This window comes from Manacus vitellinus, unplaced genomic scaffold (assembly GCF_001715985.3).
Source record: "Manacus vitellinus isolate BGI_N305 unplaced genomic scaffold, ASM171598v3 scaffold_46_pilon, whole genome shotgun sequence".
Classification (NCBI taxonomy): domain Eukaryota; kingdom Metazoa; phylum Chordata; class Aves; order Passeriformes; family Pipridae; genus Manacus; species Manacus vitellinus.
The window spans coordinates 1-61,072 of record NW_021940578.1 but is presented as its reverse complement, the minus strand read 5'-3'; the positions used below and the strand labels follow the sequence as shown (position 1 = coordinate 61,072).

General features: G+C 42.0%; 2 protein-coding genes and 1 long non-coding RNA gene across 8 annotated transcripts; 2 read left to right on the top strand and 1 right to left on the bottom strand.

Annotated features, from left to right (window-relative positions):
- The first annotated feature begins 26,645 nt into the window (after positions 1–26,645).
- Positions 26,646–56,811, top strand: SLC45A1 (solute carrier family 45 member 1). 5 transcript variants are annotated; one of them, XM_018079443.2, is made up of 14 exons: positions 26,646–26,755; positions 33,373–33,434; positions 35,801–35,911; positions 42,211–42,292; positions 44,411–44,823; positions 45,787–45,879; positions 46,324–46,548; positions 47,577–48,310; positions 49,468–49,621; positions 50,717–50,893; positions 51,602–51,807; positions 51,880–52,324; positions 56,276–56,387; positions 56,621–56,811. In XM_018079443.2, exons 5-12 carry the CDS (start codon positions 44,424–44,426, stop codon positions 52,159–52,161), a joined length of 2,271 nt encoding a protein of 756 aa, XP_017934932.1. In that variant the 5' UTR covers positions 26,646–26,755; positions 33,373–33,434; positions 35,801–35,911; positions 42,211–42,292; positions 44,411–44,423; the 3' UTR covers positions 52,162–52,324; positions 56,276–56,387; positions 56,621–56,811. The 5 variants fall into 5 exon arrangements, with proteins under 5 accessions (XP_017934932.1, XP_017934930.1, XP_017934933.1 ...); XM_018079441.2 differs by having other exon boundaries at positions 35,792–35,911; XM_018079444.2 differs by lacking the exon at positions 35,801–35,911.
- A 628-nt stretch (positions 56,812–57,439) lies between these two features.
- Positions 57,440–59,366, bottom strand: MRPS16 (mitochondrial ribosomal protein S16). The gene is made up of 3 exons (XM_018079440.2): positions 59,216–59,366; positions 58,812–59,072; positions 57,440–58,732 (listed from the first exon to the last, which is right to left on the bottom strand). Exons 1-3 carry the CDS (start codon positions 59,226–59,228, stop codon positions 58,620–58,622), a joined length of 387 nt encoding a protein of 128 aa, XP_017934929.2. The 5' UTR covers positions 59,229–59,366; the 3' UTR covers positions 57,440–58,619.
- Positions 58,877–61,072, top strand: LOC108640871. Of its 2 annotated transcripts, none has more exons than XR_001921560.2 (3): positions 58,877–58,944; positions 60,820–60,898; positions 61,004–61,072. It is a non-coding gene; the product is annotated as an uncharacterized LOC108640871 (long non-coding RNA). The 2 variants fall into 2 exon arrangements; XR_003916064.1 differs by lacking the exon at positions 58,877–58,944 and adding an exon at positions 60,670–60,724.

Below are 61,072 nucleotides of genomic sequence, written 5' to 3'. Positions count from 1 at the left end.
GGCTGAGGAAAGGAAGGAGGAGAGCAGACAAGTGCAGGTTTGTGGTTTCGATGAACTGGGGCACACTGTTAACTAATGGTGAGACTTCACTGTGGTTTTTATTCTGGGCACATGCTGGTGATGGTGGCTTGCGCTGAACTGTACCTGCTCAAAGACTTCTTCCAAGTACTTTGCTATACTTCTTTGATCTGGACTTGAAGACTGCGACTTATTGTTTCTGTGGATAACCTGTGTATGCTTATCTTAAGTTTAAATTGTCCTGTTTGTATATATGTGTTTAGGAGAAAGTAGTCCTTTTTTCTTTTTTTTCTTTTAATTCTGGTCTGTTGATGTACATACACACCGATAGTGCAAATAGCCCTGGATGTTATAATGAATGGATATAAAGGACAAAGTTGTCTTAAAAATGTCTTACACAGACTGTTGACTTCAGTAGGACGAACTCCTGCAGTGCCTCCGTGGTGGAACATGAGGAATAATAGATGTTTGGCTTTTTTAGTTATTTATGCCTGAGAATTTTTGATCCAGGAAGAGGTCTTTCTGACATTCCCTGCAGATGTTACCCAGTGGTCCCTGTACTTCTATCAGCAGTCCAGGTTTTATTCCGTTAGATAACTTAGGAGTTAGTTCATGTGCATGTAATGGTATGGAATTTTTCTCTCTTACTGTTAAATAGCTTTACCCATGGCCTTTTTTCCCTAAAACCCCACTGCCTTAAGTTTCTCATTGTTCTACTGATGAAAATGTTTGGTAATGGTGTCACAATAGTTTCTGTTCTGAGTGGAGGACAGAGGAAATTGAATTCTGCACCGACAGTTACATTCCCATTTTTCACCTTTCTTTGCAACCACCTCACAGTTCCGTAGGCATGTGTAAACCACTTTTTGCAATTTGCTAAGTGTCCTAAAGACTAACTTCTAAGTAATCTTGGACACTCTGATTGGTTAATACTAGTTAATAACAAGTTTGCTAAAAAAAGCCAGCTCGGGTAGTATTAAAAGATGCTTTAAACCTCTATTGTACCCAGTTCTGGAGATGGATTAGCAGACTGATCTGTATTTAATAAATGAAATGTCTGAATTCTATGAAAAAAAGAATAGCATGGACTTTCATTCATGATACTACCTTTCATTCAAGGATTCTCTTTGCAGAGGGGAATACTAGAGATACTGGATGTCCTTTGATTAAAGTTGTCCTATTTCTGGCTTACTTTGCAGCCTATACCCTTTCACTGATCTCAGTCCCCTTGATGCTTCCTGTTTTAAACACTTAAATTTTTCATTTGCTGCTTCTGTTTGTTTTGAGAGAAGAAAAGCATACGTGTAAGCAGCAGCTGGAGAAGAAAAAGGCAAAATCTCTTTAGGAAGATAGAAAATTACAAAAGTAAAATTTCACACTGAAAGACTAAATGGAAAACAATAGATATTTATTTTTGATATAAAATGTCAGCTAGAGCTCCTGTACAGTCATTCTTTAGATGGTTGTGATTTTTTTTTTGTAAGCCCACTTCCATAAACAACAACTTTTTTTTACTGTAGGTGCTGCTGTATTATTGCTTAATTGTACTTATTTCTGGTAGATGTTCTTTAGCAGGAAGCTTGGGGGGTTTTTTTCAATGCTTTCTGGTAAGCACATAAGGGGCCTCAGTCCCAGCCCAGGTGGTGCGAGAGTGACTGCCAGAGTGGCTCCTGGATGGTCAGACAGGGAAATTTCCTTAACATACTCTATAAATAAACAATTTTATCAAAAGATCAGGCTACAGCATTTTACCTTTAATAGCTAAAAATGATAGAACAAGCCACAGCAAAAGGCACAAAGAAACAAGGAGCTGACCGCTACCATTCTTTCCAATCCTGGTGAAGCCTACCATCCAAATGTGACTGTAAAAGACTGATGACTTCTAAGCTTACCAATACAAATACACAACAGCTATAGATGCGGACAATATTTAGTTATTTTTCAAGAGTTCCTGTTTAGTCCTGACAAACAAGATTTGGCCACAACAATCCACGAATCTCATCTTGGCAATGCAACACGGTGTGCCTGGAGGTTGACTCAGTGGGCGTAGGGCCACAGCAGTCTGTGCTGCAGTACATCGAATCACCCAGGACTGGCTCCTTCCACAGTCAACCTGTCTGATCTAATTTAATTACCTTACCTTGGTGTCTTTGCTAAGTAATTAATAAACTTTACCTTGTGCAAGGACCAGTTCAGAAGCCCCTATGAGGTAGGGTATAACAGCTCAAGTGGAGCACTATGCTGTACTATTCACATGGCCTCTAGTTGTTTTGAAGAGACACCTCAACCTGCAAAACACTGTGTGAATGCATCCAATAGTTGGCAGGCCACTTAGCTTTGTCATAAAGACAACATCTATGTAGTGAGATGAGCACAACAGAAAAAGAACACTGAAAAAGAAAAAACGTGGTAGACAAAGGTAAGTCTGTTTTTGTGAAGGATGAAAAGGGACTTCAGCAATGCTGCAGACCCTAACACTGCACATGGGTAGATTCCAAGAAATTCCTCCAAACTGTCATTATGCTCAACACTACCCTTGTGTGAGATACTGTGCCTAAAGGGCATAAAAACACAGCTGAGCCAGTCAGCTGATAGCAAGCCCTCTGGCTGTGTAAGAAAGGAGATGGGATGCAACAGTAGACTGGGATTTGAGTCAACTCCTCTGCTGATGTGCCCAGCATCCTGTTCCAGCGGAACACCTCTCGACACTGCCCTAAAAGCATACAATCTAACGGACTAAGTGAGCTCTGGGTATTTCACCACTAAAACTTGGCTTCCTGATGACCAGTTTACATGCACAGTTCACATGCCTGAGAGCAAGAATGAACTCAGTTTGGGAGGACTGCATTACAATGTCTCTACAGCAGCAGGACGGATGTAACATTTCTGCAAGGCATTCAAATATTACAGAATGGATGGTAAAAAACAGATGTGGCTGTGGCCATTTCTGGGAAACAAAAGTGTGAACAACCAGCTATTTTTAATTTATCGAGTTCCATTCCAGTCTAAGCTGCTACAGACTGTGTCGATATTTGTGTCCTTTTTTGATCTCTTCCCTCACTCAGCTTATGCTTATGTACTGAAAAAATCTGAGCACATGATTACCCCATCCAAGCAACATGCCTTTGAAATGGCTTTTTAATCTAGACTCTCCACTCCCTGACAGACTGAATTTTGCAGTATGTCTGTATTCGCTGTCTAGACACTTGAATATGCTAACCTCTAATTTAGCTCTCCTTTACTGACCCATGAATTTCCTCCCTGCTGTGGGTCTTCTGGCTAAACTGGAAATGCAACACACTCATTCTGCCCTATACCCTGCTGGTGCAACTGCATTCATACAGATCTGACCAGTGAAGTATGTACATGTTCCTCATTTACAGAAATGAGGAATCCTTACGCTAAAAGTTTTGTAGCACTCTCCTAACCCTGGTCCCTTCTTTGTGGTCTCCAAACTCAAAGACCAGCATAGTCCTTTCCTGAAAGGGATACATCTGCAGAGACAAGGACATGATCTTGTAAGCAGAAATAAAGAATTTCATACCCAGTTATGCAGACAGAAAACAATGGAAGAGTCTGACTGAAATATGAAAGGGAATGCAACATACAGATGTATCCCAAAAGCAGCCATACTGCCTCAAATCCCAAGGTCCACCTAACCCAATATTGCCCTAGTATGGGGGAAAAAAGGAGATAAATGTTTAGAGCAGTGGGCAACATCCTCTCACAATTCCTGGAAGTCTGATGCAAGGCACTTTCTCTACAGCCTTGTGGATTTTTCTCTGTGACTAGTTTTTGAATAAATGGCATTTGCAGCATTCAGACAGAGATGTAATCAATGTACACAGACTAGAACTCACAAAAGCCATGCTGTATATCCACTTTTAGATAGTATGTTTGCATCACAAACCACTTCCATATGCCTGAAGCATAAAAGATTTGCTATCTCTGTCAGTTTCTAGAGATGGCTTAAGAGGCAAATTAGCATTATCCAATTGCTTTAAAGTCTTGTAGAGGGACAGTTCACACAAAGACTGAGTAATGGCTCCTGTTCCAAGCTGAAATTCAGTATCAGGTCTGTACAGTTGTATAATACCCTAGCATTGTATGTAACCCTATAATGCAGGATTCTGCACTTCTGATTTCAGAATATCCTTAAACTCGTTGTCTCTGCCCCCTCGCTGCACACCTATGCTTCTCTATCCCACAGCAAGTACCACAGTATACCATACAGCATGCCCCATACAGTAAGAACAGAAGTATAAAGTTTGACTGCTTGTAATTTAGACAATATGATTCTTCCACTTGTGTACCAGCACATCAGTTTACAACTCCTGCATCACAGTCTATGACTTGCTGTCAGTTCAGTGAGACTACAGCAATTCTAATGCGTCCCACATGTGTTGTGTTTTTCCCCTCAAATTAATATGCTCAAATTGATTTCCCTCACTTTAGGGTGATAGATGTTCAAAACTTATGTAACTAAGAATTTTATTCTCTACCTAGTTTGTTTACATTATCATAACACATAGATCACTAGAGAAAGAGAGTACCACCAGACTCCTTAACCTGAACATTCATATGTAGATTCACACTCTCAGGCTATCACAAAATAAAAGTACCTGAATAAGATAAAATGCAACCACGTAAGTAAGGATTGCACACAGTTTAACTCCTACTGTGCACATCTTGATTCTGGTTGAGATAAAGACTGTGATTTTCGTGAAAGAGCCACAAGATAACCAATTTCGTTTGGAAGTCAGTATCCAAGCCAAAGCCGAGGTGTTGAAGTTAAAGAATTAATTAAATTCTTTTAAGGATCAGGACGTCTGAGACTCTGCTGTGGGAAACCTGGGGTGGAGCCTGTGAGGAAATCTGGTTTGACTGTGTCAGTGCGGGGGTGCAGCTGCAAAGGGGCCTTGGTTCCAGCTCAAGTAGTGTGACATTAATCTATCAGATAATGATACAATTTAGGACTTCTCGTGATGGAAAGATTTATTCACAGATCACCTTCTGCTTTGCTTTTTACTAGATTTGCTTTCCCAAGCAAAGTCTTACTAAAGGGTTGATAAAGGCTACATTTGAAATAACTAGGGACAGAAGATCTTGGATCTGCAGAAGCAGCTCTGGAGTGCAGCAGAAGTGTATCCACACCACTCTCATTCACCTAACTAGTTGTGCAAAAACTAACACCACAGTATGCAACTTACACTTTGTTTACCTCTCTTCGGGAAAGCTTTTCCTTTCTAATGCTTGACCACAATTAACTTTTCTAGTCATTAACAAGGCCAAAAAGAGGAGTGTCTAAGCTACTCATTCCCTTTCAGGTAACCATACAGGAGGTGTCAAAATCTGATGTGTTTTTAATGTCTGTTTATGAATGATATCTTTAATCCCAGAGCCTAATGCTAGTTACCTGAGTGCCTATTTGTGCCTTATAATAAAACACTAAAGTTCTACAGAACCTAATGATTTTGCCGGGGAGATAGATTAATCAACAATCGTCGTTTCAGGTCTTAGAATGAAATAACTGATAAATATTTTAAATATTTATTTAGAAATCTTTTAAGAAGTTGTCTCTAGTCCCCTTTCTCTAGTTAAGATTATATATATGTGATCTATAACCTTTAAGAGATTTAGAGTAAAAACTAAGGTCATGCCTTTAATATCAGGTTGCCTCAAAACATTTCAAATTGAACATCTCAAAAATTGAGGCATGAGAATAGCTTTTCACTCTTACACATATGTGATATGAATTTGTACATGTATCTGCATGTGTGTGTACAAGACAGGTCTTAACTGCACTTGTGCATAGCAGCATTGGCTACAAGCAGATAAGAAGGGGGAAAAGCTGATGTGATCACAATAATTCTCAAACTTTTACATACCATTTGCAATCTTTTGCATCCCCCTTTTCTCCTTGGTGTTTGATTTACTAACTTCACCCACCAGCCTGGTGTATTTGGACAGAAAATAAGCTTACTCTTGTGCTTACTCCCAACACCTACACAGTTCTTGTTTCAAGGCACTGAAAATACTGCAGAGTGAACTCCTGTGCATGGTTCATACTTCTGAACCTTGTGGCAGTTGGAATTTCCAGCTGTTGCCAGTGCAGTTGGGTGGGAAAAGCAAAGCTGGGGATATATTAACTGGCTGTTAGTGGAAATCCTGACAAGCAGATACCTTTGCACATAATTACATTAAAATAAGCTACTTGAATGCTTATATTCTTATGAGAGCACTCCTACATGACAAGCAGTTGATATTTTATGTGTATTGGTTCTACTGTGAAGTCTGCGGGGGAAAAAAAAAGATTTAAAGGTGAAGCAGTATTTATTAATACTGTAGGAATAATAATCTGCTTTTAGGAGTGAAAAACATTACACATAACCTTTTGAGTGCCTTGGTATGCTGTTCAGTATCCTCAAACCTCACATAAACATTGCTAAGATTATAAAAATATAAATTAAGGGAACAACCTGATTCTGTGTTTTTCCCCGCTCTTCCCCCTGCCTCCACAGAAAAACCTCCACCGAAAAATACTTTGTCCTCTAATATACCACATTGAACCATATCAAGTATTTTTTCAAACTCTCAATACTTCTGTGTTGAAATTTAAGAAATTTACACAAAGGATAATTAAGCTGTGAAATTTCTTGGATTTAAGTACATTGCAGAATAATTCATGGGAATTTTGAGCAACTAAATAGCTTGAGTTTTTAGTACATATTTAATTACTTAAATTATATGGTGTTTGTTCTGTCATGAGTATCACCTTCTAAGTGTGAATGTCTTAGTCAAATATGTAACCTTTAGTCAGCTTGGAGGCATTTGATGTTTATATTTTTAGTAAGGATTTGTGGTAATGAGGTGGAGCTGTTGAAAGTAGATATGAACAGTAAAGTGTGATCGAACTGAGTTTGCTGCTGAGCTTAAAATATGGAGAGAAAAGAAGTATTTCTGTTGTATGGCTGGAAATAGCTCTGCAGGGAGAGCAGTGTGGAAGGGTCTAGGTGGTGAGGCTGCACCTGCGTGGCCTGGGACATGGCCAAAACCCTAAATCCTCAACTCTAGAAATTGCTGTCATCTTGAGGCCGCACTCTCTTCCACCCTCTGCAGGGTCACTGCGGATTTGGGTGCTGGTATTTGTTGAGGGAAACGCCTTCTCTTCCTTCTGGGATCTGCTGAGTGTGTTTCTGGGCTCAGGGCAGAGCACACAGTCCCCAGTGAGTCCTTGCTGCAGCTTGTGTGACCTACTCATGCAGCCCACAGCACCTGCAGACTTTGCTGGGAAGGGGCTGGGAGGTGGCAACGACAGGGGAGGTGGCCTTGGCATGGAAATGCCTCTCTTGTCCTGTTCCTGGATTGCTGTGTGTTTGTTCTCTCTCCATTGCCTGTGCTTCCTCCTTTGCCATTCCTACATGCTCACGAACAGAGGAAAAATAATTTTCTTTGTAATTTAGCACCTGGGAATCCTATCCCTGATAAACTTTAGCATTTCCAGGAAGTCATAGGTACTTCTCTTTAAAATATAATGAGTTTGTCTTTGTTTTCTCCTTCTCTAATTGGCGCTTTCCATTCTAATAAACCAACACCCACAAACTATGCAGCCACATGATCTTTTCAGGTAATACAAATCGTCATTTCCAGTTCAATAGACTCAGTTAATTGTGCAAACCTGCAACACACCCATAAAGTAGCTATCAGGTTTGTTATGCAATGATGAATCATGAAGGAAATGTGGAGTGTAATTAAATATAGTGATGCAAAGATAGTAGTATGAAGCCAAAATCAAAGTATAAGTGATAATCATCTGTATTAAATGTTTGTTTCTGCATGTTGTTTTCAGAAATTACTTAAATTATAAGTTATCTGGCTGCTGCACACATGCTTGGCATATGTTTTGACAAGTTAAAAAATGATCTGCAAACCTGTAAATAAGCTGAACCAAATCTGCTATCAAAATAGTCTTTTGAGGAAGGAAAGGTATGTGGCTTAATCTCAGACTTGGCATGCAGGCACTTTCTAATTCTGGTGTGATTTCCCAGGTATTCTGGTCTTGTTGGAACCAATAGTTTCAAAGTAAAGCCTTCATGAAGCTTTTGTTAGTAAATGATTTCTAGTAATACAGGCCTTTTTTCCAAGTTACTTTACTTTTCCACACTCTAGCAGGGAAAGATGCCGTCTGTATATTGATGGAGAACTTTAGGCTTACATAGAGGACAGGTTTTTTGCTGATGGGTTAATGATTTCTCTTAAATACTCTTTTTATAACTTTGAAAATAAGCATCACACACAGAAATGCTCACATGTGGAGACCTGGCGGCACATTACTCTGTAAATATATTATTTTGTCTTTTTCCCAAGCTGCTCGCTGTATACGCAAGTATTTACTTATTTACTTGCCTAACATACACAACTAATGCTGATTCTAACCTCTGGCACAGTTGTGGTAAGTATGTTAAGAATCGTTTTTCTTGTCTGTCAGATGGTACTGTGTTCCAGTGCAGCAGCTGACAGCAGTTCAGCAGCATTGTCTCCTGAGTCAGGTGGCTGGCTCCCAAAAGGCAGCCCACATTTCAATGGAAAAGAAAGATAATCCAGAAAAATGTGTAGTGAAAGTAACATCCTTTCTGAATCTTGTGTGTGCGTGTGAATATCAAGACAGTGCACTAACTGAAGTTCTGAATATGAGTCTTTTGTTTGACTGTGAATCCAATTCCATTTGTGTGTGGGAATAAACATAACATGAGAAATGCCCTTATGGGTCAGTCCATCTAGGCCAGTAATCAAACTCCTGTCGGAGCAATAGGAAAGTCTACTTTGAGGAAAGCTTGCAAGCCTAGTTGCTTTTGTGGTCCAGTCCTCCTGTGCTCCCTCAGGAGCCACAGCTGTCCCTGCCTGGTCCTGTATTTTCTGGCTACAGATGAGTTTTTCCATGCATTTGTCTGGTCCCATTTTGAACCTGCTGAGAGTGGCTGCCTCCACAGCTGCTGGTGGTGGTAGCAGGATCTGTGAGTTTCCTGCTCACAAGTGTAAAGAAATGTTTTCTTTTATCCGCTCTAACCCAATTTGCTGCTATTTTCTTCAGGAGCCCCTGCTTCTCCAATTACAGGATCTGGCTTGTTTAACGTCTTTATGAGTTTTGTTAACCTGGCTCATAATCCTTCCAGTCTCCTGTATCCTTTCTCTGCTCCTGATGGAAATTGCAGCCCTGTTGGTCTCTCCTCACAAGCTCCTGTTCCTTTCATTTTTGGCTGCTGCCCCAACTTGAGCCACTGGTGTAGGGCTGTTGGGCATGACTTGGCTGTCTCTTTTCTGAGTTGTAACCGCTAGTTCTCAGTTCAGCATTGCATGGGCCTGACTTACGTTGATTTTCCATAGAGGCATTAGCTTGTGTTATCTGCACTGAAGCTCCTCTGCTCCCTAAAGCAAGCAGAGGCCATAGGAGTTACTTTCTCTGCAATGTAGAGTAGTCAATGTAGTCAATGTATTGACTTTAAAATGTTAACACCGCTCCTATCAAGTTGATGTACACTGATAGTTTTGATGTATATTTTGCTTTTACAGAAATTTCTCTGAGAAATGGCAACAGCCATTGCTTTTTTGTAATTATTGTGTTATTGGTTGGAAGGAAAGAAAATTAATTTATTTACTTTTTTGTTCAACTCCTTCAAGTATAAAAGTATATACCTCTGCTAGAGGGAGCAGCCAGCTGATTACTTTGAAGTACAGTGCGTTAGGATGCTGTTCCCTCTGCTGGGGTGGAGCACCAGGGCTTCTCAAGTGCTGAGCGGGACCACGGCTGCCAGATTTCAACAGTCAGCAAGTCAGATGTTTTCAGACTTTTTAGTTTTCTTTCTGGGCAAATTTCCAGGAGTTGGTGGAGGATAGGCTTTATGATTTAAGGCTTGGAGGTTCTTAGAATGAGTTGATTATGGGTTATTTTAAAACAAACACACAGTCTAAGGAACGCGTGGCTTTAAGCAGTGTGTGTTTCAGTGAAGTCACCAACAAAGGTGCCCCTTCAGGGCAGTGTGAGCTCATGGTGGCTCTGAGGGACTGGTCCAGCATGACCTGTGTCTCCATGTCCAAGGAAGGAGGAGGAGGAAGAGGGCCTGGAGTATGGAAGCCAATCATCAGCCTATTATCTGTGACAGATCACTAGAGCCAACTGCTGAATCCCTAACAGATGGTGGACAAAAGGTGAAGGTTTCTCTGCCCCATTTCTAATGTGTTTTATTTCCATGTTTGCTAGTGGCTTCTGTTGGAAGCAGTACACAAACACCTTACACATGGAGTTGTGTAAGGTGTTCTGTATTATATAAAACAAATCATGTTTGTTGTAAACCAAAATTTATAGTAGAACATTAGAACACATTGCCAGGTAGGGTTAAACTGGTTTTTGAGTAGGCAACCCTACTGTAGGGTACTCAAGAAGAATAATATTGGCAAGCGTCCCAGGGATAGTGCCTTCCCTACCTGTTTGCTTGCTAAGGAATTGCTGGTGGTACCTGGCACATCTCCTAGTGCCCTTCAATACATGCTTTGAAATTGCCATGCATAGTTAGGACAAATTAGACTCAGCCTAGTTAAATGAGCTTATTTTAAGCTTTCCCTTTGACTCTCTGATGTTGCATGGATAGCGGAAGTCTCCACCTGTATTGGTCTGTAATTCACTTCAATACCAGGTGGCTGGGCCAGACTGGAGCAGGGCTTTGCATCTTGCCTCAGAGCTCCAGGATGCTGTGATTCTCCAGGTATTTTTGCTATATGGCATTTTCAGAAGCCACTTTGCTTGTTTTAAAATGGAGATGCCTAAGAATATTCTATGCCATAAAAATTATGTTAAGCGTATTTAATAACTTTAATTTACAGTTTCTTGGAAATTACTGCAACTGTTCCATTGCTATCTGTACTTGAGAGAAGCTGGAGCAGCTTGCTTGTACATCAGATTCTGGTGGCTTGCATTTATTTTGTAAAGAAGATATCAACAAGGTTATTTGACAAGCAAGTGAGCAGGAAGAAGTGTCACGAGAGTCATTATTTCTTGGTGTCAAAGTGAAAGGGTTGACTTGATAGTTTGTCCTGATAGCTGAGTAACTCTGAGTCACCTGAAGTAAGACTTGACTGCTGTAGTCAAGGTAGCTGGGATATCCCAGTCTGTGATCTTTTTTGTTGTCCTTGAAATCCTTTTCCCCTTGGGTGGGGGTGGGGAAGCAGTCTGTCAGGACTTTCCTCACATTACCATTAATCCACATGGAATTCCTTCAGGGATGGCTTACACAGCTGGAGTACATCTACCATCTGCCCAAAGTTCTGTAGAAATTAGCACATGCCACAGGAGTCGTGGTAGTATTGTCTCACAGTAGAAGTTGTGGCTTCATCTGCACTGCTATGTCTGGTAGTCTCCAGAGCAGGAACTGAAAACGAGGTATTTGCTGTTCATGGTGTCTGCTTATGAGAGATTTTTTGCGACACCCTGGGGAATGCTTTGGAACGAAAAAGAATGGACTCCAGTGCTGCTTGTGGATGCAGTTACCTGCAGAGTGGAAAAGTGCTGGGCATCCTTCATCTTGCACCAAGGAATTCGAGCAGAAAAGGTGACATGGGATCTGTCTTTGCATGCACCTCCAGGCATCCTTATTGCTGAGAAGTTTTAAGGAGTAAACTGATGAGAGAATGAGAGCACAACATTGCAGGAGGATTTCTAAGCAAAAGGCAGAAAGCTGTTTGAAGCGTAGGGCATGCTGTGTTGAAGGTGAGAAGTCAAGGGCGAACAAAAGGAATGAGGAGGCAAGTAGGAGTCAGATGAGAGCAGGGGTTTGAGAAGATGAGTATGCCACTATGAAAGTTAGAAAACTAAAGGAGGAAGTTGTCAGAAGAATTTCTGTGGTTGAAAAGACCATTTTATCAGCAGCAGCTGGATGTGTGTAAAGGGGAGGACTTCCTCACAGTGAAGCAGTCTAGCATTAAAACCAGCAGCTCAGAGGGGTTGTGCAGTCCCTGCGCAACTTGGAGGGTTTCAAGACCAGACTGAATCAAGCCCTGAGCAACTTGGTCTGACCTAATAGCTGGTGATCCTTCCTGGAGAAGGATGTTGGACTAGAGACCTCCTGAGGTCTCTCCCACTGTAAATTGTCATACAATCCAATTTGTTCTAAGCACAAGAAAACAGAAAGCTTTAGGAGCACCTGTGACCAACCTGCTCAAATTCCATTTTTCCAGATGTGACCCAACCCAGAATACATGTGCATTGTTTGCTTCTATGATAGTTAAAACCAGCACAATGTTTAACTTTTCCAAAGTTCCCTTTTAAAAATGCTAGCATGATGAATTGCATGTATTATTGTAAGGGGTTTTTTATGGCAGATGAAGCTCTCTTAAAATTTCTTCCCAAATATAGGAAGATGATATCTTCCCAAATAAGGAGCTAAGGGCAGAAAGTCCTGAACAGCTGCTGTGTTTAAAGACAATGAGTTTCCCAACTGCCAGACCCAGCTGCTGATAATGTGTCCCAGGAATTTGTTTGAACACTTAGTTTAACTTTTAATTTTTTTTAGTCAGCTAGCTGTGGCATGGCTGAAGAAATGTTTATAAACATCTCAAGTTACCACGAAGTTGCAGGATTCTCTGTCTGGAAATAAGTCTATTCAAACAGCCTGGATTTCTGCGTATGTGTAAGCCTGCAGACTCTTACTTGGACAAACAGTAGGAGAGAAAAGGACATTGTTCACTTGGCTGTTGTTTGAGGTTGAGTCAGGAAGGGTGGAACAGAGCAAGCAGTTGGCCAAAGGTGAGAGTGCTGCTGAGCCCCTCCCGACACAGGTTGGAGGCTCTTGGCACAGCAGCCTCTGGCCCTGGGGATGCTGGGGAGACTGAGCGCTTGCAAGACACAGCCCAGCATCTGACTCAGAGTTTGGAAGGGACTGGGCTGGTTGTAGTTGCTGCAGAGCGGTGCATTAGGCATGCTCAAATGGAAAGTGAAATAAAAAGCTGTATATGAAGTGATCTTTGTTTCTAAGATGTCAAAAGAGCTGAAATGCATTCTGGCAATCTGGGAGGGAAAAGGTTAAGCCACAATACTGCATGTAGTGTCACAGTTACAACCTCACCTGGGCCTCTGGCCAACAAAGCCGGTATTTCAGGTTGGATAGGATTCAGAAGAGGCTACTCCTCTTCTTAAGTATGTTAGATCTGGCCGCTGTCTCTGAAGAAACTAGACTACAAAAAAAAAAAAAAAGAGAGAAAAGCTGATCCTAGGTGTCACCTTCAATGCTGCTTTTCTGTGGAAACAGGGAAAATGCAGCTGTACTTCTGTGTTTAACTGACTGAGAGAGATCATGCCATGGGAATTCTTCAAGGCTGCTGCAGATTTGGCTTAGATGGGTTCCAGGGCACTGCCAGCCTTCTGAGGACCCTCACTCCAGTTCTATCAGAGGGGGCAGTCCACAGGTGCTTTGTGTTGGTAGGAGTGCTGAGCAGTCTGCCCACAGTCTTTTGCAAAGGATTACTCCAGTCTCATACTACCTGTAACCTCGCAATTCTTACTTTCATTTGGCTAGGTTCTTGCAGTACTGTGTATTTAAAGCACCATTATAGGTAGTTAGAGAAATTTCCTTCAGTACAGTAAGCCTTTGTGGGTAGGAGGGCAGCTTGTATCTTACCTGTAGTGAAGCTGTTCTCTAAAACTCACATTAGAGAATTTCTTAAGTACTGAAATTTCCAGTTATGATTGATCCTGTCTCACCAGCAGTCCTCTCCTGTGGTCACCTGTTGATTGTCCTTGCTGAAAGATTAATTTTTCCCAGTGGTAAAACTACTACCTCAGACATTGGCCCAGGTTATGAAGTGGGAGCTGTTAAGAGGCTCTGATGTAAGTGGTGGTTGTGATTTTTCCATATCAGAGAGAGGCATTGGAGCCAAGGGGATCACCTAGAGTACAGTGGGTGTTGGCCTTTTTGTCTGAAAGTGATGGGGAATTGCACAAAGGAAGTTTGATAACCAGGTTAGCTCTCTCTCTGTGAGGAAAAAAACCAACTTAGTATTTGCTGAATTCTAACATAAACATTTATGTTATCTATTACATGTAGGGCTTTTTTTTTTTTTTTACATCCTTCTTTAAGGAAGTTGGTATTGAGACCTCCCTTAGGCAAGACACAGAAATAGATGTATTCTTTTTTTTTGTCCAGAATATCTACTCCTGTATTGCTACCAACAATGGAGAGACTACCTCTTTCTGTTCTTATGCAATTACTGCCATTATTCCTTGTGGTGCTGTTAGGAATTTAGAGCAGTTACTTGCATTGAGCTCAGCACAAAACTTCTGGAGTTGTCACAGCAGGCAGTTCAAGTTTGCTTTGCAGCTTTCCCTTGCTGTGATGAATGTGCTAAATTTCAGAAATGTCCTTACGTCGTGGACTCTTTTGTAGTTAGTCTTCCACAGAATCAGTAAGGTGATTTTCATCACTCCAGCCTCTGCTTGCCAGGTGTTTCTTATCATACCAAAATATGTGCAGTGCTTGCCATGTGCAAACTTGTGTCTGAGTGTGTTAATCAGAAGAAAAGGAAAAAACCCTTTGTGGCTGATTCCTCTGCTTAGAATGCTGAAAGCTGGAACGCTTACTGAGCCACTAGTGGTTCTGGTGACAAACCATTTCTACTTCTTACTGAGCTAAGAGACTAAGGAAATGGAGAAGTTCTGTAAGGAATAATCAGTGTGAGGTTAATGTTGTTTTGTTGAAAGTTGACATGGCAAGGTGTGCTTCTAATATTTGCCTCCTCCAACGCTTCCTAAATTGCATCCATGCCTATAAAGGACCGGCAGTGCAAAGATCCTGAGCTGATTTTTATGAAGCTGAAACACTGTCAGGCTAACTGTCTGCATCCTTAAGGATAAGAAAATGGAAGTTCACAAAGCTGCTGTTGAGGAAGAGAAATAGATTTACACAAACACGAAGAAAAATTGGAGATGATCAGTGATGGAGAGCCTAGAGTTGCCCTGTTTGAGCAGGAGGCGATGCAAATGACCCAATGTGTACTGATCAGAGGAGAATTCATAGGTCAGCTGTTTACCCTTCTTCCTTGTTAGTCTGCTCCCACAGCCTTGTCACAAACACCAGATTTGAGGGCTTTGTAGAAGCTGTAGCTTCACTCATGCCACTGAGAGGATGTTGAGAACCACTGACGTCTCAGCCAAGATGTCACTGTCTGTCTGAAAGAGTATGTGCAGTGCTCTAGTGAGGGTGCTTTGTTCAGTAGGGTAAGAAACTGAGATTTTTACCCATTAATATTTGTTCTTTTTTTTATTTAAGCTTCTTGACCACTCTCATGTAACTGTATAAATTGTAGAAGCTAGAGGAGCATTAATCCAGGTTTGCAGTCCAAATATGCACAATTTCCCAGCTGCATAGATAACAGCAGGTTCTTTTTCTTGACTGAACATGCTAATTCCTTTTATTTCCACGGCAAATCTAAGAGATCTCTGCCTGTGTTGTTGAAAAGGTAACTCTCTGGGCTTACTGGAGCTGGTGAGTAAAACAGTGCAGCTTGCCTTGCATCCTGGTCTTGTAGGCTTTCAAGTATGTAGCTTTAAAATAAGTAAGTGCATGTTTATGTTCGAATTCAGCAAATACTAAGGTGTTTTCTGCCAGGCATCTTTTATGAAAGCTGCTTGCAATTTTGAGTTAAATTTTTAGTAATTAGAAGTTTAAAATCTCATTATGTTTTGTATGGAGAAGAAAAGAGGAGTATTCTTGGGTCCAGAGAAGGCTTTTTTTGCTTTTGGCAGACTAACCATGAAAGGAGGAAGAAGATGCTTCTCCACTTCGAAGTGCAAGTGGTAAGTCATTTGCCATCTGCAATATACCTTGAATTCTACATTCGGTTTGGAACTGGAGCTGAATAGGAAGAATAATTGGAAAGAAAGAAGCTGGGGTAGAATTAACAATTCTTTGCTAATATTTGTGGGTTTGAAGCAGTGGTAGAAGCAGCTTCAGCTTCTACTGTTAATCCACAATGCCTACTACTTGAAGAAGCAGCTTTCGGAAACATCTCTCAAGGTGGTAGATTTTGAAGTTTGCCTTTCTACAGAAGGAGTGTCTAAGCCAGTGAAGGCTGCGTAATTGGAAAAGTGCTGTTTGTAATTTGGTGGATTTCATGAGGGATTGGAAATTAATTCTGCAGATGCAAAGCGTCTACAGGAAACATAAGACTAGACTGCTTGACTTAGACACTCTAAATGTCTTCAGGTGAAGATTAGCTGGATAAATATCCAATGCAGAATACATCTGTTTTAATGGACAGAGGTATGTAAACACAGAGGAGCACAGATCAGGAGCACTAGTTGATTGGGGTACACATTGCTCCAATGTCATTGACAGGATCTGTTAGGGCTGTAGCCAGCATCACAGATGTGCTTGTATTATGTGCTCAGTTTGGGAGACACTGGCTTTTCATGGAAGAACATGTGGAGGAGGGTTACACAAACCTGTAGGAGATGCCAAGTTTCTTTTGTTGTGACTCACGAAGGCAGTGGCAGCCTGTACTTGCTGCTCCCTGACTAATGCAGGGGTTATTCCAGAGCGTTCAAAGAATATTGGAGGTTACTAGTTCAAAGTTTTTATGCATTACATCATTTTGTTGCAATGACTGACTCATTTGGTCAGTTTATTTGGTAAGTAGGCAGTGGTAAGTGAGGGAACTATAACAGGGTATACCTGCATTGGTTCAGCTGACAACACAGTTTACTCTCTGTTCTAATTACTTATTGATAAGATTTATCTCCTTTCCCAGAGGCAGAGGAGGATAGCAGTACTTGCAGGCAAGTCTGTGAGTCTCAAATAGAAAATCTCTTGGGCGAGGGCTTTGTGTACAGGAAGCAATATCTGTTACCTGTAAAGCAGCATGTTGTCAGTTGCATGGAAAGGGAAAAGGACAACTTAGAAGAATTAATCTTTAGGTGTAACACGCACACTCTGGGGCACATTTGTCCCTAAAAATCTCAAATTTGTCTGAGCACAAAATCGGCATAGCATTGTCCAACTAAGACAGTTAAGGACACTTCTAATGTCTTATTTTCCCCTAGCTACTGAAGTATTTAATGAGTCTGTCAGTAGCATCAGGAACAGAACGTTGCCTGTCTTAGTAAGGAACACCTGCATCATCAGGAAGACAGTTACCTGGATATATGTTGCTAAAGGATGGGATTCTCATAGGGGAAAGCATGCCTAAGGAAGTAGGAGAATGATACTATGTTGTATTCCTCCAAATAATTTATAAATATATTCAATTTCTCTTATATTCTAAATAGCTATCATATAAGTACTCAGAATGATGAAACTGAATGTTTGCAGATTTTCAGTAAGACTTTGAAAGAAATAGTATATAATACCAAGTGCTTTTTTTTTGTCTTGGGCAGAACTCTTTATGTAGAATATAGCTCCATGTTGTGAGTTTGTTCTGCATTCCCACATAGGGGACAACAGACTGTAGACATAAATAAAACCATCCGAAAAGGACTTTTATTTATTTATTTATTTATTTAATTATAAGCTTGCCCATGATGATACTAATGCAAGGTGGCAGATCTCAAAGGGTTCAAGACTCAGGACGGATAACTATCTCTCTTCCATACTCCTTAATGTGTTAAATCAAGAGGAATACTCCCTATTCTGAAACAAAAAGAAACTGCCTTACTTTTAGGTTTCATTAGGACCTGATGAACTGAGTTTGATTTTGACACATAAAAGTATTCCAAATGGAAAATCTTTTTATTGCATTATGTATATTACTTGACATGTTTCTCTAGATTGCAATAAAGACAGCATCTCAGCAAAGCAACTATAGTTTGGAGCCTGTTGTACTGGGGAAATATTAGGTAATATAATATTGTTTCTAAAAGGGTTTAGGCTAATGAGCTGGAATACATTTAACTGGTGGGCTCTTTTCAGTCAGGTTATCTTCCTTCAGATGCAATGTGGTATTAGAACTATTTTAATGTGGATTAAAGGAATTGATTTGGTTTGAACTGATATTACCAAGATGCTGCTAAGGAGTTGAAAGACTGTGGGCATTTTAGAGGCTTATCTTATCTACTTGCCTCAGGACCCATCATGCCTTTTGTTGTGTACCCATTAGCTGAAGTAGTCAAAGTCCCGGACCTCTTTAATTTGCAGTCCTTCAGCTTAGACTGTGATTTAGAAAGCTACTTTCCCTGCATGATTTTAGCTTTTGTCAGTCACAAGATCTTTCTCTCAATGTGGAGAGAAATGCTGTTGCAATTGGAGCCCAAAGCTGATTAATACACGGTTATCTGTTTCTTGCGCTCTGAAAGCACTCACACAAGCAAGTTTCTCCTGCTGCAGTTTACCCCACCCCTTCTAGAAAATACCCTTTTAAAAAAAGTCTTTGTCTTCTGATTTCTGTAGTAACACAGAAGAGTGAGTCGTTTATTGCTGAAGGATTGGAACATAAGCAGTGTTTCCTTTTATGAGAGGAAAGCCCTCCCAGTTGCAAAAGTTGGGGTGAAACGATGAACATTTTTTGAGGAAGGAATATTGAAGGGTCTGCAGATAGTATTGAACACTAGTTTTGAACAGAAACATGCGCACGGATCCTGCCTGTGTGGTAACAACCCTCATGAAATGGGAGACTATTGACTATATGTTCACCTGAGGTGAAAACCTGTGTGCTGTTCTTGCAATGAGCTGTGAGAACATTTTGAAGTGTTCGCTAAAACTTATCACTAACAAATGTAAACTTTCCCTGAGTCCAGTGTCGATTTTCAGGATTTTTTTTTATTCCTTCCCTCTTCCTTTGTCAGTTGTGTGAATACCTTTATGGTTAAGAACACGTCTTTGCTGTCTAATTTTCTCTTGTTCAAGATTGTCAGGAGCTTTGGGAAACAACAGAGAAGTAGAGAAGGATGAAGAGATTTCAGTGAGACTAGGGAAGCACAAATTGTCATAACAAGGGGAACAGTGGGGAGAAGCATCCCTGTTTGATGTACAGCAGAGATCAGATGCTGTGTCCAGATTGAGAAGCAGACACCTCGAGATCCTGCTTCTCCAGTCATCCAGGTCAGAACACAGCATGATCTGTCTACCTGGTGGTGCACATACTCCTTTTCTGTCTATGGAAATGAAGCAGAGATGGAAATTAATTGCTAGCACATGCCAAACTCTTCCTTCAATGTAGGGTCAAGTCATGGCTGGAGCAAACATGCATTGAGACTGAGCCTGTTACAGACTTTGCTTAAAAAGAGTTTAAAAAAAGGCTCTTTAGGCTGCCTTGTAGACAGCATGGGAAGGAAAAAAGTGATTAATATTTGTGAAAAAGTTTTTGTGAACATTTTGTCTTTTGTATATTCTTGCTTTTATTACCTAGATGTCTAAGCAGGAAGAGAGAATTCACTGTTAACATTGTGATTGAGGATATTGCATAAATGTGGATATCAGGGAACAATCTGTGGCTTTTTCAATTGTTTGTGAAGTCTGTTTTTAATGTGGGAATGCTTGAATTGTCTGTTTTCTCCTTATAGGGACCATTGAGCTTTTTCTTCCATTAGCTAGTGGAGAGGAGTATAGATAATTTACTTTCAGCAAAGGGTGACCTAGCATATCAAATGACTGTTAAGCACTGAATGTGCTTGAAGAGGGGGAGGAAAAATAAAGAGCTTTGGTTTGGTTTGGATCATTCTCAGACTTTATTTTCTGGCTCATTTTCTGAGTTTACTCCTTAACTTGGTTTATCGGAGACATGTTCCCAAAAGCTTGCTGTCTAACCAGACACAGTGACGCAGAGGTAGGCATTGTTGCTTCAAGGCTGTGATTTTTGATGAACAAATATTTCTTGCCTAAAAGGAAGACAATAACCTAAACATGAAGCATTTTAGTAGCAACTTTGCATTATGCTTTTGTCACTAGTGCAGGAAGTGCCTGAGGGGAAGACAAGGCTTCTCATGGACTTTCCTGTTTTGTGCTTCCTGTGGTCAACTTAAAATACAGTCCCAAATTATGTTTAGAAAGTTTTTAAAGAGGCAAGGTTAGCAAGAAATTACTTTGAACTTTACATAGGTGGTTGAGAATCAGCGCTCTACATTTCTGTGTTATTGCTACCTCAGTGAAACTCCCGGCTTCTTTTTGGGAACAGGGAATTTCATTGTGAAGAGCGAACTGATAACCATTATTATTTGACAGAGCTTAAAAACTTTAGTCCCAGGCTGTGGTTGGATACGCAGGAGCTGTGCAAGCTGGATCCAACAGGCACTTCTGCCAACACTGTGCCAGAGCTGGTGCGCACAGCTGTGAACCAGCAGCTTGGAGAGCTGACCGTGGTGTTGGACCTGTGTGCTGTGAAAGGAAAACAGTGAGATGGTAGAATTTGTGTCATCGTGTACCGATTGTATATCCCTGCAGTTCTTCCCTTTGAATTTCTGCAGGTTTATGAACACACTTCTCTGCAGGTACAGACCTCGTGGGATGGGCAATGCAGAGTGAAGCATCGGATGCGTTTCTCAGGTAAGGGTGAGGGCAGTGTAGGCTCTGGTCTAGTCTTGACTGCAAGTTCTGCAGAGTCACCTGGGAGTGAAGGCCAAGCCAGTCTCGGTCTCTAGCACCGCACTGTGGTATGCAGGACTCAGTGTATTGGAACTGCTCAAGCGTTCCCTTTCCTGCTCATTCATTTTGAGTCCAATGCTTTGGGCTCTCGGTTGATGCAAACCACAAACACTAAGGGATGGCTTTTCTACAATCTATTTAATTTCTGAAGAACTGATTGACAAGGTGGTTGGTATTTTCTATGTCACAATGTGTACTCCAACTCGCATTGCTTATTTTCAGTTCAGTTTGCCTCCAGCTGCAAACGTGCCTATGAGAGTATGAAGGTATATTTCAAAGGCATTGCTAATCCCTCATATATAGCTGTAATTGTAGCAGCTACTTTTTAAAACAGACATTCTCTGGTGATTTGTGCCAAAAGTGTAACCAGACTTGGCTGTTATACTATTAAACACCAGGGTATTTTATCAAGACCGTCACAATTTACTGCCATTGTGCTGTGGTTACTAAAAGTAAGTAAAAACATACTGTAGTAGTATCATAGTATGAACCTAGATTCCACAAACTTCAGAATCTGGAGCACTACATTCCTCCTCTGTGGTTCCTAACCATCTTTTTACAATCTGAAAAATTAATTCAAGTGTAGTTTTACTCTGATTTCATCATAGCAGAGGGGAATGGCCCTTTAATGGTTTCTGACAGATTAATAAAGAGTTTACTTGCTGCTGATAAGAAGTAATCCCCATATGAAAACCACTACAGAATCTGTTTTATAGTTGTGCCCATGTCCTTCTGGCCTCTTCTGTGAATGCATGAATAATAAAATTAACTTCTCAGCACACAGCATAGCCATGATTGAGGAACAGCCTTTCATTTCCAGATTCCACCTACATACTATCACAAACCACTTACTATAAAAAACAGGCATTAAAGGATGAACAGGAGTAAAGCTCTAGGAAATATGAAATTTACTTTTAGCTTGCTTAGAGTGTGCACTGCAGTAAATAACTGTAGCACATGTCTAGGAATTATATACTGTTTGGATGATGTTCACTTTATAGCAGTACTTAGCATCCAGAAAGAAGTTTAACATAGATATGCCTTTATTAGTACTCAGTTAAGTTTCTGAGGGAAAAAAAGCCCAAATAAAAAACCTCAAACAAACAAAAAACCAAACCAACCAACAGAACATAAAACCAAACAAAAACCCAAACCGAGCTAATAAGGTGCCTGAAAGCCCTTTACCAGGTGTAGGTAGAATTTTAAAAATATTTTGCCATATTCATTCCTAGGTGTCAGTAACTGATAGATAATATTCATTTTTGTAATAAATAATTTTGAGTGTTTATGCTTGTAAACATAACAGTGTGGGGGTTTATTTACTGGTCTAACATCAGATAACTGTTATTTGCATTCAAGTGTGTGGCAATAGGCTGTTGGAAATATGTCCATCATGTGTGTATAAAAGTAAATATGGCCAGTGAAACAGTGTGTGTGTTTGTCTTCAGCACGCTGAGCCTCACCTCTCTCCTTATCATAATATATTTTTAATCAGTCGACAACAGTGCTTGTGTCACAAAGTAATCAGTCTTAGAAATAGTTTTGATCTTGAAGGAATCCTGACAAAAGACTCTGAGGACCACATAGATAGTCTGAAATATGAGTCACTTCCTAATTCTCTGACTCATCCCCATAGATGAACAATTTTATTGACTTCTAAATAATTGCTTATGAATCATCTGAAGGACTATAAAGGAAGATGTATGGCAATCATTTTCATGCCAGTGCTTTTCTCTGACTGTGGTAGGATATTAGTGAATTGTAATCAAGGGAGAAGAGCAGTTGCATGAACATCTACAGGAGCACTGGGACCTCACAGAGAGTAGAACTCATACAAAACCTGAAATTTCTTTGCTCTCTTTTTCTTGTTAGATTTTTTTGGCTTTATGTTACCTTTTTATGTTAGTATTTCTTTCCTTGAATCATTAGACTGTTATTCATGTCTCGATTATTACATCTTTGTCCACAATTTGACCCTGTAAAACTTGTACACTTTCTTACATCTTAACAGCAGTCTCAGCACAACAGAGTCCAGGCTGCACACCTAGGCTTTGGATCAGAGCCTGAATTTCCAGAGAGCTAGAAGTGGGATCCCTACTGCACTCTTCATTTTAATGGTGTCTGCACTGTAAGATGAGCATGAGATCTCTGTGCTCTGCAGAGGTGGGGTTTCTTCTTTACAAAATATATTTGTTTGTCTGTGCTGCTACTCCTGCATGCTCTCAAATTTCCCTTCTGAGAAGGTTCAAAAGATGAGGGGCAGTCTCCTAATGGAGCACAGTTCATTTCTGACCACCTGTTTTTGTGAGAGCATGAGCCACTACTGTTTACTTGGTGTCATTAAGCTGTAACATTCAGCTCTGAAAAGCTGTATTTACAGTCAGCCAAATGAAACACACGCATAAGTATATAAAGCAGAGGGCTTGTCCCTGTGGCTTTTAGAATAAAATACGGTAGTATCTTCTAAAAACCACTGAGGATGTTTGTTCCTGTTTAAATTCTGTGTTAGCCAGGAGACTGAGATACATGCAATTCTTGAGTAAAATGGCAGATATCCAATGTTCCAAGAAATCTTGCTGACAAATTTTTTATTGTGTCATGGTCTTATCTGAGTCACTTCGAAGAGAAATGAAATATCTTTCGTGTTGTATGTTATCTGTGGTGACACTATGAGCAAAATTCTAAATCTGCTTGTATTATCTCTGTGACAGGAGGTCAGTACTTTTTTTACATATTACGAATTTATGAATGCAGTACCGTAATAGCCCTGTCGCATCTCAGTTACAAAATAAAACTGAGAGCGATTTGGTGGAATTAGAATGGAATACAGTAATATAATAATAGTAATATAGTAATATTAGTAATATAATAGCACTCTGTATTCTATTACCCATTTGCAAGTCATCAGTGATGGTGTTTCAGTCTCCAAATATAACTTAAAATGCTGTTTGGCTAGGATAGTATGTGATATAAGATAGTTTGTATAGGAAAATGTTTTCTTTGCTTACATGACAGTATTAACGTGGGAATGAAAATCCTACTGACTTGACAAAATATACCCACAGTCATATATGAACTTGGAGATTATTTGAAGACTTCTGACCATTTTGAAGTGAAAAGCCTAGTCTGTCTGATCCGGTCTGGTCTGTAAAAACCTGATCTTTGCTTAGTCACTTAGAGGAGCCAGGACTTCACTGGTACAGGTTGCTGTGAATGACAAAGTTCTTATCCAGTGACTAGAAGAGTACTTGTGGCCGGAATAGCTGGCCCGGGAATGTTCCCGTCAGCTTTGTGAGGAGGAGTTATGAGTCGTCTCCAGGGATTTTCTGTGCATCACTGAGTTATGTGGCCGACTGTTTATAGACTGGACAGTTTTCGAGAAATCTGTGCTTCTCCAGTCAAATCCTGTTGCTGCCTTAGGTCAATGATAGATTTTGTAGTTTCTTTAAGGAGTCTGGGGGTTGAATACATGCTTGTCATCTTGGAAGATTGTACAGGTTGCTCATCCCATGCTTTTAACCAGCTATAGAACAAGTACTATTTACTTTGTGTGAGCAGAAGGTGGAAGGTTTGGTTAATACCTGTCTGCTCCATTAGCTGTGGTGGTGGTTTTTTGTCATTCCCTTCCTCCTCCCCAATTTGGGATTTCCCTGTGTATTCCAGAAAAGGTCTGGTGTTTTGGTTTTGAGGTTATAGTCTTTCAGGAAGCTGAAATCTCCCAGACTCTGCAGGCACACCAGTCTCTTCAGGTCCTAGAGTTATTGTTGAACCTGTGAACTGCATGCTGTGCTCAGGAAGAGAAAAAGCAGGAAGGATTTGCCTGTCCAAATATAAACTTCTGCTTTGGAGCTGGTTATCTTGGTTTCCTCATCAGTCAGTGGAGAAAAACAGGTGTTGCTGGGGTATGACCTACCCCATCCAAGGCAGTGTCTCAACAGTCATCTGGCTGCTGAGACCATCAGAAACAATGTGGTCCAAATTTCATCAAAGCAGGAGTTATTCATGCCAGGGCTAAATAATCCATGTTTTCTTTACAGGCTCAAAGCATCTTTTCCATTAGTTGAAAATTACATTATGTTTATTTGACCCATGTGTATTTCTTGACAGTAATAGATTGATTACTATTGTGACAGGTTTTCATTGTGTAATCTGTTGTTTCTTTCCCTGTGTTAATTGAACAGAGAAAGAAAATATGCATAGTTTAAGGAAGATTTTGGCTATTTTTAATGGCGTAGGTGGCCAAGTGTCTGTCTGCGTGCATTCATACTTCATCAACTGAGAACAAAACTGCAGGTTATCTGTTCATAAAAAGTCAAGAATAGCAGTCTCATTCCTGTTAAACAGTTGTTCTTATTTTAACCTTGTGCTGGCAGAGTGCAGTTTCTGAAGGACTCTGAATCTGAGTAGGGTCTTCACCACTTCAAGCAGAGAGTTTTGTGTTACAGGAAACTCTGCATGGCTCTGTCTTTGCTTTAGCTCTCATTTTCGAGTGTGCCAAAAAGGATGGTATTCAAGGGTAGTCTCAAGAGAATAATCTTTCTCAATTAACCAGGCTTGGTGAACAAATCCTGGCAATATTCCTCTTTCAGGATCTCGATAGAATACTCTGACATCTAATGTTTTTTCTAGAATATGGAATCAGACTGGCAGAATTGCTGGAGTGTTAATTTACTTGTGTCTGTCTCCTGGAGAGACAGGAAAAAAAACTGGAAAGCAGTAGTCTCCCACTGGAATCTTGGCTTGGGGTGAATAGATGAATGACATCATCTTTGTTCTGCAGTAGGGCTTGTCTGACCTTTCTTTCCTGTTGAGTTGTGAAACAACAAAGTAAACATTTAACTGAATGTGGCAGCCTGAGACAATTGGCCCTATTGTAGAAGGAATGCCAGTCCCTTTACTCTGCATAAATTCTCTTTGCTTGCAATGCTAATAGAGCTGCGGTGGAAGAAAGCCAGGCCTTTCATTGGGCAAGATCCAAGTCTAAGCAGAAATACAAGTAGTGTGTGCCTTGGTCAGTGGAAGTGTCCTGGATGCAGCAGGGCTGCCGAAGATCACCCATGGTCAGAGCCCTTTCAAAAATAGCAGAGGAAATCGATTTGCAGTACTGAAATCTTCAAAGTCCTGCCATGAGGGTTGAATATGACATAATATTTTTTACTGATAGAACAATTCCAGAATGGAATTGCTGAGATGTGTTTCTTGTACAAAGAAACTTCAAACTTTTTTCCTTGATCTCATGACACTGTCATGACTCTTCATTCCAAGCTGAGGTAGATTTCTTAGATCTGTCTCAAGTACAAGAGGTTTAAAGGTGGTATTGTAAAAATAATTTTTTACTTCTCTAATAAAGAGCTTTGTAGGTGCGACTCCAGGCTTTTTTTTTTTTTTTTTGACATACGATAGCATTACTGCTGAACTTTTGGGTTGTCTCCAGCTTCTCCAGAAAAACTACTTGAAAACTGTCAGGATCAAAGATAGAACTTTCATTACATACATACATACATATATTTTATATATGTGTATATATATGAAAAAAACCCTGACCAACCAAAAAACCCTCTTGAAGAAGAGTATTTAATTCAGTACTTCCAAAGGCACAGTATTGGAAAAATGAAGATGATTTGATACTAGTGCTTCTTACTGTGAGGTAATTATTTTGTCATTTGAAATTTGTAAACAATGTCTGGGTTTCTTCCTGAGGATTTTATCCAGCTCACACTTGTTCTTTGCCTTCATAAGTGACTGTGTAAAACTTCAGGTCTCTGTGGTGTCTGATCACAGCAGAGTATCCCATTAATCTTCTCAAGATTTAAATTCTAATTATTTTCTTTTTCAAGATCCACCTGTCAGACAAGTTTTGTTACTTAAAAAATTTAGCTCTGTACAAGTTTGAAGTGTGTGTAGCTTTTCAAGCGAAGTTGCAGAAACCTTTTGGAATCTCAAAATATGAAGGCAGTACAAGAGACAGATAAAGGTCTTGCCTCCCCATGAACCTTGTACAGAGTTGCTGATACTGGGACAGGGGAAGGGGTTTGGGGTTGCAGAACTGTGTAGAGGTGGGAAGGAAATAAAAGAGAGACTATCCTCTCCTGCACCTCTTCTCCTGGAGAGGACAGAAGGTATGTACAAGCCCAGGTGTTATTCAACTTGTGATGTTTAAGGGTTTTTTTTAATCCTGTCTTTTTCCCAGTGTTCAGCAAGTCAGTCATCTGTATGTATATGCAGCTTCTCACCAGGAACAGCTGCTCTGTGCTGCCCCGAGGACCTCTACTTTGCTTTTTGTGGGACTCTTAGAAAAGCCATTTCTTTGTTCTGTCTCCTGCAGTTCTAAAAAAGAACAGCAATTTAAATATGCTATCAGATGTTTTATGTAAGCCTAAATAATGCCTTATGGACAAGAGTATTGTTCTGAGTATATTTCTTCAGTTAGCTTTACTGTTATGAAATTTTCACAGCAGCTGCAGGCATATAGGCTCAGGATGGAAAGTATCTATTGTACAGGCTGTAACAGGACTTTCAACTGGGACGCAGACTGCCAGTTCCATAACTGTAACTTAGGCTTTAAGGAAAACATTGAGTTTCTGGGAGTGGGCTTTATACTGGTCTTTTACTCTTCAAAGGTATATAGACATGTCAATGCTACCTGAATTTCCATGAAATGAAATTATGAGATACCAAGAGGGAAAGAAGGGGATGTTAGTTTCAGTTTTCTCTTGTTAACAGGAGAAGGTTTTTACTAGAAATGAGAACTCAGTTTGTGTAAGAGAAATTTTTTTTCCCTCAATGAATATTATTCACTTGAATAACAAGTAATGAGTTCTCAAACCACCTATTTAGCATTTTTATATGTCCTAATATTTGCCTAATAATTAGCGATTAAGGTGTAATACTTAGTTCTATTTAATTTCTGTGCTAAGAGCATTGCTTGGAAAAATAAGGTTAATGACAAAGTAAGATATTTTGAATGTCATAATTTCGTGTTTCTTGTTCCTCAAAACTACCTTTTAGAGGGGTTCGAGCATTTGGTGAGGATAAGTAGCATCCCATCTATGACAATTTCTAGCAAACTGAGATGTAGTCTCAGATATACTTTCATATACATTTTGGAAGATAGGGAGCTGTTGTGCAAGAACGCTCTGAGTCAAACTTTGTCAGATTTGTCTTTCCACACTTTTTGTCAACTGGCTTCTCTGAGCAAGTGTGGCAGCTGGTCTGTTGTTACACAGGAGCCTGTTGCTGACAGGAAGTGTAAGAGAATTGTACTGGCATGAGTTGAGGACAACAGAGAATTGTAAATCAGGCAGGAGCTGCAAAATCCATTTAAATTTGGGTTCCACTAATTCTGCTACTCCCAGAGCTGCTTTCTTTGACAGATCAATAAACTCTGTTTTCTATGAAAATGGCAGCATGACAAGCTGTGTGGTATGTGTTCAATACTTCCTCCCTGGTCAAAAGAGCATCCTTTTCCTGTGGGGGGCAGGTCAGGTAGAAGTCAGTTTACAAAATCAAACTGACACAAGTGCAGCATTAGCAGAACAAAATTAGGTGGCCAGGAGAGATGTCCACTCCTAGTAGCTGTTCTAGTACATGCCTCTCTATAGCAAACTATATGCACTAAAAATGCCTTGTAGTTAATGTGTTTCAGGAGCTCAGTTTGCAAACACACACATGCACAGAGGCAACAAGAGTTTGCCTCAGGGTCACATCCAGTTGCGTCAATTTGAATGGCATTCATTCAATTCATTTGGCTCCAAAAAATATAGTTTCATTAATGTTCATCCTAAGTGCAAATTTTGGGATAGATAAAATACGTATGTTATTTCCATATTAAAGGACAAAAGTCCTTAGGAGCGCTGCACTGCATCAGCAGATCCCTTCACATTATGGCCCCAGCATCGGCGCACCAGCATTCTTACTGGAAACGCTGTGTGCGGTAATTAGCATTAGCTTTTTTAAATATGTAGAAGTAGTATTGTCCCCACCAGAACAACAAAAAATGTTGCTCAGAAAACCAGTAATCAAATATTTAGTTATTTTTGTGTAGGATAAGGAGTTTCTTATGAGGATTATATACTCATTCTTATACAAAGGTGCAGATTTAATCCAATGTTTGATGAAAGATTAAAACCACAAATTCCATTTAATAGTGGATCTCCAGCAATAAGCAGCTATGCTATTTTATGGCTGATGTCCAGCATGAGAGTTAATAGTAAGGACATATTTGTACCTGTTCCACAGTGAAGACTAACTTGAATATTGCCTGTAAGACAGGAATCAAACATTATGTGAGGAACATGGCTAAACATTATAAACAACAGCACTTAGTCTTGGAATGGATAAATTGTTTTGCAGTAATTTTGCTAATTATTGGTTAATTGGCCTAAAATTTCCCTGTAAAATACTTTATTGTAAATTCCTGATGGTCAGTCCTGGTTCCTCTATGTTACAATATTTGTTTGTTACAAATAATATGTGCATTTGGTTTGAAATAGCATCTGTCCAATACATTTATTTGCTGGTTCTTATTGTAAAATGTAACTCCACGATAGTATAGCTTTTGATTTACAGAGTTTATTCATATTTTTGGGACCTGGAAATCTCGAGGGGCCTTTTTTTTATTGTTGCATAGGTTGGTTTTTTTGTGTCTTCTGTGGGTCTGTCCTTGTCCCCTGTTCCATCCCCCTGAGTATGCTGACACAGTTTCAATAGTTTATCCATTGGATATTACACAAATGGGGCAGAGGGAGAAGCATTGAAGTGCTTTGTAAATTCTGACTGTAATACAGTAATATAAACTCTAATGATTGGTTTTAGATTGACATAGGGTTTCCAGAGCAAGGCAAAAATATATGTCTTGATTCAGTCCAAAGCATCTTCTGAACTGGCCTAGGCCAGAGAGACGAGATGTTCCACAGAGCAAAAACCATATGATTAAAGAACATGAACAAACATAAAGTATATTATTAACAAAACACTAGACTGCATTTCGTGTTGGGTTTTCTGGCCTGGTGACCCATGGAGTTGACTCAAAAAGTTAACAGAGAGACAAAGGTCCAGTCTGATCTAACATAACTAATAATCACAAAAGATTCTCTGAAGCCTTCTTTCCTGTATGGGTAGTCTTAGAAAGCTGTTCAAACTGGTCCTGTGTAAATAACCCCAGTGAGACTCTGCTCGGGAATGTGTCCTGAGAGAATGTTAAAGCTTCTGCTGAGGAGGGATTTTATCCTGGTTCACCATTCTGTATGTGTCTAGCAATTAGGCTCCCTGTTAACTCCAGGCTCCTCATGCTATCAACAATATCTTAATTTCTCCCTTGTGTTCTGACTCACATGCCTGTCAGTGCCATCCTGTCTGTCCCACTTTTTGGCCTTTTCCATTTTCAGGATGTGGCTGAATCCTCCACATCCTGATCAGCAGCTGTCTAGGCCATGATCTGTGTGGGCAGACTTTGAGTCACTCTGTTTTGTGGTGAGGGTGGAGGTAGTTGAGGCATGAGGTGAAGGGTGTTTGAAGACTTGTGGAGTGCTTGACTAGCAGCTGACAAGAAATTTTGATCATAAACAGGTAAATAAGAGGGAGTAGTCTTGTCTAGTCAAGTCTTCCCTTACAGAAGATAATTGGGAAAAAAATGAACCTCTTTTGCAGTTGATAGCATTGGGAGATTCTACTCCTGGGCGTCTGCATGCCTTTGACTCCAGAAAACCTGGAGAGATCCATGAATCTTCACCGTGTAAAAGTTTCTTCAGGAAATTCAATCAAAAAGTGTTGGAAGGGCTGTCTCTTATCCTGTCCACATGCATGCCTTTTCCTGGGAGGCTGGTCTTCTGTCCTCATCCTCTGTCAGCAGAGGGCTTTTACAAAAACTGCTTTCTGCTCTCTGGGCAATGTGTGTGAATCTCAGGAAGGGGAACATCAGGCCCATATGCATTTACTTTTTTACAAATGGACTTACGTATTTGAGATTTTCCATTTCAGGGTTGCACAAATACTATGATTTTTTCCATTGGTATTTAACGCTTTTAGCCAGAGATCTCTAGCTGTTGATTAATTCTTCTTTAGTGTTCCAGGCTCATCATATTAAACATGCATTTTAGCCAGGAGGGAAAGGAGCTGTGGAAGCAGTGGGAGTCAGATCCCTGACAGACAATGCACAGCTTTTCCTATACTGCCCATAGCATCACTCGGGAACTGTCTCCTCCCTCACAGAGATGCCAGCTGCCTTCCTATCCCATCACCACTGTTAGTCAGCAAATGCACTCCACTCTTCCAGATCCAAAGTAGAAGATATCGTTAATGTGCTTCCTCTCTCTGCTTTCTTAACTAATTCTTCATTGTTAATGCTGAAACTGAGATTTTCCTGAGGCATTGTGGGTGTGAGGCTGCTTTGAATGCAAGGAGAGGTGCTGTGGAGCAGCACGTATCGGAGCTCCAAGGGGAGCCCTGAGGTGCCTCCCCGGGAGCAGGAGCGTGAGTCCCAAGCTGCAGAACCGGGAGGGCTGGGCTGTCAGTGCTGCTCCTGCTTGAGTCACTCTTAGCCAGCAGCAGGTCAGCTGGGGGACGGCTGCAATCTGAAAGGAAAGCTCAGATCTCGCCAGCCAGCACACACGGCTCCAAGAGCAACTATCTAGATTTCATCAGCGTCTTGTATTGTCTCTCTCAGAAATAGTATTCAATTGCAAGTAATTGGTAGTGCTCTGGTTTCCTGTGGCTTTCCACCTATTCATTTGTGTTGGGTCAGCTCAACTGCTTTATAAACATGGACATGTGCTTGAAATCTGATGAGCTTGCAACAGGAAAGAAAATTGACAGTGCTTTTAGATCTCAAACACCAGAACTGTGGGGCTTTCTACTAAGCTCCGGTTCAGGTTTGCATGTAATAGTGAAATTAAAACTTGGCACTTCTTTCAGGCTCATTTAGAGAAACTGTCCCTAAGTTCTGTAAGAATTAAAGGACTAAATTATCCTTCAGTGCTTGCGTTCTTCAAAAAAAGGCAAATATGTTGGAATCCTGTAGCAGCCAAGAGGTAACAGTGAAGTCAGATGGCCTGGAAATTTTTTCATGTGTCCTCGGTATGAAAATGCCTTGAAGTTTCACAACAAAATGGCAAACATAGCTTACCATGACCTGCTTTCTAACCCTGGGACCAGATTAAATTTGAACTAGTGACAGGTATCAGAGTATTTGCTTAAGCAAACACTGTAATAGTTAAGTCTTTTGGCATGTTCAGTCACCCATTTCTACTTGATTTACATGATAAAATCTCAAGGAATGGAATAGAAACACTTTTAATTCATAAAGTAACAATCATCTAGTTCTTCGAGAATGTTCTGTCTTTATCCTGAAATGTTCTGCTGGTTTTCCTGTAAGTTAGATGGAGTAAAAAACGGCAAATTTACCATCTTAACTGTGGTTTTCTGATTGTATCCATATTAGATTAAGCTACAGTTGTGTTTACTTAATCCAAACATTTTTAAATTAAAATTGCTTTGACTTGGAGTTCTATCACTATTATGTCACAATTTTTTATTTACTAGCAGAGAAATTCTAGTCAGAGGCCATAAGTAACATTTTTATTGTGTCTTCATCTCTTCTTGCAAACCCTCCCAATTTCTTAATGACTCCTAAACTTATTCCTGTTTTTTAATAAAGTTTTCCATGGTACACACTTAGAGGTATTTTAGCTATTTCCTGGCTATTGTCTCCAAATATTTGAGAGATTATTTTGTCCCAGTGCCCTACTGCACTGATATTGAACTTTATCTTGCAGCTCAGCATCCTCCCAGCTCAGTGTTCATCTGTGAACAGAACTTTGCCACCTTTGACTTAGCTGTTCTGAGCAGTCAGTGGCTGTGGAGGCCTGTGGAGTGCCTGTGGGTTCCTGGAAACCCGAGGAGTTTGTCAAGAGTGTGATGGATGGGCTGCCAGGTGGTGCCTGGGTGGCAGCTGCTTTTGGAATGTCCTCCCTCCTGGTGCAAAAAGAGAGTTCCCTTTCCCACCTTCGGACAGGTGTTGAGCTTTTAGTTCTGGATTGTCCTGTTTGTACTTCTAGAGATCAGCTTTCTCTCTCACCTATGTAACTTGTTTTTCAATGATTTGCAGAAACTGAGTGGTGGCAATCAGATTTTCAGACATCTTGTAGGGCTCTGGGGTACTATTTAAACAACAGTCTGAGTTGTTTGTGTTAAGCTAGGATATGGTATACATCATCTTGCATTCCAGAGCAGAAATAATGATAAGAAACATCTACCTTTTCTGTATTATTGTTGACAGATTTTACCCTATGAATGTCCTAATGGACAGTCTGATTATTACAGATGTTTTCATAGATTGATGCATTTGTTTTTATACCAATGTACACTTCTGATAGTTTTTGTCTACTGGAAGGTAGGGTTGTTTTGGTTTGTTTTTTTTTTTTTTTTTTCAACGGTTCCTCACCAACTCTTACTTCTGTTATCTGTTTCCGAAGCTGGTTACGTATAGTTGCTACTATTTGTTAGCTCCTTTCTGGTTTTCATTAAACTTGAATTTCCATGATTGTCATTATGACATTTGGGACAAGTGCTTTCTAATTAAATTCAGCTCTTTTGAACTGCCCTGATTTATAGGATCTGACCAAGAAAAGACATATTTTAAATATAATTTGTGATTGCTAGAGATGCACCTTTTCCTGATGCAGATATAGTCAGCAGCTCAAGGTTTGGCCACAAACCTACTTTGTTTCTTGTTTTTCAGGTCAAAGTAACATCCAGTCAGACTTTGCATGGCATGAGGCAGAAACAGGATTTTCTAGCATGGTGAGTACTTGTAGAGTCAACAGGCTGATGATTTCTAATGACCAAGAATTCAGGAGACACTGTGTCCTAAAAAGCAAAAGGGGGTCAATAATCTGCTGAGTAAATTCTGTTTCACCTCTACAAGTTTTATAGGTGGCTTCAGGGAGGAGTTTAGGAAAGGAGCATTGAGGAATGACTTAATTTGAGCTCTCATGATGATTGAAAGGAGTACTACCAGGGGGAAGTTCACAAATGGAGTTTGAAGGAGTTGTTTAAAATTATAATATGGGTAGGGATTTAATGACAGTGTTCATGAGAAGACCTTAAATAGGGATCATGTAGCAGAGGATGTTTTTCCCTTTAGCATTCACTGTCTTTGACTTCAATTGTAAATTCTTTTGTTTTGTTACTTTGCTAGATGTAGACTTTTCAAGCCTCTTTTGGCTTTTTTTTTTGTTCCAGAGCTGAACATAAACCAGAAGTGTCTCTTCTACCAAGTTTTAGTTTGCTGCTTTTCCAGGACATTTTCATTGGATGGTTCCAGAAATAGCTAGAAAAGACCTTGCAAGATCACAGAGTTTCTCTATGTCATCTCCTTGGCCCAAGGCAGGATCTAATAACACTAACATGCTCTCAAGCATCCTGGAAGATGAACTTAAAAATCTCTAGTGATAGACTCTCCTATCTTCCTAAGCATTTTAAATTTTTTTTTAATAGAAATTTTTGCCCCATCTAACTTATAAATGAGAAATTATATAGATAAATAATCTAACATGATTTCATTAATTGTACAGGAGCACTCAAGATTTGACATGGGCAGCAGAGGGAGATTTTATGAACTTGACTGCTGTAGCTTTATTTTGTGTTCTGGTGCAACTCACCTTATGAAAGAAGGCATGATTAGATTATGTGTAGTTTGCTACAATAATGACCCTCCTCCCCGCTCACCTTTTTGCCTCTTTGATTATCTTTAAGGTTCTGTGCCCTGAAGAATTCTCATTTATTCTTATGTGTTTTCCTGGTCTTTGCTTGTGCTGGTTTCATGAATAAAAATTTATTTCCTGTCTCCAGAGAGGATTGTTAGTAAAACCGGTGTTACAGAAATACAGATGAGAGAGAGAGACAGGGAAGGGACTAAATTAGACCCAGGTAATGCACAGATAAATAATGTGCAGATTAGGATCATATTTCACATCAGGGCATACAGTAATGATTTACCTCAGAAGGCATAATGCCTTAAAAAACACATGTAGAAAGTGTATTTACTGATATTGTTTAATATTAAGTACCAAAGGAAGCACAGTGGATGCCAATTATTTTATCCAAACTCTGAGTATCTGTCCATGTAGTACTTTTTCTTGCAGTGTAGCCTGGGATCAGTGTAATATAGCAATAGGAGTCTGGGAAAGCCACTATTTAGAAAGTGCTTTAAGTCACTTTCAAGCTGTAAGGCAAAGAGGGCAAGTGTCAGTACCTATTCAGAGGAAGAGATAGGTGAGTGAGTCAGACTTCCTGGCTGTGGATTGGATCAGTAGTGGTGAATTTTTGGGTATGCAGAAGCGGGCACTCCAATGTAGAGTGCAGGGCAAGAACTGTTCAGAATGGAATTGTTTGTCAAATGCATTTTTTTCAGAGCCAGGCCCTTCCTACGCAGTAGCCAATCCATTACAAATACAGATTTCTCTGGTAACTGCATGTTATTTGATTTCTCTGAATGCTATGATACAATTAATTTCTTGAGATCCAGGTGCCTGCAGTACACTGCTTCTGCAGCAGAAGTAATTACTTTCTCATTAAGCCTAAAAAATTAGTTACAATACCCATCAAAGTGTACCTGCCTACAGGCCATTAATTCATTTTCATTGGAACCAAACCCCTCTGCTATGGTCTGTTGATGCACAAGAATTCCATTCACAGGTCTCCAGTCAGTCCCCCTCTGCTCCAGAATGGTCAGTAAGTGCCACTTTAATGTCTTCCTTTCCACTTGCTTCTTGGCTAAAGGAAAGCAATAATATAATGTTCAGTGATGCAGCAGATGTTTCAAAGTCCTCATCAATGAGGAGACTTGGCTTACTTTGAGGTCTGACCTCCAATTTTGTATACAAAGGTCGTGGCTCTTGTTGGAGGGATCAATCAATAGATCAGTATATCAGGCTCAATGCAGAAATGCTACCCAAACAGTATACAGGGAACATTTGCATAACTTTGTGTATTTGCTGTAGCAGATAGTTAATCTGGGTAACTTTGCTACCTGTCCCATTTCTCTTGCTCAAGAGCATTAGCAAATGTTTATTTCACAGAATGTTCTGTTCCTCTCCTTTTTTTCTTTTTTTTTTCCTTTTCTTTTTTTTTTTTTTCCCTTTCCCCTCTTTCCTAAGACAATGCAGGCAAAGCTCAGAGCAACTCCAGGTTGGAAACATCATGATGCAAGTTGGATGGATGGGGAAAGAGTAGAAAACAATGGTCTGCCAAACAGGGAAAGAATCTTTAACTAAAGGGTAAGAAATCAGAAGAGAGAAGATACTTACAGCACTTTGACTCACCTGAAAACATGCAGCAAATGGAATGCCAAGGTGAATAGGCTATTTAGACCAGTAGAAGGAAAAAGCAGGCTTGTGAATAGCAGCAACCAAGTGTCCACTAATACCCTCTGATGGAAACAGCCCTGCTATCTGGTCTAGTATAGCTGTCTTCCTGTTATTTTGGTAGGAGTCTGGGCTTAGAGGATCTCACTAAAAGATCTCCAAAACCCTCAATACTAGTCCCAGAGGCATTGCTTTCCAGTAGATCAATTCATCAATTTTCTTCAAATGCTATTCACACAATGTATAGGAAGTGTGGCACATGATACAAGTCGTTATTGTTACTCTGTGCACATATGATGCCAAGCAAGTGGTAACTACCAATGCTGGTTAACACTTGAAAGTGACAGAAATCCTGCTGGGAGTGGGAAATGACAGCCTATCAAGTGACTTGCCAGAAACAAACATTTATCTGATAAATGGCGAGTGCTGGAATGCACTGTCAGAGATGGGCATTTAGGAGGGAAACAAAATAAGGATAAGATGCTGAAGCCTGTTATCCCTTGATATGACCATGCTTCAGGAAATTTTGTACTCACCACCCAGGAAATGTTCTCAAATTTAGTTCCCACAGGAGAATTTGCTGAACTATATACGTTTGTCAAGTCAGAATACACTGCCCCTGCTTGTTTCTACGGTCTGTACTCCAGTGCTTTTCAGGGTTGCTTTGGTGTTTTAGACAGACAGAGGCCCTGGAAGAGACTGCCAAGCTTTGAGAGCAGCCTGGGGTGTCCTTTTTCTGTTTCTTCATATCTGCTCTTTTCTCTGCCTTCAGTGGATGCAAGAGGCAAGGAAGGCTGTCTGGCTTTGGGGCCATCCAGGAATATTACAGCACCTGTCTCTATTTGTTTACACTGCGTGGCTGTAATGCATCCCAACATCTATCTGTCTCCATAAGGTAACTGATTGTTTGGGATGGTATGTAGTAGTCTATACCTTGTTGTTTGATATTTTCAGGTAGAAAGAGGATGACAGCCCCTGCCTCTCCTGTCTGACAGGCACTCTGTATGGATGGAAGAGGCTAAATTAAAAACAGCACAAGTGGACTTTCTGGTTTTTCTTGATAACTGGTATAAAGGAGAGAAGGGAGCAGTCTGTGCACTGCAATTAACATCAAGTGCTATTGCAACTCATCCTGTAATGCAATATAGATACAATCTCAGCAGAAAATTGAATGCTGAGCTGAGCCAGAAACATAGAGCAATGCTGGGTTTTGAAGAAAGTAATTAGCCCCAGGGACCCAGTGGTTTCTCATTTCCCCAGTGGCAAACACGGGGAAGTGGGGCAGTATTTCCAAAGTCAATTTAGACAAGATACAGAGCCTATTTATAAACCACAGTTTTAACGACTGCTTAGCAGGATGCAGGCGCACCTCTGGTCTTCCTGGAGTGTCCATCACATACCAGTGCCAGGCTGCTTTGCTTTTGTGAGCTCTGGGTACCCCATCTCTGTCCAGGCACTGAGCCAGCCCAAGCCCCCGCCAGTGCAGCTAGTGGAGAACAGCCCAGTGCAGCAATGCTTGGGCATCCTTTGTCAAGGGCGACGGTGTGTGACAGACCTGCCAGGCTCACTGTTCACCATGCTCTGCCTGCAGCCACGTGCTGCGACCTGCCCTCTGCATGGTGCCTCATCCGACCACCTCTTCCTGTCAGCCCTGGGTACAGCAGTGGCCTGGCCCTTCCTTGTGCTGCCCTGCACTTGGCAGTGAATCAAGGTTTTCCAGAACTCATTGATCACATTAGTTCTGCTTTCCTTCTCCAGTAGAAGATCAGAAGTGTATGCTGAATCGCAGAAATAAGACAGCTGATAGCCAAGAAAATTTTAATCTTACTAAATACAGGACATACTGGATTAAAGCTGCAGCTCACAGTTAATACAAGAAGCAAGGAATTGAGCTGTTTAGGTAACATAGAAGGGATTAGAGTAGTCTCTATTTATGCTCCGTCTTTAAATGAGAATTTAGTTTAGAGCTAAAATATATGCAGCCTGTGCCTGCTATGGGTGACTGGAAGATCCTGCATCCAGGATTCTTGCTCCTGCTTTCCTGACATACTGCTTATCACCTTTCTGTTGTTTATGACATCCAGAATAAAATCTTTGGGGCATAATCACATCTTTGACTCTTGTGAAATGTATAATCAATTTCAGGCATTGCAGTGAAATGAAATAATTTATTTCAGTGAGTTTGCCACACTGTTTTGTTTGTCTGTACCTCTTTCCCCAAAGCTGCACCCAACAGCGACACTTAGCACCAATATCTTGCATGGTACATATCTTACATGCCTGCAGTTAACACTTTTGTCAGCATTTGTCCAGAAATGCATGGCCAATGTAGCCTGGTCTGTGTATTGCCTCAGAGGAGAGTTTTTCCTCAGCCTTCTTTCATTCAGGTGATGGGTAAAACCCAAAAGATGATAAAGATCATCTTCTGAAATATAATTACTTTTCTGGTTCTGTATCTTAAAGTATTGGTCGCAGGAGCTTGGAAGTAAATGCAAATTTCATCATTTGGACTCTTAGAACTGTAGGACTGTGGCCTTCTGATCCCAAGCACATTCTCAATCTTCTGAATTCTCTAAGTGCCCTCTAGTGACTAATTCTTTGAACTGTGTTGGGTTCTCATTGGTGAGAGACCTGCCACTGAAGGGTGGTTGAACGGTGAGGGCAGGAGCTGGGTAAATGCCCTCTTATTATTTGAGGCCAGCACTAGTTTGTCTTGCAGAAGCAAACGCTTATTGAGCAGTCATTGCACAAAGCCTTGGACAGCAAACGACTGAGTGCGCACATATTGCTATCGTGGAAATAGCACATCTGAACTGAAACATGAGTCACTTCAGTACAAACTAGTGGAGGAAAAGCTATTGGGCTGTCACTGCACCATACTTGAATGGTTTAGGCGAAGTGTGATGTTAGTGAAATTTTCCTGAATATTGAAAATTCATGTTCTTATCTTCTATTGTAGTTTGCTGTGTTGAATTTATTTTCTCAATGAATTAACAACTCAATTTTAATGCAAATGGATCAGTGCTGTTAGCACTGCTTTTCATTCTGCAGCAAAATGCTGTTTTTTATTTCTGGTGATGCTTCTAGTGTGAGTTTCTTGGTTTTGTTTTTCCTTTTTCTAAGTAAAAATTCAAGTGCCCTTTTAAATATTTAATTTCATCCATTAATATAGCCAGTGTAGGAGTTCGGTTCAGGAACTGATTTATCTGGGCTATTAAAGTCATATGACAATATGCTGAGGGCCAGATATGGAGGTGGTGTGCAGACTGGCATATATAAGATTTCTTTATGTTCTTACATTGTATTAGCCACCCACCAACTTCTTTACGCCTACTCAGTTAGCTTGTAAGGGATTCTAGGGTGGTGTAATTTATGTGGTAAGCTCATCTTACCATATAAGCATTAAGAACACATAATTAAAATGCAACTCACCTAGTTTGAACTTGCTTCTTTTTTTCTGTCTTACACTGTATTTTCACTGTGTTCAATACCATAGGCCTCATTGGCATGACTGGGAATTTACAGAAATATAAATTCTTCTTCAACTGATATCATAAATTTTGTGGAAAGCAGAGTTTCTGAGGGGTCAGGTGTGATCTTTACGGGCCTAGTCTTTCCTTGATAACTTTGCTTGTATAAGAGCATGCTGTGCTGTAGGAAATGGAGGAGAACTTGAAGAGTGTGTGCGCAGGTCCCTCTGCAGACATTAAAACTTGGTAACTCATCATTCTGTCATTGAGCGTAGGTTAATCTTTGCTCCAGCACTCATATGGCCTTTGGGTGTTCTGAAGCAGCAACCCTCAAGCACCAAAAAACTTTCACAGTGAGTCTGTTTGGTACAGACTTTGTATCTCTCCCCCTCAAAAAATCAAGTCATGTTTGGAAAAGAAGCTGCCAGTTCCAGGTGGATCACTGAATGTTATTGTAGATCCACTGAACAACATTGTGGATCCACTGAACTGAACTGAAAGATGTTTTAAATTAATTTTAAGACAAAACAGGGAAAAGAAACACCCAACATCACACAGCCATCTCTGTTAGTGTCTTGCACAGAATTTCACTCGACTGGAGCTAATGTTTACTTCTGAGAAAAGGATTATGAGGATAGTAAGAGAGGTTTCCAAGAAACATAGGAATGGTCTGATCTGAGCAGGGCAAATAATGAGGCCTGCTGGCAAATGAAACAGTGAGCCTAACGTCAGGCTGTAAATAAGCAGAAATGAATACACTGTCAAAAGCTGCTTTGTGGACAGACTTAACAAAAGTGTTTAGTGAATGCAAAAGATCTTGCACGCAGAGAAGGTAGGAGGGAACAGCACAGATTCATAGCAGTAGGTATTCATCACCAAAACCTGCTCTTTTGAACACTGTTGGGTTAAATTAGTATGAAATAAATGAATAAGTTTACATTTCAACAGCAATTTATGTGCAAACTCACAGAGGAGAGGAGATTTGTGGTTTCTGTTTTGTCTAAGGCCCAAAGGATGCTAATAAATGAATACACCGCAGGAACTGCTTTTGTTCTCTCCTTTGTCGTTACCCTGGGAAGGACCAGAGTTACTTGTCCCACTGTTCCCAAGTGGACAAACTGTGCTAAATGGTGTAAGAGGTCATCTTTGTAAGTTTTGAGCAGACATTTTTATTTAATTGACCATGGAATAAACATGAGTTTAATGTCTCAAATATGTTTATGGGGAAAAATCATTGTATAAAATGGCCATGACTGCCTGCCAGCATTAATAATGTAACCCGCTCTCCATGCCCAGGTGGAACAAAAAGTCATCCTTGATGTCAAGGAATGGAACTCTCAAGTGCTGTGTTCATTTTCCCAGTGTTTGCAGAGCTCTCTGACACGGGGTGGTGGTTGGACTGAGGCTGGCGGGAGCGTGGGCTGTTGTGCTGTGTTGTTGCTTGTGGTCACTGAAGGGATGGCTGACTCTGGGTCTTTATCAAAGAAGGCAGTTAACAACTGTGGGTGGTGTGACAGCCATAGTCTCAGCCCATCCAGTTGTCCCTGAGCACCACAAGCTGGGGGTGAGCAGTAGCTGATGTTACTACAAGTACTGCTAATGGTAATGGCTCCTCCCAGCAACTGCTGTCTCTTGCCTCATTTGTCTGATTGTTTTGGCAGGCAGCAAAAATGCCATCTTTCTACTACAATAAATTCTATGATAAATAAATACTAACATATACTAAGGATTCGGGCAGCTAAGGATGCTTAATGATTACGGCTCCAAATTTGAAGTATTTTAAAAATGGAGCAGACTGCACTACACAATGACATCTTTGCAAACCACGAGGAAATCTGAAACATGAGCACAAAATATGGCCCTATAAAACAAAATTGCTGAATTCCTTTACCCTAGGAAGGGGAAGACTCTGAAACAGAAGAGAGAAAAGTGCAGCATCTTCTGCGGCATCTGCTCTACAGGCCTATCGAAAAATATCTCTGCATCGCCTAAAAGTCTTCCCATCACGATCCACTTCCGCAGTGCTTGCAGTGCCAATGTGGAGATGAGGGTCCGGCAGCACGCACCTGTCTTGGGCAGCATCGCTGCAGAGAACGGTGCAGGCAGTGCGGCAGTGGATGGTTTGACGTGGAGTCGACTTCCCTACCCTGGTGCCTGCTGAGCGCTGCCTTGGCCACGAGGGCTCCTTCGGGCGGGCCCATGGAATGGGGGCGGGCCCGGGGCCGGAACGTGAGGGGGAGCCGCGCGCAGGGGCAGCGCCGGCTCGGCCCTCCCGCCGCTCCCGCCGGCGAATCGCGGGGCACGGCGCGGGGGGCGGGACGGCGTCCGCAGGGCCGGGCCCGCGGCGCAGTACGGGCCGGGCCGAGCGCCGGATGCCGCCGGAGGTGAGGCCGCCGCGGGGCGGGGCGGGGAGCGGAGCGGCGGGTGCGGTGGGCGCGGGGTTCCGCCCGCAGGCGGCTCGGGGCGGACGAAAGGCCTGGGGCTGTGAGGGGCGGCGGCCACGCCCGCGCGGCGGTTGCGCAGCACGGCTCGTTCTCGGCTGACACAAAGGAAGATAAAGGAAGACCTAGCATGAAGTGAAAATAATAGATGAGTATAAGGAGATAATACCTGTGTGCAAATGGCAAGGTATAATAGTGATGAAGGGGGCTGCTAACACAGCTGCGTTGTCATGTCTCTGTGAAAGGGTTGTTAGAGCAACTGTCGTGAATCTGATTAGGGTTTTGTTATGTCTTTTTTTAGGTATCTCTCTCCTCATTTTTAACAAATTCTCACTGTGACGAAGTTACTTTGCCCTGAAAGCTGATAAAGGTACTCCTGCAAAGTAAGTACTCCGTGAGAGACATGAGTCATAAGAAGTTTATGGTAAGTGGCAGAAACAGTGTCAAGGGGAATGCTGGTGCAGACATCTTCATGAAGTCTCCATATGCTTCTTCAGTTGGTCTGTATAGGGGACTTTGTGGTTAATGAGCTTTCCCAGCAAGATGCAGCTTGCTGTTAGTGCTGTGTGAGATGGGTGTTGTCAAGGTGTGTAGTTGCAGTTATGAACTGCCTATTCTTCTCTCTTACGTGATATGCATCTTGGTCTGAAGAGCAGTCTTGAGGAAACCCTTGATACAGTGTTAACAATATTTGAATAGATATCTTTTCACTCTCATCCTTCCTTCTTCTCCTCAGGCCCCAAATGCACTCAAGTTACCCCAACTGCAATCTTCTGTGAGATGCCTGGCATTTAGTTTTGTATTGTGCAATGTTTTGTATTGTGCAATGTGTCTCTGGATGCCTGCATGCAGCTGGGGATTGGTCTGTGTAGGGCATCATCCGCCACCCTTAAAAACTGTTGCATCAGTGTGATGGTAAACATGGGCTTACGGGGTTCTACTTTTGAGGATAGTTGGGGATATGCAACAAAGAGTGGCTTTGTCTAGACTCAGGGCTACAGGAAAAAAGACCAGTGTGTGAAATGCACCAGAGGAAGAAGCAGAAAACGTGAGATTTGTGGGAGTTCTTTACAGCCAAAGTAGTAGAACAGCTGGGAGTTTTTTCCCCCGGGGGACTGTAATCAAAAAAGTAAAGAGACTTGTTTTGCTTACTAGAGTCCAGCTGTGAGGATTTTCCTGAAGAAGTATGGGGTGATGTGGAGCCATCCTTTTGCAGCAGCAGCCTTTGATCCTTGAACAAGGAAGCATAAAGAAAAGAAAATAAACTGTTTCCATTTCTGGCAAAAAGAGGCAAGAAATCACATGTGATTTGTTTAGGCAGCAGATCTGTTGGCATCTATCTGATGCTATTTTGGAAACCGTTTGGCTGTTTTACCCACCACACTGTGCACACTTTAGCTATAGGAGTGACTCTGATGAGATCTAAGGAGTCTGTCCAGCATGCCATCAATCATGGCCAGTCTTTGCGAACGAAGATTTGGGTTGGGAAAGGTCTTTACCCTTCGAGCCTGCGCAATGGATTTTTTTTTTTTTTTGGGTGAGACACAGTGTGCGCTGAACTGAGCCCACCCTTTAATCCTAAGGTTCATCTGCCGAGGCCGACCGAGCTTGGACGGTGGCAATGAGGTCCTCAGGACGTAGGTTTGTTTAGAGTGACCTTCTCTTAGATGGATGGCCTTACAGGGCTGACGAGTTCCATCTACCCAGAGGAGTTCCCCGACCGGGAATCGAACCCGGGCCGCAGCGGTGAGAGCACCGCATCCTAACCACTAGACCACCAGGGGTCCTCAGTATGGCGCCATCAATCACTGAAAGAGGAATAGCAGTGCTGAGGTGGCTTATGGGGTATGTATTTGCTTCTCATTAATTAGTTTGAAAATTCAGTTCCTAAGGATCAGATACTGTCCTTGCAACAGAGATATCTCTGTTGAATTCAGAAATGTAAACAGGAGGAAAACCGAAACTGGACATTGCAAAAAAGTTTTGTGTTAAACCTTGGCCTCAGCATAGGCAGCAGGACTGGTAGGATCAGTACTGAAAGGGTTTTATACCAAAGGGATTTCATGTTGCAGCAGGGGTCTGGATCTGCTGCCAAGCCACAGCTTTGCTTTATTGTAAACTTAGACTGAGGTTGAGATTTATCTTTTTAGCTTGAGTGAATTTAACTCAAGTGAATTCTAGATAAATGAAAACTCACTGCTATTATGGAAACTTCTGGGAAGTGTGACATGTCTAACTGTTAATTGTTAATAAATATTTCAGTCTACCGTGATGGTAGGCAATACCTAGATAACCAAGATAGTATCTCTGGTGTCTTATTTGTGCAAAGATGGAGGAGACGTGCTCGTAAAACACCTTGTGTTGAGAGATGGAAAGAAGAGGTTGTAAATAATACGAAGGCCACACTCCATATGTGAAACATTGAGAAATGTCTTGAACTTCAGTAAAAGAAATTAAGCAAGTTTTTCTTACTCAACCATTGTGTTCTATTTGTCTTCCAGACCCTTACCCGTGATGATTCCACCATCTGCAACCAGCCCTGTCAGTGATGCTGCACTCTTGCCAAGTGTGGCTTCTCAGGAAGTGTGGAGGTCACCAGTTCCAGGCTATTCTGGATTGGTCACACGGCACATAAGTCATCGGGCCAACAACTTCAAGAGACATCCAAAAAGAAGAAAACATATCCGCCCTTCGCCACCACCACCACCAAATACTCCATGTCCTATTGATTTGATTGACTTTGGGGATCTCCAGCCTCAGAGGACTTTCTTGGAACTCCTGTTCAATGGGTGCATTCTCTTTGGGCTTGAATTCAGCTATGCCATGGAAACAGCTTATGTTACCCCTGTGCTGCTTCAGATGGGGCTTCCAGACCAACTGTATGGAATGGTATGGTTCATCAGCCCTATATTAGGTAACTTTGCTTTACACTATTTCTTCCCTCTTATTTTTTCCACTGCATGGTAGTTATGTTTTTTTGTTTGTTTTCTCTACCTCATCTGTTCCTAAGTATATTCCGTTGAGGTTAAGAAGCACTAGCCATAATTTTACGCAACCAAATCGGAGAATTATTCTTGCTGCGTCTTGCCTGAAATAGGCCAAGTGTGCTCAAAAGATCTGTTTTTTTAATAGCTTCTCAACCTCATAAACCTTTTGCGAGGGTAAGCTTTGGTTGCTCTGTTCCTGTATTTAAAAAATAGCAAAACAGGATCAGTATATCCATTTATGTCCCTATGAAAAAAGCATACAGAGACAGCTCCCAAGGGTGTGTGAGAAAAAGCAGAGTTGGGTTGCCTTCTCCTGTTTAACTTTCTGAAACAAATAGGCTGTTCCAATGAAGAAAGACCATTGACCGCTGCTGTTACAGGCATTGGATTACATGCCTTAGCACAGAGGCAGGACTGGGACTGTATCCATCACTGCTTTTGTACTCATGATATGCTTCATAAGAAGAAATAGGCCCCTACTAACAGGCTGGCCCAGATTAATACACTCACCTTTCCTACTTATGAATTTGCTTGCTGTCTTCCAAGCTAATCCTGCAGGGGATCTCCCATCTGACGTGGGATAAATGAAATAGCTTATAAGGAACAGAATGCTTGAGAATGTGTAACTGTTGTACTCTAACTCTTCACCTGGTGTCAAACTCCTTATTATTGATGCAGAGTGAACTGCAATGTCAGTGAGCAGCAGAAAATTACGTTATTCGGTCCCTGTTCAGGGAAATGCCAGGCAAGATGCTGTGTGTGACCCTAGATGACTGGTGCTGACCGGACATACCACTATGCTATGGTGTCCTGCCTTTAACTGCCTTTTAAGACCTCTCTGAAACAGGCTTGTAGAAAAATCCTGTTTATTGGTGATTCCTTTTTTCTAGGATTTTTGCTACAGCCTTTGCTGGGAGCCTGGAGTGACAGATGCACATCAAGATACGGGAGAAGAAGACCTTTCATTCTGGTCTTAGCAGTAGGTGTGTCTTTTAGAAACTATGGGCATAACACTTGTAGACATTGTGCATCTCTCTTCTGTGACATCCACTGTGGCACTACCTCCTGAGGTGTGGGGAACTGTGGGTCTGAAGAAGGTGGTGAGTGACACCAAGGTTATGCTTTGGCTGCTGGAGATCCATACATAAAAGCTTCTCAGAGTCTGAAGGGATGGTGTTTCTGAGGGTCAAGAATGTGGGGGTTTTTGGCCAAAACAAACTCCAGACATTTGTTAAGCTCAAATAGTGGAAAAAGATTATGTGTATCCTATAAGCCATGCTCATTCCCCAGGCTGTGTTGATCTGAAAAAGAGCAATTAGTGCTTGCCACAAAGCTGTGCAGGTAGTATAATGTCTTTGGAGCCTGGAGCTCTGTAGGCTTCTTTTGCATACAAGCAGTGACTGATTTTGATTTGGTTTTATTCCCAGGGGCATTGCTTGGCCTCTCACTTATGCTGAATGGCAAAGATATAGGGAGTGCCTTGTCTGACACTGAGAATAACCACAAATGGGGGATCATTCTTACGGTCTGTGGTGTTGTCCTCATGGACTTCAGTGCAGATTCAGCAGACAATCCCAGTCATGCCTACATGATGGATGTATGCAGCCCAGTGGATCAAGACAGGGGCCTCAACATCCACGCTTTGTTAGCAGGTATGCTTCCTTGGTACTTCCTGGGTGATGTTAACCCTAAGTAAACAAACTCTGCTGTGAGAAAGCAGAGTCAAAATCACTGGACTGTTCCTGTATAAGCATAATGACCAAATATGGAGGAAATAGCACTAATTAACTTTGAAAAAAACCTTCTTACTGCAAAAGGCTTTTGTAACTACTGCAAGTCAAACAAGACTGGTTTGTTCATCTGAAGGTCCCTCATATAATTTATAACTCCTATGAAAACAAAATTGTCCTTTGAGGGAGGAGGTTTAGCTTCCTATGGGTGTGGAATATGTGTCTTAGTTGCTCTGTTGGAGGAGAAAGTGTATACTGGGTGCTGTGATCCCTCACTGCTGCTGTCATCTTCAGTTGTAGTACTGCCCTGTTCTAGGAAACTATTTCACACTCTTGAATGTGTTCATAAGTAAGAAAGGATAGTGTTGTAAGGCTCTCACCATGCAAATGGAGTGAGAGAGGTACCTGGTGCTCTCACAACTCCCACGTTCATCAGTAGTGATGCCGTGGCAGTTTTGTACGCTGTCAACACATTGCTGACTAATGAGCTTGCTACACTTCTGAAGTGATTCGATCTGTCTTGGATGCAGTTAGATCTGCGTTCCTCTAACTGAGTGAGGAAAATGGATTTTCACTTTCAGGAAAACAGTCTTAGCTGAATGATTGCAGAGCCTTGTCATAAGGCTGGTGGACACTTCTGTTTACGGACTGAAATAGCTGAAGGTAAGGTGTTTTGTTCTTGGCAAAGAAAGAAGTATTATTTTTAGTTATTTGTATCATCGCTTTTACAGCACTTTCTCCCTCTTTTTGTACCGTGTTGGTACTCCAGACTGTCCTTGTGGCACAGGTAACTGTGTTTATTACTACATTTGAAGAGAAAAGGGGTTGAATGGTAAAACAGAAATAACACGTTGGATTCTGCTCATGAATCATTAGACAAATGATGCTGTGCTGCTACTGACTTGTGGGATTGCATAGGGAAGATAATCTTGGCTCTGTTTTTCCACCAGGTCTTGGAGGTGGCTTTGGTTATGTTGTTGGAGGAATACACTGGGATAAAACCAGTTTTGGAAAAGCTGTAGGAGGGCAACTTCGCGTCATCTATGTCTTCACCTCAGTTATACTGACTATTGCTACCGTGCTGACTCTAATTAGCATTCCAGAAAGACCCTTAAGGTCCTTTAGCAGGAAGAAAAAGGTGATGAAGAGTCCAAGTCTTCCTCTCCCTCCTTCTCCACCTTTCTTCTTTGAGGAGGGTGTAAATGAAAACTTTACTTCTCATAACTCAGCTCACTTACATGCAAGTTTTACGAGTCCCGTTTCCCCCATCAGCCCGCTCACACCAAAATACGGGAGTTTTGTCAGCAGAGACAATTCTTTGACGGGAATTAATGAGTTTGCATCATCATTTGGGACTTCAAATATTGACAGTGTGCTTATAGACTGTTTTACAGATGGGCACAATAGTTATGTAGCACTTCCAGCTAGTTTGGCCAGGCAGCCTGTCAGTGTTAGCTTTCCTCAGGTGCCTGATGGCCGTTACCAAGGAGAAAATGGAGTTCTGGAGCAAGGGGAGAGCAGCATAACATCTGACGGTGACGCGCTAAGAGTGGGCTCACTGGATGCAATAAAGCCACGGTCATCAGGGATCTTGAAAAGACCTCAGACCTTGGCCATTCCAAATACCATAACAGGACACTGCCCAGAGAGTAACAGAAGAAGAAATGTAACCTTCAGCCAACAGGTAAGAGCAGGAAATCAATGATACGACCATGTAAACATGAGCATAATTAATCTCTTCATATAATTTTAAACATGTGGTTCACAAATTATTCATTAAAGACTGCTCGTAACAGCTTGCTCATATAAGTCATTATGGAAACAGCACACCTGCTATGACTCTGTCAGTAAAATAGTGGGTAGAATGTGAATTATGACTGGCAGTCTGTCAGCTGCCTTTGTTAAGATGGCAGAAATGGGAATGTCCCACTCTTATCGGGTCATGTGTGAGAGTTAGGTTGGGGTTTCTGATCCCTGCTTTACCACCAAGGGAGCTACCACATGAGAGCAGAAAAGGACACATTTTTATTAAGCCTATACCTTCCCTTTCCACAGAAAGACCTGCAAGATAGGGCCAGGGATAGGACTCTCCCATGAGCTTCCCCTTATGGCAGTCATTACATCTGGTTCCATCAGGGAGATGAGGTTTCCCTTACTGAGGGATAAGACTGACCTCTCCTTCCCCTGTTGGTGATAACTTGGAATATCTGAGACCTTTGTATGGCGTATCTTTTTTTATGATCTGGGATGAGGTAAACTGTCCTCTGTTACTTTTTGGTTTGGTTATGGGATTTGGTTGGAGGTTTTTTTTGGGGGGTGCTGTTTTCTTGTTTGTTTTGTTTGTTGTTGCTGTTGCTGTACTTTGACCCGATTTGTGAGATCAGACTTTTTTAGGGCCAGGATTTTACTTACTGTGCACGTAGAGGTTGAGCATCAAGGTTAGCAAGCAACGAGAATGTGTTTCGATTAAAACCAGCTTCTTCTTCCTCAGTGTCTCTATAACTTCAGGATGCAAATTCACCTGAATGTGGGTACAACGCCTATAAAATGCAGTAGAATTTATCCATTCCTTATACTAGAATCTGGATGTGGTCGCCAAGTATCCTAGTGAAGTGAAGAGTACTGTTTCGAGTATACTGAAAGCTGCAGGGTAGTGCTGCCATTGAACACTTGTTCCAAGGCTGAATTTACGGTTTAGCCTAATACACTTAATCTCTGAGTCAACATACTCCAGCAGCAGAGTTTATCTTTCAGATGATCAGATAGGTGTGCAATACTGCATACATTTGCTTAAAGGTTTTTCTTGCTGTGCTTGTTGACCTGGGAGTTCTTATGGTGCAGGTTGCTAATATCTTGCTGAATGGTGTTAAGTATGAGAGCGAGCTGAATGAATCAGACGAGACCTCTGAGCAACCACTCTCTGTGAAACTGCTTTGTTCGACCATCTGCCAGATGCCCAGGGCTCTTCGTAACCTCTGCATCAACCACTTCTTAGGTATTCAGAAAGTGCCGTCTTCTACTTCACAGGGAAGTAGCTCTGCACTACCTCGGGTGAATCTTTTTCAATATTTTACCTGTTGCTGCCATGGCTGCTAACTAGGGAGGATTTGATTTGTTCTATATACAGTTACCAATAAGGTATCTTCTGATACTTAGTTTCTTAGAACAGTGAGAAAGGAGAAAGGAAAAAAAATACCAAAACACCCTAACAAAACAGTAAAGCCTTGTTCCTAGAAAGGGAATAACAATGGCCTAAATCAGTGCCTCTGTTAAGTAGAATGTTTACATCAAACAGAAAGCCAAGATTAGTTGCATTTCCCTGCTTACACCTGAGACTAGTGTTTGCTTTCCTCCCTTTGACAGCATGTGTTTTGGGGTCCCAGAACAGGCCACGAGGAGGTGTGAAACACAGCACTGCAGAAGTGCCTATAACCAGTAATGTTACCTTTACTCTTAACCAGTGTGTGACTGATGATTAGGAAGGGCTTGCAATCAATCCAATGTATACAAAATTGGACAGAAGGTGCCAGGTAGTTAATACTCATTGGCTATGAAAGGAATTAAGAGATTGTCTGCATTAATGGCCTCGATACCAATTTGTAAGTAGAGTTTTTGACTGTATCAGAGGCACTCTGGAGGCTGCAACCATGACATGAGGCCCTCCTTCCAGTTCTATGTGGGAGAATAACAGCAACCTGAAATTACTATGGGATAAACCACTCTGTTAAACGGAGCGTTGTGTCCTGTCAGCTGAAGTTGTGTCCTGTCCTGAAGGCAGCTCAGACTGTCGTCATCTATTTTTCTGTCTTGCTAAACCAGTATGTTGTGGCCTTTATTCAGCCTCTAGCATTCCACTTTGGAATTCAAATGGTAAATCTTGGTCTTTAAAATCCTGAATGTCTTTAACAAACATTGCAGCATAATGCACGGGGAACAGTGGTCTCAGATAAATGTGGCTGTTGTGTATTACTCACATTACACAACCTGTGTTCCAGGTGTGTTTTGTAATATAGCTGATAACATCCATACAAGCTTACAAAGGGAAAGAGATACTCTGAAATCCTGATGGGTTACTTCTCACTTCTTTCAGGATGGCTTTCGTTTGAAGGGATGTTACTCTTCTATACTGACTTCATGGGAGAAGTAGTGTTTCAAGGGAATCCAAAAGCACCTCACAACTCAGATGAGTATCAGAAGTACAACGCTGGGGTCACCATGGGCTGCTGGGGAATGTGCATCTATGCATTCAGTGCTGCTTTCTATTCAGGTACTTGGTATAGCCATCTTAACTACTGCTGTGAGAAAAGATACACACTTTCCTTAAAAGTGGTGTTTCTGCAACAAGTAGCTCAGTGTTTATGTTGCACATAGTCTACCAGCACAAGTCCTGAAGCGGAGTGTTCTTTTTCATGGTAATTGTATTATGTTATAGCTAACATAACTATATAATGCTCGTTAGCTTGGCCTGCACTGACAGCAGATGAGGTCAGCAATCCAATAAAAACACATTTTTCTTAGTATGTAGTTCCTTTCACAAGTGGCATTTTCAATGTACATTGAATCCAGAAATACACGCAGCCGCCATAGGCACAGTTCTGGTGCAGCAGCACTCAGTGCCTGTGTTTCCCCAGCAGAGTGTTCAGGTGTCTTGCAGCACCACAGCACTTTGTCACGTATGCCATACGTCTACCTCCCCACCTCCACCAATTCCCACATACCCCTCTGGGACATGGGCACTGCTAGGCTTCAGCTCTGCCATGCCCTCCATGGAGAGGCATGCGAGGCTGCATCGGGGCAACAGGATTTGGAAGGGGCCCTTGGTGCTCACATGCAAGCCACCGATTACTCAGAGGCCTAATAGTTGCCACTGAGATGTGGCTGCCTAACTGCTGGACTACGGGGCCTCAGGTCCACTGACTGGCTGGTATTGGGGAGGGATGCAGTTCAACCAGAATGTCATTCCGTTTTCTTGCAGCCATGCTGGAGAAGCTGGAGGAACGGTTCAGCACACGGACGCTGTACTTTGTGGCATATTTGGCCTTTGGGCTGGGCACGGGCCTGGCCACCCTCTCCAGAAACGTCTATGTGGTGCTGTCACTGTGCGCTACCTACGGCATTCTGTTCGCCACGCTCTGCACGTTGCCCTACTCCCTGCTCTGTGACTACTACCAGAGCCGTGAGGTGAGCCCTGGGCCGGGGAGGGGAGAGGGATTCCTGTGACACCCCCTTACACTGTGGCTATGTCCCCCGCAGTTTATAGGCTCGCAGGCAGAGGGCATGCGGCGCGGGATGGGTGTTGACATCTCCTTGCTGAGCTGCCAGTACTTCCTGGCACAGATCCTGGTGGCTCTGGCCATGGGGCCACTGACAGCGGCTGTGGGCAATGCCAGCAGTGCCATGTACTTCGCCAGCCTGGTGTCCTTCCTGGGCTGTCTCTTCTCCTCCCTCTGTGTCACCTACGAGCTACTGCCCACCGAGGAGCTTCCACCTGCTGAGGAGCAGCGTCCGCTCTTGCCCCATGCGCAGAATGAATAAATGGGAGAAGCTGCCACAGCCTCTGCTGCCTCATTGCATCACCCTCAGCCTTCCTATTGTGGCACAACAGGCTTGCGCACCTCTAGGATGGCAGCAGCGGGCATGGCAAATGACGAGAAAAGTCTGCACTGGCTTTGCTGAGCTTTCCCCTGCCTGTGGGAAGGTGAGGGGTGAGTCAGCAGTGCCTGCACTGCTGGTCCTTCCCCTGAGGTGGCAAAGGCCTGTACAGCAGCAGCAGGAAGTGGTGGGGCCATTCCCTCCAGCTGCCTCGTGGCGCTGTCATTCCCAGGGGAACCAGTGGTTTTGTCCAGCATGAGGCAGTCCAGCCCGGAAGTCTGGTACCTGAGCAGGGCAACCTCGGTCTCTTGAGTGGCAGGGAGCTGCTGGGCTGGGCTGCACACGCCACTGCGAGTACTGCCACTGTGGGAACAGCGATCTGCCAGTCTGGGGGGCAGAAGGTGCCATCTCATGGCCAGGCAGAGCCCGATCCTCCATCGCCAAGGGCAGTGGTGATTCCTGTGAGGCTTTTGGGAGCTGCGGGTCCAACCTACAGCCTCTGCCTATGGTAGGCTGGGCTCTGGAGGGTGCTTTCTAAGACTTTGGAAAGGCTGAGAGCAACTGGTCCTGCTTAGGTGGTGTAAGTACTCTGTGAAGTGCCATGGTTGGACTTCTACTTATACAGAGCTCCCACCAAGTGCTACGAGAAACCACTGTGGGCTGAAAGTGGTGTGGCCTGGCTCCCAAACCCTCCTCGTTAGGTCCTGGCTGTGGTCCTTGGTAATGTTTGCCAATATGTGCAGATTTCCTTCCACATTAGACTTTTAATTAAGACTACAGGGGTTTGTGATGACTTAGCAGGAGGATGGACAGTTGTCCATAATCCAGTTTTGGGGAGAAGGGTCTTTTTTCATCAGCCTCTCTTGGGTAGAAGCTTACTCTCAGAGCTAACTTGAGAATTTAAGAAAAATAATTTGTATGAAAGCCTTCATCACATCATTGTTGTTTATACAGTTTTACCTTGTGACATTTTAAAATCTGCATGGGGACCAGTGAATAAGTGCTTGTCAGCTAGAACTGCATCTTCCATATCTCAGTAAAACTAGTAAAAAAAGGGCTTTGGGTTTCATTATCTGCAAGATTTTTTAATTATTCTGATTTTAGAAGGTGGTAAATGTGCGAGAACTTGTACAAGTTCTAGTTAAGGCCAGGAGTTAATTTAAAGTCATAAATAAAGTTAAAACTATTTCTAAAATCCCTATCCGTCTGCTTCCATATTTGGGTAGGCAGCCAATGTTTACCAAGGCTGAGGGACACTGGTGTTTACACGTGCATGGCATCCCTGTAGAGGTTATTTCTGCTTACTTGGTCTTTAGGTCTTGAATAAGGGTTATCACGGGAGGGTCACTCTTTTTAAATGAGTTGTACTTAATTGTACGCCTAAGTTTATTCTGATGCTTGATCTACGATGCCAAGATGAAATAATTAGTGTAATCGTTAGCTGTTGTGGCTTACTATACTCCCATGCTGAAAGCATAATACACAACTTGTAAGAACCCCTCATTTTTATCATCTGTTCCTGAGTATTACTTTTTAAAAAATTTATTTTAGAAGCAAGTCTCATATTACTCAGTGTTGACTTAAATGGAGGAATACTACTGAGATTACAAAGTCAAGCACTCAGAGATAAAGGACTATCAGATTGATGAGTATATTCATCTTTCATTTCTTTGTTTGGGCTTATGTAGTGTCATATCTGCAGGAATATCTGTGATGTGTTATTTCCTTGATTATGGGGCAGCTGTCTCCAAAAACGTTCAGGACAAAGCTGGAACAAAATAGCATGAGAAGTTGTTGGTACTTCTGATTTTGACAATCTAAAGACTTGACTTTGGAGAATTTTTCTTTCTTGTTGGTCTGCCTTGTAACCTTAATTTCTCTTCCTCATCTTCTCAAACTTTTAAACTCAAAAATTATTTTATTTCTTTGTTTGGTCTCACTAGCTAATGTGGTATCAGGTCTTAAAATGTTTTCTCCTCTTAAGTTTTGTAGCCAGCATTATTGCACTAAATGAATTGTGAGCACTTCCTTTTCTAGGTAGCTGGAGTTGCAGATCATTTTGTTGCAAGTGAAAATCTTCAAAAGGTTCATACAATTGATGAAATCAGTGTATCTGATGATAATGTATGTCTCCATTACCATCTGTAAATATTATGAGCTACGTTTATATAGTTATAAAACTATTGCTATGCCTATATGCATTACCCGATAAAATATATATTACATTTTCTATTTTATGGGATATGGACTTTATTTTGCATATGTATTGATGTAGTGTTACATACATAATACTTTTAAGTCAACATCACTGTGTGTTAATTTGGGGCTTTGAGCAATACTAGTGGTGTCTGGAAAAAAAACAGGGCCTGTCACTATCATGCAGAGTTGCACCAAATCCATAGAAATAACTTTAAAAAGGTATTACTTGCTTATTCTCTTCGTCATACATTTTGTATTTTACAGAAATTACTGTATATGATCCCTGTTGAACTGCAAGCTACAACGTGATGTCTACCTTTTGGAATCCAAACGCTTCATATTCTGTCTAAATCTGCAAATTGCTGATTAGAAAAAAGATGCATGAGTTTAGGCAGGAAAATGATTTTACGCTGTGCTGTTTTTCAGTGATGCCTAAAGGTTAATTTTGAATAAGTCCATATCATTAAAGGCTGATTGATGGCAATTATTTGTGGATGCTCATAAGGTATTTATAACAGATGTACAGAAGCAGGGAAAATGGGGAGACTGATGGAGAAAACACCTTATCAGTTGTCTCATGTTTGTAATGAAGCTAGCTGTAAGCATTTCAGCATATGTCTGCAGTTCACTTGACTTCTGCTGTGTCTCTCAAAAAAGACAACCTAATAATTTCAGAACTTCTGCTGTGTCTTTGAATGGAAAAAATGAGTCTTTTCAAGAATCAAATAGAATAAAATTGTATGACTATATATATAAAGAAAAGCTGTATTGTGAACTATTCAAAAGAGTTTTCTAGTCAATTTATTTTCTACAAATGAGTAGTTAGTCATCTTGTACTCTATAGGACATACACTTTATTTTATTAAAAAAAGAATTTGTGTAAAAGGTAGCTTTCTTAATATTTGTTTTCCCTCTCTCAGACTGGGACAGTCTTAGGGGAGAGGAGAAACTTTTAGATGCCATTACCATAATAACACCCAATGGATTGTATTAAGTCCAATAAACATTGAGAATTCTATGAGTACTGGGACCAAAATGCCAAGGGAGATCTCCAGCATCTGTTTAATTTATCTAAATAGACATTTTCCGTACCTGTGGTTGTTAAGACATAATGATTCATTTAGCCTAGCTTTCCTGCAGGGAAGGTTTTTGTTGATGTTCACTAGAGAAATGGCTGCAGCAACTTTCCATTGGCTGTTCCTTTGTCCCAGGCTGCTGCTTCTGTAGCAGGGTCAGTGGAGGGGAAGGTGCCTACATTTAGGTTGGCAAATTTCAGGCTGCAACACCCAAGACAACAGCAAAAGCTGTAGGGCAGCAGCGCTGGGACAGGCTAGAGGTCCTTTAGTAGAATCCTTGTTTTTCTTGGTATTGCAGTCCATGCTGTCTCCTAACAGACTTGAAGGTTCTGGGAAGATGGTGTTCTATGCTGTTCCAGGAGTTCTTTATGTTAAAAACCTTGCCAACACACTCTCTCCTATATCCCATGCAGAAATGATAAATGCATGGAATAATGGGAATTTTTGGTGATTGGAGCTTACTGCCTAATGCCCCCAACCCACAGTGGGAGCTGGGAGTTTTACTTTAGATCTAAAAGGCAACAGCATAGTCCAATACCCAAATAGTGTTAACGGTAAACAAAGGGCAGACTGCTGCGTCATGTGTGGAGCACAGTAGTAGTCCAGGGAGCAGGAAGAAAACAAGCAATGAGTAACTTTAATCAGATGAATTCAAAAGCAAAATATGCACTGAGTAGCAGTCAGCAGACTGAGGAGCAATCTGCAATGGGCATGATGCATTATTAGCCACATATAAAAGCTGTATGGAAACTTGTTCGTTTGTTTGATTTTGCTTTTTCTAGGATCCGGGCATAGGTTTCTCTAACAAAGGATAACAAATCTTGTTGCAATAGCCAATGGAACAGTCAACAGAGGAAATCACAGCATAAAGGAAGATTTTTTTGAGTTGTGCAGGTACAGTACTAACCAAGCTTATGAGCTACTTAAGCAATGAATTTAACAGTATTGCTGTCAAATGCTATGAACAATTACTATGCTAGAGATTCAAGCTTTTCAAGCTTCAGCTATAGCTCTCTTTAAGCCTAGCTTTTGCTATGTTTTGCTTGATGATACTCTGTTCTGATTCTGCTTTATGCCTACTCCTTTCAGTTATTTTTTATTTACTGCAGATTTTTTTTTGTCCACAGAACTCTTTGGGGAAGAGGGGAAAGTGAAAATAGAGCTGAATAAGTTTAATGCTTCTTCCTACCAAGAAAGGAAAATATTTTCTCCTTTTGCCCTAACTCTTGCTGTATTTAGTGAAGTGTCTACAGCACAGATCTAGTCTTGAACCTCGATCCCTATGTGCTACATTATTATGTATGGCCCCTTTAAGCAACGAGCTTAAAGAACTGTTCACTGTAATTTGTTCTCAGCCTTCCTCTGCTGACAGCATCACAGCAGCTGAGAATTATGCTTTATAAGCCCAGTATACCATTTCTTTTAAGCTTGAGCTCTCCTGTACTGGTGCATAGTACTGTGCATTTGTGCGGAAAAATCCACTGCTTCCACAGCAGGCTGGGCTTACAGTGGCCCAGAGGCTGTGCTTTGTTGCACAAACTATTCTTCTGACCTACAGGTAAAAGTTCATGAATCCTGAAAAAGTTATGAATTTGGTCCATAAGAAACAGACCCACTACTTGCATATACAATGAAGGGCAAGTTAGGTGAGAAGAAACACACCGTTTTCTTTATGTCCCCCTGATCAGCTGCATGTTGTTTCTCAGTGCAGCAGATGCCTTAGCAGGGGACTTAAGGCAAGAGAAAAGCTGAAAGGAGTCACTGTGGAAAACATGACCTCAGCACTGCCAGACTCTCCTTTTAGAACTTCCTTCATTTACTGTTATTACTGTGTTGTGCAACATTAGTGTCTGATGCCAATAGTCACTCACCCTGCTGCATTAGAGAGCAGCCCTATCGCACTGTGGTATTTGAAAGGACATGAAAACAAGTGTTCTACTGCCTTGTGTATGCAGTGAGATGCTTTATTTAGTAACAAAATTATTTTTGATAGGGAAAAAAGCCAGGCCAACACGAAACTATCTGAAGAGAAACATTACAGATATACTTTGTGTTCAAAGCAGAAAGCTCCAGAAAGGAAAAGCTGTGTGATACCTTTAGATTACAATAGTAAAAACACTGCAGATGCAAAACTTTACCTTTGCAGCAAAGAAAGGAAATCTAGAGTAAGCTAGAGAGGAACTTCCTAGAAACCCTGTACCAGAGTGCAGTCACCATTTTATAAAAAATGCGATGCTGAACATACCAAATATATAGAAGAGGAAGGTATCAGAAAAGCAATACCACTTTTTCATAGCTTCCGTCACTTCCAAGAATAGGTTTTAAATCATCTAATCCATGAGCAAAAATAAAACCACCTTCTCTCAGTATTGTGATTTTGTTAAAAGCAAGCCAGCCCCTTTCTTAGTGTTTTGTCTATTCATCCTCTGTTGGGCTGGTTACACTACAAGCTTATTGAAATGCAATACTGGAAACTTGTTTTTGCCTGACATTTGTAGAATCACCTGAGTTGTGCTAAAAGAAACCCTAAAGAAGCAAAAGGTGCATCTAAGGTAGGAGAGAGACTTTGGCAGGGGTTTTGCCTCTTGGAAGAGGGTCAAATATGTGATGAAAGAGTAAGACTCATAGCTCAACTTCAGGCATGCCCCATCTCTTTAAATGAGACTGAAATCTTTCCCTTTTGCTTGTAAACAGGTCCAGAACCTCTCTGGAGAAATTAAACAGAAATACAGCTGCACTTCCATTTGCATTTATCTGTGCCAGGCCTCTCCTGAACCACTGGATTGTCCTGTTACAGTAAATCAGAGCCAGGAGTCAAAACACCTGACAAGTGGAGCAGGCAAATGGAAACTGGCAGTAGCCATGCTATTGCTGGAGAGTGAGAGATGGCAAATGGCATGCCTTTAGAAAATGCTGAATGGTTCTCTGTGTGTATTAGAGTAGTGAAACCCCTTTTATCTCTGTGCACCAAATTTGGCAACAATAAACTTTGATTCAGAGCGGAGTCTGGAGAAAGCAGCAGATGCACAGTGTAGAGTGGGCAAATGACACTTTAATGTGGTCAGATGCACTGACAGGGCAGGATGCTTCCTCAGGCCAGGGCGGGCCTCTCGGCCGGGGCGTCTCTCAGGGCCCGTCCACAGGGGCAGTGCCCACCTGCTGTGCTCGCTGTCGTCTCTGGCGCAGCCTCTCGGCGCCGGTCACTGTCATAGGATGGAGCGGCAGGAACCCCGCCAGACCTGCCAATAAGAGGCGGTGAGACGGGGCCGCACCGGGCCCCCACCCCCGTCCGCTGCCAGGCGCCCGCCCCAGACCTACCCAGGAGCTTCTCGGCGGGCCGGGAAAGCTGCGCGCCGCAGCCCAGCCAGTAGCGCAGCCGCTCCAGGTTGAGCCCCGCCACCCTCTCGCCGTGGACGTTGGGCAGTGGGTCGAGGCAGCCGAGCTGCTCCAGGTACTTCCCGTCGCGGGCGCGCTTGCTGTGCGCTGCCACGATGCGGAAAAAAGGCCGGTTGGCGCAGCCTCCGAGGGCGAAACGGATCACGACGTGCCCGCCGCGGTAGCCTTTCAGGAGGCGGCTCCCTGTGAAGAAAGCGAGGTGGTCACGGGCCGCGCAGGGCCGGTCAGGGCCGCGCGGGGCCGGTCACGGGCCGCGCGCAGGGGCCGGGGCCGCGCAGGGGCCGGTCACGGGCCGCGCAGGGGCCGGTCACGGGCTCGGGACTCACCGAGCTGCACCATGACTCCCGCCTACTCTTCGACGCGGAGCGATGATGCAACAGGGGCCGGAAGATTGACACACCCGGCTGACTTCTGCAGCACTTTATTAGGAAGGCTGGCGAGCCACAGGATTTCAGCTGCCTTAGAGTTGGGAACAAGCCCCTGTTTTAAAAGCTTTCAGGAATGAATACTCAAATGGAGTTCTCCTAAGATCCAGCCTGTCCGTGGTAGCTTCCCATCCATCCTGGGAAACTGGGCAGGGACCCCACTAAAGCCCCTCGGCACTGGGCATCTTTCCCTGGAGAGGTGCTCCAGCACCACTTGGCAGTGAGTGTTGGGTGGGCTTAATCTGTAAATTAAATCCAGGATCACTGCCGGGCTCTTTGCAGCCCTGAATTCCAAATAATGGGAGATAAGCGTCTGGAATTACCCCTTCCAGCAGAGCAGCTGGTTTGTCCCAGTCCATGTGACCTGGAATTGATCCTGATGTGTTTGACTCTGGAGTCACTGAAGTGCTGGATTGTGGAAAACAGACAAGACAATGGAATTGTGACCCCTCATGTCACCTGGTGATTTTTGGGCAGGGCTCAGGAATTTGCAGCTTTTTGGAGCTCAGTGCTCTCTGTCATAAGAACACAAACCATGACTGCTGAGTCTATATCTGTGATTTCTCAAAAGCATATACTTTTCTGTCATGGACAATTTTTCCTGCTGTGGCAACTCGGCAGGCCAGGGGTATGAAAGTATCACACTCGGTGAAGTGTTTGAGTGACTTGTTCCTAACAAGTATTCTAGAACATAGTTGCAAATAATCTGTGGGTTTTCTATCTGAAAGGAGGTTGTTGCCAGGTGGGGATCAGCCTCTTCTCCCAGGTAACAAGCAATAGGAGAAGTCATAGCCTTAAGCTGCACCAGAGCAGGTTCAGACTGTACATCAGGAATAATTTCTTCATGGAAAGGGTGATGAGGCATTGGAAGGGTCTGCCCAGGCAGGGGTGGAGTCACCATCCCTGGAGGTGTTCAAGAATGACTGGACGTGGCACTCAGTGCTCTGGTCTAGTTGACAAGGTGGTGACTGGTTTTTCCCTAGTCTGGGGATGCTGAACTCATCAGGAGCAGAGTGTCAGTCCTGCCATGCTGAGCAGCCCCGGGGCCACCAGTGGCTGTGCTCCGCAGCAGGGCTGGCCCCAAAGCTTGGCACCCTTGACTCTGAGGAGAGGCTCGGCAGTTTGCAGAAGACTGATGGTTTGATTAGTGCCCCATTATTGCTTGTAAAAACAGCATTTTCAGATGATTTCTGGTGAAAGATTTATCTTTTTCAGGCTGTCAATTAAAAAAAAATGGAAATCACCCTCCACAGGAAAAGTTATTTTGTATACGGAAAGTTTTATTTTATTTGCGCGTCCCTCTTGTCCACTTAATGTATCCTTCTTTATCTCAGCACTCTTTCAACAGTGCAGTTTTCTTTGTCAGTGCAAAGATGAAGTGCCAGGACCATAGTGGAGTTCCAAGGACAGGTACAACTGCACTGTGAAGGGCATGTTTCATTACTGATGGATAAGCTTGCCTGGCCTGTATTTTTTCCCTTCAATAATGGGTGACTTCTTACCAGGGATGTTATTCTTGACACCCCGGGGCAAATGGAGGTATTCACCTGGTCAGCGTCAGGAACCATCCTAACTGGGGCCTTGGTGAGTGCTTTTTGTATGACTGGACAGTGAAGCTGTCAAGTGTGAATGACCTGGCTATTGCTCGGTGTACTCCTAATTAAAGTGTCTTTTACTCCATGTTTCCAGGGTTCCTCTTTCCCTTCGGTCGCTGTGGGTGTGCCGGACGCCTCTGGCAGGACTAACCCTGTGGCTTTT

What these genes read in the sequence shown, in the direction of transcription:
- SLC45A1 (XM_018079444.2), top strand. Translation starts at nt 44,424, where the DNA reads ATGATTCCACCATCTGCAACCAGCCCTGTCAGTGATGCTGCACTCTTG. An exon ending in CATCCACGCTTTGTTAGCAG is followed by an intron (nt 46,549 to 47,576) that starts GTATGCTTCCTT and finishes TTTTTCCACCAG; the next exon opens with GTCTTGGAGGTGGCTTTGGT. An exon ending in CTGCATCAACCACTTCTTAG is followed by an intron (nt 49,622 to 50,716) that starts GTATTCAGAAAG and finishes CACTTCTTTCAG; the next exon opens with GATGGCTTTCGTTTGAAGGG.
- MRPS16 (XM_018079440.2), bottom strand. An exon ending in GCCCGCCGAGAAGCTCCTGG is followed by an intron (nt 58,733 to 58,811) that starts GTAGGTCTGGGG and finishes TCTTATTGGCAG; the next exon opens with GTCTGGCGGGGTTCCTGCCG.